At 47.2% G+C, this 72,089-nt stretch overlaps 1 protein-coding gene across 1 annotated transcript; it reads left to right on the forward strand.

Moving 5' to 3' along the window:
- Positions 1 to 16,145: 16,145 nt before the first annotated feature.
- UBE2QL1 (ubiquitin conjugating enzyme E2 Q family like 1) lies at positions 16,146 to 53,764 on the forward strand. Its single transcript, XM_033178763.1, has 2 exons — positions 16,146 to 17,118; positions 52,388 to 53,764. Exons 1-2 carry the CDS (start codon positions 16,330 to 16,332, stop codon positions 52,517 to 52,519), a joined length of 921 nt encoding a protein of 306 aa, XP_033034654.1. The 5' UTR covers positions 16,146 to 16,329; the 3' UTR covers positions 52,520 to 53,764.
- Positions 53,765 to 72,089: the final 18,325 nt, after the last annotated feature.

Consider the following 72,089-nt stretch of genomic DNA (forward strand, 5'->3'; position numbering starts at 1 on the left):
GTGACATCCCAGGGAGGACTGGGAAGCTCTATGGGATGGCAGGACCGTGATCAGATGGTAAAACCGCAGTATCTCTGCTTGGGTGCCCAGACAGCAACAAACAGACCAATCTAGTTGCTTGTTGTATCATGAGCTGATCTCAATAAAGATGCAACCGGAGACAAAGAGGAAAGGAACGTCACAGTATCGATGTGCACTGAAGCACCACCTTTTCCAATGTGAAAATTGGACATTTTAGACATTTTCAAATACAGTTGATTTACTTCTAGTAAAGTACTATAGATTTTTCTTGTGATCGTGTCTCTGTGTGTGAAAGCCCACCCACATATCTCATGCCTCCAAAACACATCACTTTTTGCAGAAATAGTTATAATCAAAATGTACATTTTAAACAAAAGACAAAGTGAAACACAAATATGGGTATAGAGACAACACAGACCAAAATATCACCGACCCTAAAATAAATATCTGGAGTCCCTAATTAGCGGTGTCTCCCATCCCCTATACCTAGCTTTCTTTCAGCTAAATTAATACTCTTGCACTTCAGAATGGTATCAGATCCTAAAGCCATGATGGCATGGGAGAGCACACACCTTAGTTATTACTCGGCATTCCATTGAAATTACTATCATGTTTGACACATTAAGTTTTTCCTATCTTTTTTTTTCCCAGTAAACAACCTAAATTAAGCTAAAATATCATTTATTCTTTTCTAACCCCAGCCTGTTCCTTGCATTTGAAAGAAGTCTGTGCCGGGGCTCTCCTGTGGATGAATGTATCTCACACGCTAATGATAAAACCCTTCCCTGAGCCCCATGTCAGGGATTCTGAGCTCAGGGCAGATGCGTCATCGTCATGATCTTTGCTGCAGTCACGACTCATTCCACCGTGGGGACCAATCAGTAGTGGTTTCTCTTCCACGTATTGCCTGACTGTCTGTGCAGTCATATCTCTCAAAGCAATGTGGGACTTTGCCAGAGCCAGCTGCCTGAAATGTTCTTCCTCCCCATCTGTAGCACCTGGATCCGCACGAGAAAAGCTTCACAAATATGTTTCTGGAAAGGCGGTATCACCAGTGGGGATTGCTTTGATTAGGGCGCAAGATTTTCCATCTAAATATCCATTCCTGGACTAATTTATTTACGCACATATTCTATCACTCAGTAAGAATGAATTCAGAAATCTATGCACTGAGAGAGACTACATTTATCTCACATCTCTCTTGAAGATAGTCATTGTATGATAGTCTCTCTCTCTCTCTGTCTCTCTCTCTCATTCTTTTAACTTTGTTTCCTCGGGTGTTAATTCTTTGCTTAAGGTTGCTTTTCATCAGATGTTTGATTGAGAATGAGGTGCACACTTCCAGAAGGAAGGAACTGGTACTTGTCATCAAGGAGACCAGCTCCCAGCTTATCCTGTGGGGTCCCTTGGATGCATGCAGCTTTTGCTCTGAGCCCGGATGCTACTCCCAGTGCCGCCTCCTGCTGGCACAGCCAGGTTCACTATGATGAGGATCTGTGGTCCGTGCCCTGCTCTTCATTCCTGCTTCCTCTGGAATAGCTCCAAGTTCTGTGGCAGGACACACCTGCTGTGGATATTCCGGGCTACCCTGTCTGCCCATCTGCTTCTATCTACCGTTGTCTTTCAGGGATTTCTCCCAATTCCAGGTCCACTGGTGGTTCTTTTTCTCATTTTCTAAGTTTTACAGGTGGGAATGTAAAATGGTGCAGCCAGCTTAGGAAAGAGTTGGGGAGTTTCTTATAGATTTAAACATATACCTAGCCTTTGATGCAGTAAGTCCACTCTTTGGCATTTACCCAAGACAGATGAAAATAAGTGTCTACAAAGACTTGCACACAATTGTTCATTGTTCATCTATTTACACAATGGTCAGAAGCAAAGCAACCCAAATGCTTTCCAAAAGGAGGATGGATAAACAGATGGTGGAATATCTATACAATAAATACTACTGGCCAATAAAAACAAATTACTGACCTATGCAACAGCATGGGCCAATCTCCCCATGAGATTATATATGGATTAATAGAAGCCAGATATAAGAGTATGTACTGTATCATTCCATTTATGCAAAGTTCAGAAATAAGCAAAATTAGTTTTTGATGAGAGAAATCAAAACAGAGGGTGCCTCTGATGGAGGGGTGGGGTGAGCATGACCAGAAAGGAACATGGGGGAACTTTCTAGAGTGATGGAAATATCCCATGCCTTAATTGGGGTAAATTACACAGGTGAGAACCATTTTTCAAAACCCACTGAGTTGTACAACTAAGATGTGTATACTTCACTGTATGTAAATTAACTCTCTATTTAAAATAGTTTTTAAAATCAGATACTATCTTTTTTTCTTTTTGAGATGGAGTCTCACTCTGTTGCCCATGATGGAGTGCAGTGATGCAATCTCAATTCACTGCAACCGCCACCTACCATGTTCAAGCAATTCTCTTGCCTCAGCCTCCCAAGTAACTGAGACTATGGGTGTATGCCACCACGCCTGGTTAATTTTTTGTATTTTTAGTAGAGATGGGGTTTCATCATGTTGGCCAGGCTGGTCTTGAACTGGCCTCAAGTGATCTGCCTGTCTTGGCCTCCCAAAGTGCTGGGATTGCAGGCGTGAGCCACTGCACCCAGCCTAATTGTATTTTTCTAGGTTGACATGGGTGCAAGAAGGCTTTTACTGTCATAAACTGCTGGCAAAAAGATTCAAAAGATTTCATTACATTCTAATGCTTTAAAAATGCTTACTATAAATATAATACATGTTCTCAATTTCGACTAATTATACTATTTCACTCACCACCCCACAGCCATGTCAGGAAGCAGAATTGACTTTTTCTTTCTCAGAATACTATATTTGGACCTATATTTAGACCTAATATTTAAGGTAGCATTGAATAGAGACACTACCTTGACATGCAATATCAGCTGTCATTTTATACTTCCACACAACCAGAAAGTAACTGCCTTTGCCTCAAGCAAAGATGAAAGGGACAGGAAAAATTAGATTATTATCTCTGGAAATCTCTTTAGGACCAAGCAGTTTCTTCTTCAGAAAGGAATGCATGACTCATTTCACCACTCAAGAATTCCTTCAACTGCCAGAGAAAATCTATACTCCATAATTACAAAAGCCATCTCAGGTTCCTTCTCTGCTGCAAAAGCTAAGTACAGTATAGGCCAAGAGGAATTGTTCAGAGAGTTTCACGAAGACGGTTCCAGGCAGTCTACAAACCCAGTGTGTTGGATTTGAACAATGGACATTTGGAGGTCATAAATTCACAAACGAGTTGTGATGTTACGCCAGCTCCTAGCAGCTGCTGCCATGACCGTGGAGATGAAGCCACTGTGGATTTGAGCAGTTCATGTTGACAACATCTCTGCAGCCATGCTAGTACCAAAGCAGCAGAACTCCAGGAGTAAGCTCATGCTCCAAAGCCTTAGGCTAATGCCTCATTTCTCCTTCTGTTCCTTGAACATTTCCACATCTTTATAACCAATTATCTGAATTGAATGTTTTCTATTAGCTGAGCATGGTGGCTTGAGGCTGTAGTTCCAGCTATTCAGGAGGCTGAGGCAGGAGGATTGTTTGAGCCCAGGCGGTAATGAGCTATGATGGCACTACTGCACTCCAGTCTGGAAAAGAAAGCAAGACCTTCTCTCTCTTTTTAAAAAAAAAAAATTTTTTTTGAAATTAAAAAGAGTGAGAACAGGTGAAACTCACTCTGTCGCCCAGGCTGGAGTGCAATGGTGCGATCTCGGCTCACTGCAACCTCTGCCTCCCTGGTTCAAGCAATTCTGCTGCCTCAGCCTCCCTAGTAGCTGAGATTACAGGCATGTGCCACCACGCCCGGCTAATTTTTTTACTTTTTCTTTTAGTAGAAATGGGGTTTCACCATGTTGGCCATGCTGGTCTCAAACTCCTGACCTCAAATGATCCACCCGCCTTGGCCTCCCAAAGTGATGGGATTACGGGCATGAGTCACTGTGCCCAGCCAACCCTGTCTCTTAAAAACAACAACAACAACAACCCTTCCATTGAAACACTTAGCATATTGACTTAGGGCTCTGTGCCAGAAGTGGGTTTAAAGATTGAGGTTATTAATCGACTTTGACCCTGAACTCAGTAATGGGGTTGGAGTCAGTGGAAAATGGGAAAAACAGTAGTTAGTGTAAAGTCATAGCATGACAATTCCACAATTATCTCCGGCTGTGGTTGCCTGAGGCAAAGGACACAGGGAAAGGAAAGCTCTGGGGGAGTAAGTCGCTGCTGAACTTGACCATTATGGTAGCAAGGATGGGTGGGGATTGGGCTGCTTCTGACTGCCATGGAAAGGACAAGCTCCAAGGTTGAAAACCTCAACAAGAGTCAGAGAAATTATTTTTGTCAATTTTAAAAAAATTATTTATTTTTTAAAAGGTACACGGGAAGAACAGCTGTAATTGTTGATGTATGGAAGTCATCTTGCAACCACACGAGAGCCAATAAATAATTAAAAAGAGTCAGAAGAGGTGAAACACTCCATGAAAGCCCTAAAAGATTACCAAAGCTCTTCTAGCTGAAGAACTGATACTGCTGAAAATCAGTCCAAATATTTGGCTGTTGAGGTTGCAGAATTACAAGATGCGTTGAATTCGCAGTTGTGCCAAACCTCCCATGTGAGAGTCAGAGCATGGACTGGAAATAAATCTGACCCTGAAAACTGAAATGAGTCCATTTGAGTTGACTCAGAAACCTGTGAGAACCTACACCCCTCACACGCTTTGCCTCCCTCACCCATAGAAGTCATTTCTCTTGACCTGGCTGGGAGACTGGCCTCCCTTTGCCTGAAGCCTTCATGCTACTCTTACCTGGAAGCTGCCTTGCAAGGGAACACTGTTTCTCCTCAACACTCACCTAGTACCTCTCATGCCCACCAAACCAGAGCCCAGCACACCCTAAGGGGACAAATGCCATGTGTAACCCAAGAGAAAATAGCTTATACCCCCAAAGAATTGCAAGATGGTGTTAATTTATATGGGCGGGAACCTGTGTCCCAATCAGAAAGGCAGAGTAGATGATTACCCAGGTTCAGGCTAGAGGAAAAGCCTAATAAAGATCACATGCATCCATGCAGTATCTGAAATCCTTGACTTTATAGTTTCACTCTCCAGAATTGAGCTGTTATGATCCACTTAGGAAAGTGCATGTAGTAAAGACTCCTAACCGGTCCCCAGTGTCCATGTGTCCCTGTTTATTTCTAATGGATCTAATCTGGACACACACTATCTAGCTGAAGACTACATTTCCCGGGCCCCTTGGAAGTACTGTGGAATAGGATATGAGTAAAGGTTGTGTGTGTAACTTCCAGGTCACTCAGTTACAGTCACTTCCAGAATATGGAAAAGGCAGCAGCTGGAGCCACCATGGAAGCCATGAGTTAACTGAGTGTCATATTCCATAGAAGAGAAACTTCTGACTTGATCCTCCGGATGGCTTTCTGTTAAAGAACCAGTGCTCTAACTCATACAAAGTGTATTGTTTTAAAATATAAATGCTCCTAGGGAACTACATGTTATTTAAATTTTTTTTTTTTTTTTTTTTTTTTTTTTGAGACGGAGTCTCGCTCTGTCGCCCAGGCTGGAGTGCAGTGGCCGGATTTCAGCTCACTGCAAGCTCCGCCTCCTGGGTTTACACCATTCTCCTGCCTCAGCCTCCTGAGTAGCTGGGACTACAGGCGCCCGCCACCTCGCCCAGCTAGTTTTTTTTTTTTTTTTTTTGTATTTTTTAGTAGAGACGGGGTTTCACCGTGTTAGCCAGGATGGTCTTGATCTCCTGACCTTCGTGATCCGCCCGTCTCGGCCTCCCAAAGTGCTGGAATTACAGGCTTGAGCCACCGCGCCCGGCCTTAAATTTTTATGTGAATTAGTTTCACTAAATTATTTTGTCCCAGACTCCTTGAAGTTAAGTCAAAGACAGCAAGGTATTCCAAACGCCAAATCCCGCCCCCTGCACTTAGAGCAGACATTCTTCATCGATGACCACACTCTCCTCTAAGCCAACACCAATTCTTAACACAGCGTTTCTCTACTAGCAGCTTCCACTAATTGACCCAATTTGGTGAAGAGATAAAATCTACTTGCCATCCTGAGTTAGGTCTGTATGGAAAACAGCAAACTGGGATGGTCACTGAAGTGAAGACTTTGAGACAGTAAGAGGAGCAGGAAGGTCCATGAGTTAGGGCACACTGAACAGTAAATAGCAACAACAACAAAAAAACGTCTGGAGTGTGAACTCTTTGTCAGGCACTATTTCCAGCAAGGGCAGTCTAAACTGGCTTGCAGGTGTGTAAGTCAGAGTCCTTGCTTACAAACAACAGAGTTCAACCCAGTGCGACCAAAAGGAATGTAGAGATGTCACTTGAAGAACCTCTAGGAGGGTCAAGAATTTAGCTAGGAAGCTACACAGCCTAGAATGACACTCCTAAAATCTGAGTGGTATAATTAAGATTATAACACTGAACCACCCCAGGGAAGACACCAGCTTTAGCCAGGTACAAGCACTCTAGACAGAACCAGTGACGCTGGGCTCGAAAGTCCCATGGGAACCTTAGCTGGCTTGGCTCCCCACCTACTCACAAGAAGGATCTCTCCTTAGGCTTCCCTTTTTCAGCCTACAGTTCTGTTCAGGGGTGTCTGATGGACTGAAACCACGTCACACGCCTGTGCCTGGCTGCAAGTGAGTCTGAGAAAGCAAGTTTCTGGCTTCAAGGAAGCAAGGATTATGATAAGCTGTGTTGGTTACCTATTGCTGTATTGCAGATTACCCCAAAATATAATGGCCTAAATCAGCAGTATATTTTTTAAATGTTTATAACTTTTATTTCTGGTTCAGGGGAACATGTTCAGCTTTGTTATATAGGTAAACTTGTGTCACACGGATTTGTTGTGCAGATTATTTCATCATCCAGGTACTAAGCTGTATTAGTCCATTTACACGCTGCTGATAAAGACATACCCGAGATAGGGGAGAAAAACAGGTTTAATTGGACTTATAGTTCCACATGGCTGGGGAGGTCTCAGAATCACTGTGGGAGGTGAAAGGCACTTCTTACATGGCGCCAGCAAGAGAAAAATTAGGAAGAAGCAAAAGCAGAAAGCCCTGATAAACCCATCAGATCTCGTGAGACTTAATCACTATCACAAGAATAGCACAGAAAAGACCGACCCCCATGATTCAATTATCTCCCCCGGGTTCCTCCACAACACGTGGGAATTCTGAGAGGTACAATTTAAGTTGAGATTTGGGCGGGGAAACAGCCAAACCGTAACATAAGCCTAGTACCCCATAGTTATTTTTTCTGATCCTCTCCCTCCTCCCACCCTCCACCCTCCAATAGGCCCCAATGACTGCTGTTCCCTTCTTTGTGTCCATCTGTTCTCACCCTTTAGCTCCCACTTAAAAGTGAGAACATGCGGTATTTGGTTTTCTGTTCCTGTGTTAGTTTACTCAGGATAACGGCCTCCAGCTCCATCCATGTTCCTGCAAAAGACGTGATTTCATTCTTTGTTATGGCTGCATAGTATTCCTTGGTGTATATGTATATTTTCTTCATCCAATCTGTCATAGATGGGCATCTTAGGTTGATTCTATGTCTTTGCTATATTGTGAATAGTGCTGCAATGAACATTTGCATGCATGTCTTTATGGTAGAATTATTTATATTCCTCTGGATATATCTCCAGTAATGGGATTGCTGGGTCGAATGGTAGTTCTGTTTTTAGCTCTTTGAGGAATCACCATACTGCTTTCCACAATGGTTGAACTAATTTACACTCCCACCAGTAGTGTATAAGTGTTCCTTTTTCTCCACAACCTAGCCAACATCTGTTATTTTTTGACTTTTTACTAATAGCCATTCTGACTGGTGTGAGATGGTATCTGATTGTGGTTTTGATTTGCAGTTCGGTAATGATCAGCAATGTTGAGCTTCTCATATGCCTGTTGGCTGCGTCTATGTTTTCTTTTGAAAAGTGTTTGTTCATGTCTTTTGCCCACTTTTTAAAGAGGTTGTTTATCTCTTGTGGATTTGTTTAAGTTCCTTATTGATGCTGAATATTAGACCTTTGTCAGAGAAACAGTTTGCATGTATTTTCTCCCATTCTGTAGGTTGTCTATTTACTCTATTGATAGTTTCTTTTGTTCTGCAGAAGTTCTTAATTTTCCTATGTCCAGAATGGCATTGCCTAGGTTAAGTTCCAAGGTTTTTATAGTTTTGGTTTTACATTTAAGTCTTTAAGCCATCTTGAGTTAACTTTTGTACATGCTGTAAGAAAAGGGTACAGTTTCAATCTTCTGCATGTGGCTAGCCTGTTATCCCAGCACCATTTATTAAATAGGGAGCCATTTCCCCCTGACTTGTTTTTGTCAGCTTTGTTGAAGATCCTATGGCCATAGGTGTACAGCCTTATGTCTGGACTCTCAGTTCTGTTCTATTGATCTATGTGTCCGTTTTTTGTACCAGTACCACATTGTAGCCCTGTAGTATAGTTTGAAGTCATATTGTAGCCCTGTAGTATAGTTTGAAGTCATATTGTAGCCCTGTAGTATAGTTTGAAGTCATATTGTAGCCCTGTAGTATAGTTTGAAGTCATATTGTAGCCCTGTAGTATAGTTTGAAGTCAGGTAATGTGATACTTCCACCTCTGTTCGTTTTGCTTAGGATTGCCTTGGCTATTCAGGCTCTTTTTTGGTTCCATATGAATATCAAAATAGTTTTTTCTTGTTCTGTAAAGAATGTCATTGGTAGTTTGATACAAATAGCATTGAATCTGTACATTGCTTTGAGCAGTATGACCATTTTAATGATATTGGTTCTTCCTATCCATGAATATGGGATTTTTTTCATTTGTTTGTGTTATTTCTGATTTCTTTGAGCAGCGTTTTGTCATTCTCATTGTAGAGATCTTTCACTTCTTGGTTAGCTATATTCCTAGGCATTTCATTCTTTTTGTGGTAATTGTGAACGGGATTGCATTCCTGATTTGGCACTTGGCTTGATGGTGGTTGGTGTATAGGAATGCTAGTGATTTTTGTACATTGATTTTGTATCCTAAAACTTTACTGAAGTTGTTTAATCAGCTGAAGGAGATTTTCGGCCAAGATTATGGGGTTTTCTAGATATAGAATCATGTCATCTGCAAACAGGGATAGTTTGACTGCCTCTCTTCCTATTTGTGTGCTCTTTATTTCTTTCTCTTGCCTGATCTAAATCTGCAATATTCTTTTTGATCTCTCTCAGTATCTGTAGGTGAGGAATTCAGTCAGGGCATAGTGAGAACGAATTGTTTCTGCTCTATAATGACTGGGACCTCAGATGTGAGACTCAAAGACTGGGGTCCAGAATCATCAGAAGACCCACTCACTCACATGTCTGGTGGGTGCTGCTGGCTGTCTGCAAAGACTTCAACTGGGCTGATAACTGGAAAACTCACACATACAGCCACTCCATGTGGTTTGAGCTTCCTCTCAACATGGTGTCTGGGTCTCCCTGGAAACACCCTGAGAGAAAGCTGAGGAAAGCAGTATCCTATGATGACCTAGTCTTGGAAGTCACATGGCTTCTGTGTGTCCCCACACTGGTCAGAGCAGTCTGAGCCACTACTCAGATTCAATGCCACAGAACACAGAGCCCAGCCTTCCACGAGAGGAGTGCAATCAAAGTCAGCGTGGCCATCTTTGGAAAATACAATCTGTCTCAGGAGAGAAATTCTGCAAGCACAGGAAGGGTGTGCCAATGGTGCCAGAGGATGACAAGCATGACAGAAGTCCTCACCACCCATGTCAGGTTGCAGCACTTGCCTGACCTCCTGCCCTGCCACCTTTTCCCCTTTTCAGGCCCGCTTCACCTTCCTCTCTTCCTTCCCTTCTGCCCTTCCCCCCATAGAGGCCCAGCAGCCTGTGCACTGTGGCCATGAGAATAACCTTGGAGAAGGTATCAGGACCAGGGACCCAGCTTCCTCTCTCACAACCTTCTGTGTGACTCTGGGCAAGACTCACTGCTGGGACATCAGATGTCTGTGTTGTGAAATAAAGATTGTGTTGGGTTTTCAATTCAACAACAAAAATTGTGTGCCCATCATGTGTCTTCAGCAAATGCAGAGGTAAGCCTGAGGCATTCCTTGACATCTCCAAGCTCTTTCCTTCAGCATCTGGAGCCATTTGCTGCAGAGTGATTAGAGGATGAGAAAGGCATCCTCCCTAGCACCCCAGCTGCAGGAGGCTAGGATCTCTTCATTGCTGTCTCTACAGCGACTGCATGCAGTGAGTGCTCTTGGAGCAGTGGCTACAAGCTCTGTCTGGAGCCAAAGCTGGGTCTGAATCCGGGCTCCACTGACTGTTCACTGCATTATTTTGAGCCAGTTGCTTAATTTCTCCCTGCTTCAGTTTACTCATCTATAAAGTAAGGATAAGCACAGTACCTACTTAATAGGGTTGTCACAAAGATTTAACGGGTCCACATATGTAAAGTGCTCGGGATGGTGCTCAAGATATGTAAGTGCCAGGCTTGGTGATGGGAAGAGAAGGGCATAAAAGGACATGTGAGCTGTAATATCACAGACCTACACTATGCTCCCTTGCAGTGAATTATTTTAGCAGAAAGTGTGTGTGTGTTTTTTTTAATTTTGGCAGTGATCTTAACACCTTAGTTCAGGAGAGTAAATAACCTGTACACATTTAGGGCAAGTATTTTCAGGCAATGTCTTGGTGACTTTAGGAGATTGGGGCTCATGAGGAAATAGGACCAACTGAAAAACTGGGAGGCAGTTTTTGAGACAGGCAATAAATGGGCAAACCGCAGCTCTTCATATCTTCAGAAAAGGTGCAACTGGAGACAGCGGCACCTGGGACCACTGGGTGAATGCTCATGGAGGAGTCATTGGCAGATAGGACTCATTCCCCGATGATGGGCCTCTTGTGATGACCAGCATCCCTCTCTCCCTTTCTTTCTTCCCTTCATGCTAGACTGGTGTAGGCTGTCTGCAGATTCCCTAACCACTCCCCTTCCCCACCCCTCAATACTCGAGAACATAGCAGGAGCTAGATACCCACAGTTGTTCTTAGAAATTATTTTATGTAACTATGATAAATGCACTTAATTCAACTGTCTCAATATTATAAGTCTAATCTTCAATAAAATGACAACATTCGGTAACAATTTTTTTTTTCATTTTTACTGGTATACATTCCATTTTAGAATATTTGAAAATCAAACTGGAATAACTAAAACACAATGTAAGCTCTATACACTGCTGGGCTATGTAAATATCCGTTCATGCCAGGGGTAAAGAACTTTCTAGAATCTTCTTGGATGGGAGAAGGAGGGGGGTTTACAAACCACACACACCCTTCTGCCCACCCCTGACCTGACCATCCTGCCACTGAAGGAAATGTTTGGATCCATGGGCTGGAGAACTGAGGAAGGACTAAACTGAGATGTTCTACCTGTACTAATGAGATAATAGTGATAACACCATTCAAAATTTCTCCTTCTAGTCTTTTTCCTGTGCATAGTTCTATGTAGTTGCAGCTGCCGTGTGGATATAATTTTACACTCTACTTTCTCACTTCAAATTATTATGTAGATTATGAATATTTCCATTTTGCGATATAATCTTGATAACTATAACGTTCTTGCTGCAAAATATATTCTAAATTGATTCAGTGTGATTTACTTAACACTTCCCCTCTTTTGTAAATTTAGGTTGTTTCCAATCTTTAACATTTGGCTTCAGCCTTTTTAAGAGTTGATCCAAGGTGCTCTAAGTGTGAGGGACAGGAGCAAGGGAGGTGATGATCATCTCCATGCCACTCTGTTCTGGCTTGGCCTCTTGTCTCAGCAAAAGTTTTTTTCTTTTTTTCTTTTTTCTTTTTTCTTTTTTTTTTTTTTGAGACAGGATCTTGCTCTGTCACCCAGGCTGGAGTGCAGTGGCCCAATCTCAGCTCACTGCAGCCTCCACCTCCTGGGTTCAAGTGATTCTCCTGCCTCAGCCCCCCAAGTAGATGGGATTACAGGTGTGTACCGCCACACTTGGGTAATTTTTGTAATTTTTGGTAGAGATGGGGTTTCACCATGTTGGCCAGGCTGGTCTCAAACTCCTGACTTCAAGTCATCTGTCCACCTTGGCCTCCCAAAGTGCTAGGATTACAGGCACGATCCCAGACCCAGCATCAGTATTAATTGTGATCCTTCCACTTTCAAAAAAAAATCTACAACCAGACAATAAGGTATTTGATCTCCCTAACAATAACTCCATCTAGAAACAGAGGCCTCACATAGAGCCACCTGCAATTTCAGCTAACCCATTCCCAAACCACATCTGATGACGTCTCTGCTTCAAGTGGGATCTGTTGCTGTCACTGCTACAAAGAGTTGCTGAAGTCTCAGCCCAGGTCAGCCGGTTCTGACAACCGTACAATAACGCCCAGGAGACGCTTTCTCACCTCCTGGGGCAGGACGGAGACCGCACCTGTATCTGAGACCCAGCAATGCAGCCGGCGTGGGGCATCAGGTAGAGAAGCACGGAGCTGGCACAGGGGGTCCCCGCTGGGTGTTGACCCCAGCTGGGCTTCCCAGCACGTAGCTGAGCTGGGGAAGTGGCTGGGCCTCCCTGAGACTCCGTTTCTACACCAATGAAAGGGGTCAGATGAAACCTGAGAGGGCCTCTGTGGAAGTTAAATAAAACATGTAGCGCCTGCCGTCCTGCCCCGTCCCTCATGTTAGATGAGCTCACAAGACTTTACAGAGAGACACTGTCATCCTCCTTCTCGCCTTATCTCAAAAATAAATAAATAAAACAAACAAACACACACACACACACACAAAACAGGGCTGGATAGAGCAGGGTCTCAAAACAAACCAAAAATACCAACCATAAAACCAGGGCAAATAGGCCCTCCCCGTCGCAGCTGAGATTCCCACGGCCATGGCACCCACCTGAGAGCACAGGCACCCAGGCCTCCGCAGACGCACCCGTCTGCCGGTCGCCTCTCGAGGACCCAGGCGTGCAGGCACCCCTGCTCTGTTAGCTCACGCTGTCAACTGCAGACAACCCTAAATCACCCCACCCCAGACCCTTCAGGCCTGAAACTGTCTCCACAGTGGCCAGAAGAATTATTTTTCAGTCAAAATTTCTAATAATGTAGAAAAGGTAAAAATGGTGAAAGAAGTTAAAAACAAGAAGTCACCATAACGGCGCCCAGAATGGAAGGCTTTCCTGGAGAACTCGGACGCTCCTCAAGTTCAAAGCCAAACCAGCAGCAGCAGCAGCAGCAGCAGCCAGGTTTACAATCATAAACCCTGTAAGCTTCCGGGGTCATCTCTTCTGTACTTCACCATCACTGTAGCCTCACCACTGGACAGCTCGGCCACACGCACACACCACACACACACACACACACCACACACTCACACACACTCACACACACTAAACACACCACACACACAACACACACACATCCCACACACACACCAGTCACACACACCACACACTCACACACACTACACACACCACACACTCACACAACACACACACATCCCACACACACACCAGTCACACACACCACACACTCACACACACTACACACACCACACACTCACACAACACACACACATCCCACACACACCTCACACACACCACACACACACCACACACACACCACACACACTACACATCCCACACACACCACACACACATCCCACAGACACCACACACACACCACACGCATCACACACACGCATCACACACACACCACACACTCACACACACCACACACACACCACACACATATCACACACACACCACACACACACTACACACCACACACACACCACACACACTACACACACCACACACTCACACTACACACACCACACACATATCACACACACACACCACACACATATTACACACACACACCACTCACACATGCCACACACATCACACAGTCACATGCATCACACACACATCACACACAATCACACTCAAACACCACACACACACCACACACATCACACACACACAACACACACTACACACCACACACACACCACACACATCACACACACACAACACACACTACACACACCACACACTCACACTACACACACCACACACACATCACACACCACACACCACACACATATTACACACTCACACACACCACACTCACACCACACACATCACACAGTCACATGCATCACACACACATATCACAATCACAAACACCACACACACACCACACACATCACACACACACTACACACACACCACACACTCACACTACACACACCACGCACTCACACACACCACACTCACACCACACACATCACACAGTCACATGCACCACACACACATCACACACTCACACACACCACACACACATCACACACTCACACACCACACTCACACCACACACCACACAGTCACATGCATCACACACACACATCACACAGACACCACACACAAGCACACACATGCACACACACACACCACACACACCCCACACACACATCAAATATTCACACACACGACACACTCATACACCATGCTCACACACACCATGCAAACACCACACACACCACACACCACACACCATTCACACATACCACACACCATGCTCACACAACCACACACCACACACACTATACACCACAATTATACACAATACACTCACACATACACCACAAACTACTGTCACACACCACCCTCACACACACCACACACACCCACACACACCACTCACACACATCACACCACACTCATACATACCACACACACACCACACTTACACACACCCCACACCACAAGCACACACACCACACTCGCACACACACACCACACAGTGCAGAGCAGGATGCTTCCTGCAAACGTGGAAGCTTCGGGGTTCCCAGTCCTCCAGTTTCTGGGGATCTAAACTTGGTTTTTGCTTGAAATTTCGCCAGAGGGAGAGTGAGTTTAATGGGTTCAAGAAAGGAAGGGAGGCGGGGATGCGAGCATCCCAGTGGAAGGCGGACTGATCCTGTGCCGCTGGCACTGCCCCTGAGCCCCGACTGCCCGCTCTGGGCGCGCTTCTCCGCAGCCTTCAGAAACGAGTCACTAAGCAGCGCTCCGCGGGCCCTTCCTCCTGGGACCCCTCTTGGGAATGCGGGGGCCTTCGGCGCGGCGGGCGGAAGGGGAGCGGGGTCGGCGAGGAGGGGTGAATCGGGGAAACAAAGTCGTGACTCAGGGGGCTTCTCTTCGGGGATCGCGGCGGGCACGCTCCGGACATCATACTCCCCGGCCCTCACACTCCCCGGCCCTGATTCTTGGATCGGTCCTTAAGAAAGCGGCCCCCGACGGCCCCGAGCTGTGCCGAAACCCCAGGCTCCTTCCGATCCGAAGGCATCTATAGGCTGCCTCCCACCCTTCCCCAGATCGCGCTAACGGGGTTAAATGGGGTCTGAAGCTCGGGCTGGGGGCCGCGGCGACCCGAGATCCGGGCAGGAGGGTCCCGTGCCTGAGACCCCCGCGAGAGCGCCAGGCTCACACTCCGTGCCCAGCCCCCGCCCGGCTCCCCCGGCTCGGCCTGCGACCCGCGCAGCCCCTAGCCCGGGCGGCCCGGCGCGCACCGCGGTCTCCCCCCAGCGGCCGCGCGCGTGTCGCCGCGGGAGCAGGCGGCGGGGGCGGCTCGGCACAGGCAAGCCGGCGGCTCCGCCCCGCTCCCCCCCTCCCGGCCAGCAGGGCCGCCCCCTCCGCGCCGCGCTCTGCTCAGACGGAGCAGCAGCCTCTGCAATGTCAGCAGCCGCAGCGGCGGCGGCGACGCGAGCGGCAGCAGCCCGGGCCCCGCGGTAGCCGCCAGCGCGGCACGGCCCGCAGGAGCGCCAGGCGCGAGCCCACGGCCACTCGCTGCCTCACGGCACTGCCGGCGGCTTTGCGCGCCCCGGCGCGGCGTTCGGACTCGGGGCCAGCGCGGCCACCGCCGCGCACAAAGGACAGCAGACGCCGGGACTCTGGGGGCTGTGCCCAGGGACCGGCCCGGGGACCCCCGCCCGCGCCGCGTCCCCTCCACGCCTCCCCTCCCCGGGCGGCCGGAGCAGGCCCCGTCATATGACAGCGGCGACGCCGCAACCGGCGAGCGCGCGTGCTGCCTGCTCCGCTGCGCCACGGCCGCCGGCGCCTGGGGTGGCCCTTGCCTCGCCCCGCTGAGCGGTTGCCCGCCGCCGCCGCCCCGCGCCCGGGCTCGCCGGCTCCGGGGGAGGAGCCGACGAGAGCCCGCAGCCGGCGCCGAGCCTAAAATGGCCACGCTGCTGCGGAAGATCGGGCTTATCCGCCTGCATAACCGGGACACCGAGGACCCCAAGCACCACCACAACCACCGCGGCGGCGGCCAGCAGAGCGCGTCTCTGCGCGGCAAGGGCGGCGCCAAGAGCGGCGGGCACAAGCAACAGCAGCAGCAGCAGCCCCAGCAGCAGCAGCAGCACCCCGGGGGCGCGGGCGACGCCAGCCCGGGGCCCGGCAAGGGCAAGGGCAAGCGCGCAGCGGAGCTGGCCCCGCGCGACAAGGCGCCGGCGGCTGCGGCAGCAGCGTCGGCGGCGGGGGCCGGGGGCCCCCGCGAGAGGGCGGCGGGCGCCAGGGCGGGGCCGGGCCCGGCGGTGGCGGCGGCGGCGGGCGGCAGCCTGGTCCCTGCGGCGCGCCAGCAGCACTGCACGCAGGTGCGCAGCCGGCGGCTCATGAAGGAGCTGCAGGACATCGCGCGCCTTAGCGACCGCTTCATCTCCGTGGAGCTGGTGGACGAGAGCCTGTTCGACTGGAACGTGAAGCTGCACCAGGTGGACAAGGACTCGGTGCTGTGGCAGGACATGAAGGAAACCAACACCGAGTTCATTCTGCTCAATCTCACCTTCCCCGACAACTTCCCCTTCTCGCCGCCCTTCATGCGGGTGCTCAGCCCGCGCCTGGAGAACGGCTACGTGTTGGACGGCGGCGCCATCTGCATGGAGCTGCTCACGCCGCGCGGCTGGTCCAGCGCCTACACCGTGGAGGCCGTCATGCGCCAGTTCGCAGCCAGCCTGGTCAAGGGCCAGGTAAGGCGCGCGCGCTAGAGCGGCGGGGCTGGGGGCGCGGGGCGGCAATCGGGTCTGCAGCGCCGCCGGGCGCCCGGGCCCCGCGATGAGGGCCTGCGTCGGCCCCTCCGGCCATCTAGCTCCCGGCTCTGTCTACACCAGCGCCCCACGGGGATGCTCCGAGCGCCTCCTGAGCGTTTTCTTCCTGCCCCTGCTTTCTGTCCCGTCTCTCCCGTCCCGGTCTGGTCTCGGTCTCTGCCGATCTCTCTGGTCTCTCTAGCTTGCTCGTTCTCTCCTCATACCTCCATAATTCTCTCCCACTCCTCTTCCTTAGCCTCCCTCTCCCATACCGTCCTCTCCCTTTCCTCCTGGACTCTTTCTCCCCTCAACCCTTTCTCTGTCCCCGCATCTATTCCCACCCCCATTCCTTTTCCATTTTTTCCTTCTCCATCTTCCCTGGCTCCCCTACTCTTCTTTCCCCTCCATCTCCCTTTTCTTGCCCCTCCCTTGTCTGCTCCTCTATCTCCTGTCCCTATAATCTCTATGAAGGTGAGAACTTTTCCTGGACCTCAGGATTTAAGTGTCCAACCCAGCTGATCTCCCACCCACCCCCAACACCCCCTACACACACACACACACACACACACACACACACACACACACGCGGTTCCGCAGAAGGCTCGGGTGGGAGGTCTGCAGGTGGGTGCCCTGGGGAGGAACAGCTGCCTGCTTGTAAATCCCCACCCCTGCCTTCTTCTGGGCTGCCTCTCTCCTGGAAAGGTGAAAATTTTGCTCTTGGGAGCTCACTCTAGAGAGGCAGAGGTGTGGTTTGGGCATTCCCTTAAGGGACAAGACCAGACCCCGTCACAGCAATGCCTGTTCTTCCCTCAGAGCACCCCCTTCCTTCCCCGAACCCGTTAGGAGCAAGCTAGAGAGACCAGAGAGATCGGCAGAGACCGAGACCAGACCGGGACGGGAGAGACCTGCTTCTTTTTCCTCATCCCCTCACCCCACTGCCCCAAGCAGTTAAAACCCTTTATCAGAGCTAAAGATTTTAACGAAATGCCAATATGAGGGCCAAACAGTTCTGAGCCTTCTCACCTATTGCATCAGATGGCAGCTTTACGCCAACAAACCCCAAAGTACTTGAGAGCAGGGTGAGTGCGTGATGGTGTTATCTGCTCGAATTATATGCTGTCGCCTGCGGTTGAGTTCTCTGGTGTTTTCCTGAATCAATATTAAGCATTACTTAAGAACATTACACTGCTATGTGGACATCTTTTAGATTTATGAAAAATCATTGTTTTCTTTAAAAGACCCCGAATGACCTCGGCTTGATCTTCCTACAGGCGGCCTATCAGAAGCCATGGCTTCTTCCCTGCCTGGCCTGTGTGTCTATCCCTTTCACTGCAGGCTGTTTCATACTAATCAGATAATGCTTGTTCTGCCAATTTCACTAAAGCTGGAACCCCTGGGATTCCAAACAAATAGCATCCTAACTCCAGCAGAGAAGGTCAGGTAATTCCTGACCCATCCTGCCAGGCTCTCTTTTCTAAGGTTTAGGTTCCACATATTTCCTGAGTTAGAAATAGTGTGGATGTAACAACTCTAGAAAAACATCTTCAGCTGAGGGAGGCTTAGTGCTTTAATATCAGAGGTTTATTTTCCATCCTGCAGTTAAATATTGAGTCTGATGAGAGGTTCACGTGATAGAATGCAAGCATGGGGGGTAGGCGATCTCAGTTTTATTTTTCAAGTAGGATTTATACAAATGATGTGGAAGAATTCTTTGCAGAAATGCCTTGGTTATTTGCTTCTTGAATCATTGCTAATCAGAATTCTTTGGAACAGTCTGTTACTGTTTTTCATTCTTCACAGTGAAGATGACATTGGGATCAGGGGAAGAGGAATGTATTCCCTTCTGGGATCACAGAGTCCTAACGTTTAAGACTTGGAAGAGATCTTAGAGAGGAACTGGACCACTGCCTATAGTTTGAAAGATGAAAGAAAATAAAGGTTTGAAATGAGAAATGGGGAATTTTTTTTAAGAGAGAGAGGAACCTTAGGAAATTAAATGCTTCCCATTTTTACATGAATGCTCTGAGTTGTGGTAGTTCCTTTGGTGCCCATATGCCAATTGGCAGTATATCAATACACGGGTCCTTCCTTGTAAGTATATTTCCTTTTCTCTGTATTTAAAATTGAGATTCTCACGTACAATTTACAAGTGAGAGATTTCATTATTGAAAGTAATTATCAACTTTTTCATTTCTTAGTTTAATAAAATCCTAATTGAACCCATTGCCCTCCACCTAGCATATGGTATTATATTGTCTATTCCACATCTAAAATAGAGGCAAAAACTCAACACTTTTTAAAGTGCCGGTTCAATTTCTCTGCATTTTTTCATGCTGCTTCCAACATACAGCTGTCTAAGAGAGAGTAATGTGTGGCATGCATAAAATATTCAAAATGCAATGAAAGAAAGGAAGAAATGAATAGTCATTAATGTTTTAGGATTCCGTCCACAAACGGATTCTGACGGTGTTTCAGGTCACCTGAGGTTGATTATCTCTTTCCGTGCTTTTGCAAATTCACTACCTACTGGTTGTTCAGAGCACATCTGGTAGTTACCAAATTATTTCCTCAGTTAGAGGTAATATGCTTTGGGAAAGCAATCAAAATACCTGATTAGGTATTCAAGGAGAACTGGGACAGCTACCAAACCGATAATTACTTTAAAAGGGAGAGTCGTTATATTCCAGTTATGTTCTGATACTTGTCGGGATTTCTTTTTTAGGATTCATTTTCGTAAGCTACAGAGTTAGAAAAGGCTGGTTTGCTTCTTTCATAGAGGAAAACATTCACTGCTCAGCTGAACTTTCTGAATTGAGGATATGCTGTTTCTGTACTTCTAGAGAAATCGTAAAACAATTTTAAGAGTTTTGTGTGTAACATAAAAATATCTGCTTAACAATTTTGTGTACAATTAAAAGCTTAGGTTTATCACATCATGTGATAAATTCAGTCATTTTGTGAGGCTTTTAACTGGCTCTCTGGCCTGTGTTACCAAAATCTCTTGCGTGTTGCTATATGAATTGTGTTTGTCTTAAATTAATATATAAATTTCCCATATGATATATTCTATGTAGAAATAATGATATACATGTCTTCCCCCTTTGTATTATTACTAAACCCTCTTTTAACTAGAGGCATTTTTAGGTAACTCTTCATTTTTTATAATTGGATTTTAAAGCTCTGCACTTTTAGAATGAACTGGTGAAAATGTTAAAAGTATACTTTTAGATAATTATTTGCATCCTTTATTAGTTACTGAACCAAAAGAATACAACCCACAGCTCCATTGTAAGATTTTTGACATTCAAAAACTGGAAGATGTTGGTTTTGAAATGAAAGTAGCCTGTAATCCCAGCACAGTGCTTGCATCTAGGACATAGCTTAACCTACAAAAACTGCATTTTCGGACTCTGTAAACCTAGACAAAGTAGCATCAGCATCGGGGGATGCTGGCCGTGAAGAGTGCCAGAGTTTACTGGCTTCCATTCCAGGCTTGGAGCGTGGGACGATGCCGTGACTGGACAGGGACCTTGTTCTTGCAGTTGTGTGAGCAGCAGGGTCCCCAAAAGCTGGTTGACGGTGCACTGACTCAGAGCCCTGCTTTCACTGCAGCTCACCTCCTGAGTGTCCCCTTTTTAGTTAATTAGGCATCGCCAGGGGCAGGGAACCAAATGGCAATTGAGTGACAATTCCTCACTCCTCTCCTGGCCCTCGGGGCCAACCATACAATTCGGCATGCACACGGTGTTGATAATGATAACTGCAGCAGCAGCAGCAGGAAGCATTTCCTGCTTGCTTGTGCCATACTCTGGGCCAGCAGAGAATGGAGGATGTTTGAGGATGTTTGAACCTCCCTGGTTCTGCTCTTTTGGTGGTGGTTGTACAGGTGAGGAAACCGCACTCCACAGAGTCAGGTGGCGTTTATACAGTTGCATGCTCTCACAACAGCTCATGAGTGGCAAGGCTCTGAAATCTCATCAGGATGAGTAAAAGCTGTTGGAAATGGCAGTCAGGCCAGGCGCCATCCAAGCACCTTGCTGTTTCCAGACAGGCGTTTATTAACCGTGACCATTGTGATAATCCTTTCTGTCCACAGAGCAGAGCTGCTCAGCCAGCCATCCGCAGAAGATCCACAGAACATCAGGACTAAAACATCCTCCAGTCTTACTGTTTGAATTTAAAATTGGCAAGCAATTTCAGGGCAAGTTCTGTTTGCCTGATGGTTTCTGCATGTTTTTTAATAAAGGAAACTTGTCCCAGTGTAATGAAAGAGTAAAGGGCTCTGCAGCTCAGCTTTGTGAAATGATATGCAGTGATGTCACTAAAATCCACCTTAGGTCTGAAAGGGGGCTACACTATGGTGTGACTGGGAAGCACAAGTGCACATAGACGTGCACACACACACAGAGACATACATAAAGCCCATCTTCCAAAATACTAGGCCTAGAAATAGCACTTTACTTATGACTGTAAAACTAGCAGTCTCATCAGAAAGAGTGACAAAGATGAACAGCCCTTTGGGCTCCTGAAACCTGTGGGCTTCTAACCTGCTATAACAGAGATTTTTTTTTTTTGAGACAGGGTCCCCTCTATCCCCCAGGCTGGAGTGCAGTGGCATGATCATAGCTCACTGTAAGCTTTAATTCCTGGGTTCAAGCAGTCCTCCCATCTCAGCCTCCCAAGTAGCTGGGACTGCAGGTGCACGCCACGCCACCATGCCCAGTTAATTCTGTTTATTTTTTGTAGAGATGGGGATCTCACTATGTTGCCCAGGCTGGTCTCAAATTCCTGGGCTCAAGCAGTCCTCCCACCTCGGCCTCCCAGAGCATTGGGATTAGAGGCGTGAGCTACCTCGGCCAGCCATACAACACACAAAATGTTTAAAGGCTCTGTATTAGGTTGCCGGGGCTGCCATAACAGAGGACCTGGAAGTCCAAGATCAATGTGTCAGCAGGGCTCGTTTCTCCTGGGTCCTGCCTGCTTGGCTTGTAGATGCTGTGTCCTCCCTGTGTCCTCACACAACCTTCCTTCTGTGTGTGTCTGTGTCCTAATCTCCTCTTTGTGTAAGAACACAGTCAGATTGGATTAGGGCCCATCCTCCTGACCTGACTTTAACTTAATTACCTCTTAAAAATCCTGTTTCCAAATAAGGTCACACTCTGAGGTACTGTGGGTTAGGGGTTCACCGTGTACGTTGGAGATTGGAGGAGAAACAGTTCAGCGCATAACGAAACCAAACAGGAATTTCTTAACCAGTTGCTCATCTTGTTTCTGCAGCTGCTGTGCTAGTTTGAGAGCAATAGATGCAGCCACACGGAGGGAGGCACTGGATGGAGAATGTTGCCCGCAGCTTTGAGCAGAGAAATGGCTGCACACCCAGAGGGAAGCTAGAACAACCTAGAGCAAAAATAGTGACTGACAGGGGTGGGTAGTGCCATCTGATTTGTCCAGGGAGACGTGGATTTTTGGAAGCGTGCTTATGAGTCACTGTGTTGTGCCCTGCGCTGTGTACAGGGGACGGAGATTATTGCCACCACCGATGACTCTGCAGCTTGAGGTATCGATATGCTGGACTGTTCAGAGGAAAAAATAGCTACTTGTTCTTCTATCAAGTAGGGCAGGCAGGAGGACACAGGCAGGACTGCATCCTAAAAATAGCCCCACACCCACTTGGAGAGCTCCGGCAGCTCAGCCCAGGGCGCGCGGGGCAGCTCCTGGTAGAAGCCACTTTTGCTTCACCAATGAGACTTTGAGAATCTGAACTTGCAGGAAGAGGGTGTAGTGTATTTTCGTGTACTTTTCTGATTTCCCTTAAGCGATGGGGGAGATTTGGTTTTCTCTGTAAGGACATTGTAGGTTCATGGCTGTTTCTTAGTGGAATGTGCCCATGTGGACACTGAGCTGAAGCCCGAATGAAAGCCTGACGCCCACAACCTGGCCAGTGTCTCCCTTCTCATCGCCGGGAAGAGACTGTTCCACACCCAGGCTTAGAAGGAAGGCAGCCTCACTAGTACCATGTCAGAGGCAGATAAGGCACCAGCAGAAATGACTTTTATAGTTAAGGAAACAAAACAGACACTTGTGGCGGGATTTTTGAGCCACATTTCGGAGCTCCTGGAATCAGAGGTGGTTGCTGCCCCAGATGTGTTGATGTTGTAGTCAGGAGGGGAGAGGATGGCTGGCCACAGGTGTTCGTCCTTTCTTCTTTCTTCTCTGCCAGTGGTTCCCAACCCTGGCAGCACATGAGATGCCCTGAGGAGTGTGCACATTATTTCAGTACTGGGGCTGTCCCCTCAAAGGCTCAGTCTTTGTGGTCTAGGATCAGGCCTTGGCAGAGGCTGGTCTGAAGAGCTCCTCATGACTCTCATGGGCAGCCCGGATTGGAAAAGCTGCCTGATGCTGGCCATGGTCCACCTCCTCCCTCTCCACCCATCTGGCAGACACAGCCTCACCCACCAGTAACCACAGCCCAGAGCTTCAGAAGTGGTGATAATTAATCCCCCCAACCACCCCACCCCACCTGGATCAGACTCCCTGTCCTAGGTCAACGCTGACTCAGCGCCTTCAAAGCCTGACTTCTGTACCGAGGCCATGCTAAAGCCAGCCTTCCTTCCTGGACTGCTTGTGTAGACTATGAGGGAGTGTAAACCCTGAAAAAGAAAATGTAGGGATGATTCACTCCACCCTCGATGAGACGCAGCTGCGGAGGGTGGTGTGCGCGGACCCTCCAGAGCCGTGGCTGACTAATGAATACAGCGCGGGAATCGAGTGCCTCCCGTCATGCAGGAACTTCCTAGGCGTCGTTGGTGGATCAGATACATATCAAGTGCCTACCTCAGGGAATATACCCTCTAATGGGGAGAAGACAAAACCCTTCACATTTGCTTTTGACACGCCAAGTGGCTTCACGCATATCTTTTTGTTAATAGTTAGGAAATGTTCATGGATCTGACAATAGACAGTGGCCTGGGTGTGTAGTGGGGACATGGGCACAGTGGGTTCCTGGGTCAACAGGGTCTTCAGAAATTCTGACTGATGTTCTTAGAGAGAACACTCTACTTAAGAGTGATCGACATTAACATGGGGCATTAGTCACTCAATGTTTTTTGGAATATGGTTTCATTGCTGATAAACGGAAAGGCCAGGCATACCCCCACACTGACCAAGAAGTTGTAGTAATGGCAGAAACGTTTCCAGTAATGTCTACACTTTCCTACTCGGTAAGTCGGCAAGCTAAGCTAAGGTTTAATTGTTCAGTTATTTTTTCATGGTTACACACATCATTCATTCATTCATGAGCACTGTAGTGACATTGCCGTTGGCATTCCTGTGATGACCCTTCCCCATTCTGTGTAACGTCTGCGATACTCCCCTGGTCCTTTCCCAGGCCTGCTAATCCCACACGGCTAGGCTAGGAGGAAACCAGCTCAGTGGGAGGACCAAGGACACAAGACTGGGAGAGCAGATTTGGGACCAATCAGGTGGCAAAGGATTGGGAGATGAGGGTAGGTCTGCAGAAGCCGGAAGAAGCTACCTGACCTTGCCCTTACCTGGCCAGCAGGTCTGGGCATAGTCAGGGAGCCGCACTCACCAAGCCTCTTCTGTTCTTGTTCTCCAGTGCTAGGCTCTCCTCGCCAGCTCTCTTCCTCTCCAGCCCTGTGCTCCTGCCTCATGGGTGCCTGTCACCTGCTTGGATTCCTGTAGTGCCCACATCCAGTCTCTCTGTCCCTGTCCATCCTCCCTGATGCCACCTGCATGGCTCCTCTAAAATGCAGACCTAGCTTTATTGCATCTTGTTATGAACCTTACGAAATAGAGCTCAAGTTTCCTAGCACTGTACAGCCATGATGGCATTCCTCCATCCACCACAGCCCCCACTGAGGCTCCTCTTCCACCAGCCTCTCCTGCCTGGAAGCCCTCTTGCCTATGTTCACCAGGGGAGTCCCTGGCCATCCTTAAAAACCCTGCCCAGATGCCCCTAACTTCTCTGCAAACAGCTCCTCAACCACTCCTTCAATAAAAGCGATGACTTCCTCCTCTGAACTGCGAAGGAGGAAGCTCTGCATTGTCTAGAAAAAGTTCATTTCTGTGCTTATCCTGCCAGTTTACATAATTACAGCTGTATTGCCCCTTCTCTTTGCTAAATGTCCAACACCTTGTATGTGCCAAATAAATGTTTGCCACAGGATCTGTTTCCCTGAGCAGACTCCCCATCCTCTTCGTTTTGCCCCTTCTTGCGATGCAACGTAAGAGCTTGCAGTGAGTCAGCTGCTGTGCAGAATACTTTATGTGAATGACTTGATTAAATCCTTGTAGCAGCCTATGAGGTGGGTGCTGTTGTTATTCCCATTTTACAGAGGAAGAAACTGAGGCTTGCTGAGGTTGAATCATGCACAGAGCTGAGCTGCCACCAGGCAACCAGTCCAGTGCCAGAGCCACCTGGTTCTGAGGAGGTGTCTAGTTGGCAAGTAGAAGCCACCCCAACCAAGTACCACGTGTAGTATTTTTTTTTTTTTTTTTTTTGAGACGGAGTCTCGCTCTGCCGCCCAGGCTGGAGTGCAGTGGCCGGATCTCAGCTCACTGCAAGCTCCGCCTCCCGGGTTCACGCCATTCTCCTGCCTCAGCCTCCCGAGTAGCTGGGACTACAGGCGCCCGCCACGTCGCCCGGCTAGTTTTTTTGTATTTTTAGTAGAGACGGGGTTTCACCATGTTAGCCAGGATGGTCTCGATCTTCTGACCTCGTGATCCGCCCGTCTCGGCCTCCCAAAGTGCTGGGATTACAGGCTTGAGCCACCGCGCCCGGCCCCACGTGTAGTATTATTGTTCCTCATTGTACATATGGTTGTTAGGAGAGCCTATGCAGTTCCACGGTGTGTGGTTTTCCTACAATACTCAGAATCAGTCCACGAGAGGACGGGTGGTGCATCCATGAAGTCTGACACGTGGTGCGGAATTATCAGCAACGTTGGACAAATGTATCGGCCCAGATTCATCATAAGCTCCTTGTATTGATTGCGCAAAATGGATGAATGTGTTGATTGCTTCCAACCATAGGAGAAAGATAATTATTACAGCTTTATTTATTCTGTATACGACAGGGAAAGGCATTTTAGAGATTCTGAAAATAGCTCAAGAAAGAAACGCTTTCTGAACGTAATTGTTACATCGGTAAAATCACTCAGATTGAAGAAATGGTTACCTTAAAATAATTTCTCAAAATAAATACTGATGCTTCATCACAGTATTTGGCAGGCATTCTCAAGGTGTTTCACTGAGTTCTTTGATGTAGGAGCTGAGGAAATACTGCCTGGTAAAGGATCAGTTACACGTAAAGTTGAATTGTCCTCAGCTCACTTGGGAATTGAAGGGAAAATTTCCAGAAAAATATTTTAAGGGTACTTTTCAGTTTTTGATCTTGAAGATCAGACATTTCCAAATATCAGAATATGGAGTTACCAAACTTACTATGTTTTGGTTCTAATAAAAAGCTGTGATTAGTATTTTATGAATTTGGACATTTTGTGCACAAAATTATTAAGCCAATTACTTTTGCCTTACAGATAGATACGTATGTATTAGCGTGATTGCCTCGTGTCAGATTGGATGCCCATGTTGCTTCCCATAAGATGTCTGTCAGGAATATTAAGATCTAGAGGCAGCTCTAACAACTCTCCTAATCTGACAGTAATGAACGTCAATGACATTTCAAAATAACTACAACAGTATCACAACTGTAATGCAATTTTTAAACATTCGTCTATTGGTGACAAAGCCAAGGCATTGCTAATACTGCTGTGGTTTCTTAACTTTCAATCCTAATTATAGGAAGTGCTGAATTGCAGTTGAAAGTTAGTGAAAATGGAGACACTTTTCCCATCCAAATGTATGTGCCAAGTAAAGATCAATTGCTGCAAGGATTAATTTGTGCTGGAGTCCTACATGATTAGTGACATACACTACTCTGCTTCTCAGCCAAGGAAAAATAAAAATATTATAGTGGAAACTTCACCAGAATTGAGTGAGTTAGAAGCTTAAATTAACTGTACCTAGTTGAGTATTAGAAGCATTTAAAAGGTGATTTTTTAAGAGTCATCAAAATGCTAAATGAATCATAATGTATTTAACCTGCTTTGTGCAAGGAGGCTGTTCTTTATCCGAGCCCTCTCCTGCAGCGCACAGCTGCCTGTGTCTGGCAGCGCCCCTGGGAGGGGAGCCTTCCTCCTCCAGGTTGGATGGGAAAGAAGAGCACAGCAAAGCCAGGAGCCTTGTCCACAGTAGCGGGTTAGGGTCCTCCAGGGGAAGTGCCTTCATCCAATGTGAACAATGCCTAAAATTAATGCAGGAGAGATGCAGAGACTGGGGGCTGCGACCCCACCCCTCCAGAGCCCTGCTGACTTCCTTTGATCTCTTTTATAATCTACACTATGAAATATCATTGTCTTAGAGAACTCATACAAGCCTTGCTACTGTAACTATAAAGAGAAACGTTTCACAGCGCTTAAAGGACATTATCATAATTCACAAATAAAACTGATCTAATAAAAAGTGAGTTTGAGTTGAATTGAATTAAAGTGCTTATTTTATTAGTAATTTCATTTCAAAGGATATCCTGGCATCTGCCTTTTCGTAAGAGAGATGGAGGGAATTGTTTATTCTTGATGATCGGTCAAGGAGAAACAGGCGGCCAACCACAGGAGTCCCTTCCTGCTGCCCCAGACCCCTCGAAGCCACCTGGAGGACTGCATGGCCTCGAGGTGTCTGGGGACACCTGCGGACTCCTCCCCAGAATTATGTCTTTAGTTGTACAAAACACAATGCATAGGATTTCAAAGGAAACCAATTATACTTAAATACAGCTATCAGAACATGTTTTTAAAACATAACATGAATTGAAAAGCACTTTATTACCACATTAAATATTAAGATCTAGAGGCAGGTCTAACAACTCTGCAAATCTGACAATAATGAACACCAATGACGTTTCAAAATATCTACAGCAATATCACAACTGTCTTGCGGTTTCAAAACATTTGTCTATTGGTGACAAAGCCAAGGCATTGCTAATACTGCTGTGATTTCTTAACTTTCAATCCTAATTATAGGAAGTGCTGAATTGAAGTTCAAAGTTAGTGAAAATGGAGACACTTTTCCCGTCCAAATGTATATACCCCGAGGGGTGCATGGGCCCCGGGTTAAGAACTCCAGGTAGTGTGTGGCTCTAGGTGGTGATGGCTGTCTTGGGAAAGATCTTAAACCTTATTCTGCAGCTCAGGGCCAGAACAATTGGGATCAAGATTTAGTAGCCCAACAGGTGTCTCAGTTCTCCCATGTTATTGTTGGGTGGTGCTGAGATAAAGCCGGGGATCTGCAGGCAGAGGCAAGGCTCCAGCCCCTTCTCCTTCCTGAGCATGGCTCACTCTGGGGCAGGCACCCACCTCCCTGAGCATCAGGGGCCTCCCCTAAAGGCAAGGAGCATAAACCCAACTGCCCACATGAATCATGAGGTTCGAAGGAAATGATGACACGTGTTCCTTGCATAGAGAAGGTGATCAATAGATGTTCCTGCTTCTAAAGAAGAAGGAGATTTATTGAATTAAATGCACAGAAATGTATGACCAAGACACAGCAGCATCCAATGCACACAGACATCTGCTTTCATAATGATGAGTGTTTCACGGCGATATTCACCTCCAGGTGCCTCAGGTGTTTCCATACATGACTGTATTGTTACAGATATTCACAGGAAACTCAGAAGAGCCTCCTTTTTGCCCTCTTAAATCTACTGCTGTGGACACTTGTTGCCTTTTCTGACTTTTCATCATCAAATCACTTTGTACCATCAGGGGCTGATTTATGGGATTATGTTATTGTTCTAGTGCGGATTGATAGCTGGGTTTTTTCACCTCTTCAACCTTGGTATCATAAGAATTCCATTACATTGCTAACACCTTTAAACTAGCTTGATTTCTTTTGCTGGTGTTAAGTTAGAAAATTACATAGAAGAATATTCTTATTTAAAACATTGACCTCTGTACTCTCTAAATGCATACCAAATGTCCTTGTTAGCCATTAAGTGTTGTTGATATTCATTCTTTGTTACAGAATGCAATGCCCACTTGAAAACTTCTTGGCTACCATTTTGCTTCAAGGTGAAAAGCCGGTTCATAAATCAAATGTTAAAATTTGTAAAAAGTTGTGGACTCTAGCAATTATCACATGTCACACAGAATGAACATCAACTGTTTCAGTACAACTGAAAGAGAATTTCACTGTAGTCAATTACATGGATCCTTTCTAATATTCATACTTTTAGGAAAGACCCTTTCTTTAGTAGAATTTAAGAGAAACCTAGCTGAAATATTCAGCCTGCAGGAATTGCCAAGTTTCTCAGAAACACCTGTGATGTGATATATGATCTTATGGCAATTGGAGGCTAATCAACAGTGGAATATCAATGCCTGCTTCACATTCTCGTAACTGGTCAGTCAACTGAGGCTTTGAGCATTGGCCCAAAATCTAGGGTGAGGCTTTCTACATTGGGAAGAGACTGACTAGCTATCTCGAGGGTTCTCCCCCAATCTGAAGACTTAAGTGGGTAGAATCTGCATTCTCACAGGACAGGGTGTGGGATACAGTTAATTGATCCTCCAGGATTTCGATGCTGTTTTTTTCGTATTCCCAATGATTTTCCCATAGTTTAGAAATATTGAAATGTCCTCATCCGAGATCATTATAGGCAGAAAGCATCCTCCTGTCCCCAGTGTATTCCAGCCCCCAACCCGCCCCACCTGCATATCATTCTAGGAAGGAATATTATCCTTTACGTGGAAATGGAGCCTGCAACGATGTCTAAATCAGTTCCTGGGCCTGGGTGGTGTTGCCATAACTACTGATCTAGGTTTGTAGTATCAGCAAATAGAAACAGACCCGCCCTACAGTGCTCTGACCTTTTGTCCATATTTATTTATGTCTCCTTTTTGCTTCTGTTAAATACATTATTTAGCTGTCACATAATCTTTCAGTGAGATGATTCAAATCACCCTATCCCCAGAAAAATCTTAAAGGTCTTTCATCCCCACCGTGGCTCAAGTCACACACCATTTAGCAGTCTCAGGGTCCCATTGGTTTCCCGGCTCCACCCAATGTCCCATTTGGATAAGCCGCAGGCTCTCCCAGCCCTCAGTGTCCCCAGCTTTGTTGGAAAGGTGAACACAGCAGGCTCTGCAGTAGCTTTTGGTCAGCACTTGACCTTATTGGCCCTGATGAAGGCCAGTAGGCCGGACAAGCCCAAGCGAGGGTGATGGTCATGTAACCTCTATAGGCCTTTCAGACCACCCCATGCTGTCTCTGTGACCAGAAGATGCTCCAAGACTTCAGAACTGGGTCTTGGTCAGGACTCGACCAGGAAAGACAATCTCAACCTAGGACTCAAGACCCAGATGTGGGAGGAGGCGTATGAAGAAAGCAGCCAACGGGCTACCCTGAGAGTCAGGGACCTGGCGTCAAGAGAGGAGGGGGATCTGCCGGCAGCTGTAGGGCCACCATTGAGGTTAAGGGCAAGGGCAAAGCAGGGCCCCCTCCCCATGATTTGCATTCAGCTCTCCTGTGGACGGGGCATGTGAACTTTCCCAGAAGCTCAGGCAAGGGAGGGATCCTGGACTGAGGAGCGAGGCCAGTTCCTGTGTTCTCAAGCTCCCGAGGGTGGCGTGGCTGAAGCAGACCAACGCTCCTCAAGGAGCTGCCAGGGCCCAGCTCCTCCTGCTCCTGCTTAATGAGAATTGCCCGGGGGCATCTTCCCTGTGCTGCCTCATGGGGAAGCATCATCAAGGAGGAGTTGTCAAGTGCCAGGTATGAGAGGCCACTAACCGCAGGGCTGGACAGAATGACCTACTGAAGGGCTCGAGGAAGAAAAAGGCACCCTCACTCAGCATGCACTTAGGGCAGAATAAGCCTCACCTAAAATCCCTGTGGGACTTTCCCCATAGAATTCTATGGAAACTTCCATACATCACCATTAAATTAAGTTGAGGGAAATGTAATATTTCTGCTGCAGGAAAAGGAATCTGACATTTCCGGCTTCTGAACCTAGCATGAAAGGCTGATGTGTAATTTGTTTGGTGTTCACAAAAAGAATGTGCAATTAACCAGTCCTAGGCGTAAAGCACAGTTTGAGTGAATGATAAATGGAAGGCAGCATTTTCCATAAGTAAAAGTTTTCAGAAGTGTGCATCTCTAAATCATCCATTTCTTTGCTACTGACTCTTTTCCTTTCTTTTGATGTTATTTTCTTGACATAATTACAGTAAAGATTGGTCCGTTGCACCCAATCTTAATTGTATCTCCCTTCAGTCTCATTTATTTCATTATTACTGCTTTAAATCAGTAAGTCATAGTATTTACAGATTGATGGGTATTCTTAAAAATATTTCAAATTGTTTTAGAAGGTTTCACCCTGAAATGGGGTGAGTAAATTCTTTTATTTATCCCAGAGCTTGCAAACATGTTTTAAGTGTATAATACAGTGACTCTAAAGAAAGGCTGGGGAAAGAATTCGAATTTGGAGGATAGCAGTGAAAAGAAGGCCACGTGAACAGGTGAAGAGGAGCCTGGCATGTCCTTGGTGCAGGGCCTTGGGTGAGGAAGGCGCTGAGGAACAGGGGTGCCCTCACGTTCCTGCGTGGTGCAGACTGCAAACGCCCTTGATTTTGTGACCACCACCCGCTCCCCACACTCTGCGAGCAGCAGGACCGGGAGCCAGACCTTGGTCCGAAGGTCTTCCAAAACCCAGGTAGGCTTTGTATTCGTGCTGTTATTTTGCACCAAATTTTTTGTTCCAGATTATTCTAAGGGGTTTTTTTTTTCCTTTGAGACAGAGTTTCACTCTTTTTGCCTAGGCTGGAGAGCAATGGCGCGATCTCAGCTCAGTGCAATCTCCGCCTCCGGGGTTCAAGTGATTCTCCTGCCTTCTAAGGGCTTTTTTAAAAACACAAACACAAATGTTGAGAATTACGTAACTAGGTAGAATTGGGAAATAGGCCTAGCAAACAAGGTCAGTTGTAAACCAAGACCTCAGTGATGCTTTTGAGCTGTTGAGTGATGTTTTATGCTGTAGGAGGCACCTGCTAACCACTCAGAGAAAATTATCTTCCCAATACATGACTGTTGTAGGTCCTGCAGTAGGAACAACGAAACTGCAAAAGATTTACAATCCCATATCAAAAAACAATTCCAAATTCAAGATGAGAAGATGTCTCGCAAGTCAAAAAGGAACGGGAAATAGCTCCCAGTGCGTTCCCATAGAATCAGAGCACATACATTGTGGTTTTGTTTGTTCCTGTGTCTGATTCGGTTCTGAAGGGCTTTATCAGAAGTAGCTGATTTCACTGTCTTGTAGTTGAGGGTTCTTGGCCACTGCTGGCTGCGCTTCTTAATTAGAGGAACTTGAACAGTTTGTGGAGGTTGGAAAGAAAAAACAAGGAGATGACTTACGGAGCTCAGAGCCAGTAACATGCTGGCAACCAGCAGGCCCGAAAGGGTCCACAGGGAGGACTGTGTCTGCCTTCTCTGGGCTTCAATGATGGGTGACACCAAGTGCCTCAGGTCACCCTCGGTAGAATTTGAAATGCTTTAATGATGTTTCAAACATAGAGATTCATTTGGACTTAGAGTGCAGCTAATTTCTGCTCTGGGTATTTTAACCTCTTGTAGTCAGTAGCATTGATAGCTCTGCAGGGCCATCTGTGCTGGTCCCTTGGTAAGAAGCTACAATTCAATGGATGACCAATAGCACCCTCATGTATGACTACAGAGGCACTGTCACCAGGCTCAGGCACTTTTTAACTATAATAGCATTTTAGTTTTCTTTTTCTTTTTCTTTTTTTTTTTTTTTGAGACAGAGTCTCACTCTGCCAACCAGACTGGAGTGCAGTGGCACGATCTCAGCTCACTGCAACCTCCGCCTCCTGGGTTCAAGCGATTTTCAAGCCTCAGCCTCCCGAGTATCTGGGACCACAGGTGTGTGCCACCATGCCTATCTAATTTTTGTATTTTTAGTAGAGATGGGGTTTCACTACATTGGCCAGGTTGGTCTCAAATTTTTGACCTCAGGTGATCTACCGTTCTTGGCCTCCCAAAGTGCTGAGGTAACGAGCATGAGCCACCACACACCGTCAGCAATTTAGTTTTCTTAGACCTTTAAAAAAAACAACAAATATTTAGAATTATATAATTAGGCAGAGTTGGGAAATAGACCTGGAAAACATTGAGTTTTCTTAAACTTTTTCTTAATGGATTGCAGAGCCAAGTGAAGTGGCAGACAGTAATGAGGCTGAGTCTAAATAGGAGTGAATATTTTCATTTCATAACAGAAAACTGAGATGAGCAAAAAGTAATTTTCTCCACGACCCAATCTCAGGATCCAGTGGTTGTCAACCTCAGTTTCCACTCCCCAGTGCCTGGGGGTGGAGGGTGCTTTGTACCTCGTTTCAACAGGAACCCTGTGGGGGGCTCTGGCATGCTTCAGGGTGCCCCTCTCCGCCCCCAGCAATTCAGACACAGCTGCTCCGTGTCCTGGAGAGGAAAAAGCCCCCCGGGATGACCCCTCGCTCACTTCCTGCGTGGGAATCGCTGTTGGAAATGGACCCTGACAGTCTGGGCTTCCCGAGGCCAGCTCCAGGGCGCAGGGGAAGAGCTCTTGCCTCACCTTAAACCTGCCTCCATGAGGATGGAACCTGGACTCCTCGCCATTTCCGCATTTCCACGTTTGCTTTTTCCCCCGTGCAAAGCGTTTCCACTTGCTCCTCTCAGTGCATTTGCTCGTTTCATTCCCCCTCACTACCAGCCTGTCTCCCTCTGCTGTCCGGGGCCCCAGGTGGCCTCCCTCCCCTCACACTCCCCTTGCACCCTCTATACTCCCTTCCTGCCCCTCCCTCTTCCTTCCCTCTGCCCCCGCCACCCTCCCAGGGCCCTGAGCAGTGGGAGGCGTGGAGGTGCTGAGACCTCCCCACTGACTCGGCAGCCAGGGCGGTGCAGCACCCAGCGTCTTCACAGTGGAACTAGCCACTTCTTCCTCTCCCTGTTTCCTCTTCCAAAAACTGGAACCAGGGTCACCTCCCAGTCCTTGTCAGCACCAGGCAGTGCCCTGTGGGCCTCCTAGGGGGCTGTGTCCTGTCTTCCAATCTGGGGCTGGACGCTCCCCCAGGTGGGGCTGGGCAGTATGGCCCCTGGCGGGCAGCAACATGGGGCCTGCCGGACCAGCCCAGCCCTGCGCCTAGTAAGCGCCCAGCACCTATTGTAGAATGAGGTTGAGTGGATGTCCTTCAGGCACGGCAAGATCATGAACCATCAGAGAAAGATGAAGGGTGTGGAGTGCACCGTAATTGCAGTGTCAGGAAAGTGGACATTTTTAGCCACAAAGCCAGGGCCATCAAAGGGCTTTCTGGTGATGCTGACTGCCAAAGGCATATCACTCTGGCCCTACGTCGTATGTGGCCTACCTCATGTGAATTATCTTTCTCTAAACACTGAATTGATTGGTCAGTGTTTTAGTACGTGAGAATAAGCTTTATGGGGTTTTGTTTTTAATCGCGTGCCCTTGAAATGTCATCATACCGTTTGCCGGAAAATACACCAGGCAGGACGTTTGAGAGAGGTTTGTATTTTGAGTCAAGAGGCAGTAAGTGGAGGAGTCTGCTCACTGTTCTGGGACTGGGACTGTCACCTGGCACATGAGGCTTTGCTGCTTATTTTAAGTAACTTAATGTTAAGAGTGTGTCATTTGAATAGCTTCTCTGTCAATATCTTTTATTTCATTGTAGTCCTTCCCTGATTAGAGATTTCTATGCTACTGTGTAAATTCACTCTCTTCCCACAATCTCTCTCATTCTCTCTTCCCCACCCCCCCGCCCCGCCGCCTGCTCTCTCTCCCTGTCTCCCTCCCTCTCCTCCCCTTTCCTCCTTCCATTCAGTTGTGACTTTTATTCTTGGAGCCTGCATTAGCCTCTATTATTATTTGAGAGCTGCTAAAACAAAGTCCGCACAGGCTAGGGGTTTAAACGACAGAAATGCATTCTCTCAGTCTGGAGATGGCGAGTCTGAGATCAAGGTGTGGCAGGGCTGGATCCCGAGGCCTCTGCTTGGCTTGTCGATGTCATCTTCTCCCCGTGTCCTCACAGGATCTGTCTACTCTACCTGTGTCTGAATTTCCTCTTCCTAGAGGGATGACAGTCCTGTTGGATTAGGCCCCACCCTGATGACCTCATTATCTCTATAAAGACTCCATTTCCAAATACAGTCTGGTTCTGAGGTGCTGAGGGTTGGGACTTCAGCAGAGGAACTTGAGAGGACACAGCTCAGCCCACAGGAGAGCCTTGCTTCCCAAGCACGTATAAGTTTGTGTCATGTGTCTTCTTTCCTGCAGCTTTTGCCTCTCAGATGTCCTCCTGTTTGTCTTTGCCTGGGTTCTCTGCCCTGCGGGCCCCACCGCCCCAACCTCTCCACCTGCGCTGCCTGCAGGCCCCCGCGTCCCCCAGACTGTGTTCCTTCCCAGCCCCCTTTAGTTCCTGCAGCATCAGCACATCCCTCCTCACAAACTTTAGGTTTTGCAGGTTTATCTGTTTTTCTTAGCTGTCCCAGAATTTTTTCTTTCTTCCTTTTTCAGATCACTGTATCGCCTTTATCTCTTATGCCTGACTTTTCCCTCCACCTTCAGGATTCTTCCTGCCTTGTCTGCTGGGCCTCTCTCCTTGCTCTCATCCAGATCAATGGACAGGGACTCGATCCATCTTCTTTGGCACTTTTCCCATTTCCCTGTGATCCCTGGATAACACTGTTTTTTGTCTCACTTTACCTTGTCACTGTCTCTATGAATCTCCCCCGTCCCTGTTCTCGTGCTGCTCCTCTGCATGTGTCCAAGGTTAGCAGTGTTCCTTTCTCTCCTTCCTTTCCAGCCACTGCCGTCTTGAAAATGCCCTGTCCTGGCTGAGCGAGCCCCCTGCCCTGTTCCCTCATTCTGGTTCAGAACATCACCTCACCACTGCTAACTGCTCAGGGAAGCTGGTCATCCTCCCTGGAGCTGGAGCAGGGGTGCGGGGTGGGTGAAGGGGTACTCCTGCTGTGTGCACTGGCCTGAGGGAGGAGGAAGAGAGTGCCTGGCAAAGTGAGAGTGTGGAGGGGAGGAGTCAGGCAGGCAGTGTAGACACTCAGGCGGGACAACGGACTGGGGCTGACTGGTGGATCCTTGTTTCAAACAACTGCCTGGAGTATCAGTGAGACTTGAAGGTGGCTCTCCAGTGAGGCGCTGAGGCTGAAATGATCTTGGGGAATCTTTTCATTCCATTGGTTTTGATGCTTATGTACCAAGTTGATGCTTTTTCTTCATCACCATTTTCATCATTTTAAACGTTTTACCAAATTTAGATGGAAGATGCTTTCTGAAAGCCTTCAATTCTACTTCTTAGAAGAATTTTACTCGTTTGACTTATAGTTACTTATGGAAATGATCATTAGTTGTTAATTTTAGTGATCAAACTGTGTGAAACAAGCACCTACCAAGAGTTTGAGGGATACACCGGACCAGTCACAAGGCACATCAGAGAGAACAGTTATGTTCCATCATTCGCACTTTACATGCATTCTTATTTGACTCAGAAATAGACAAATTCATTAAAATATCCTCAGTTATCACCACCAGTCTGCCACAAGACTTGAGAAGATGGTAGGATGGCTTTCGTCGTGATTCCTACAGAGGCTGACAGACTTGTGCGTGCAGCCAGCCCACCGCCTCTGCATCTCTTCACGTTCTTCTTGTTTGCCCAGCCTCCTGTCTTTTGCCTTCTTGGAATCTTAACGTCTGCAAGAGCAGGGCCGACTTGGTTTCCTCCACCAGCATTGATGGAGGGCAGCGAATCTGCCTGAGCTCTGGCTGCGTCTTCTCCATACCATCGTTATCTTCATGTGTTCAGATGGACAGCTGGGCAGGTAACACTAAGCATCGTTTCCATGCTCAGGGACCCAGGCCAATCCGTTCCAGATGTTTCACGAGTTGAGGGATTTTCCATAAACTTCAGAGATGTCAGAATCCATCAAAATATTATACGGCTGGGTTCTTTATATATATGTATATAAACATAATCTATATTTTATACATTTATATCTAAATATTTTAATCCATATTTTATATGTATATATTTATATAATCTAAGGCTTATATATGTAAGCTATGGTATGAAGCTATAGTGTTCATATAATTATGTATGTATATATCCTAGATTATATATATATATGTATATACACACTAAGGCTCTTTGTAAAATGAAAATGTATGTTTAAACTAGTTATATAAATTTTTTTATTCAAACAGTATACACTTATATGTTTACATTTCAATTTCAGGATGACACCCCTGACTTTCACAATGTCATAATTTAAATGATCTGTAGGGATTTTTTTCTTCCTCTAAGTGCACTTAACCCAAAAAAGCCAATTAAATGGAGAACAATATAAATAGCTTTTCTCTGTTGCTGCCAACTTTGATCTGCCCTCATGATGATAACAATTTATTAGAGAAGGAGATCGCTCTAATTTGGTTCAGTTTAACAAATGTTACTCCATTGGAATCAGGTGCCCCTCCGCGATGAGAGTGAATGCAGAGGACATTCTGTGATAGTGCCGGGCAGGACCCTGCAGTGGTCTATGGCGACTGTAGACCGAGACGACAGTGATGCTGGAGCCGCGGTGTTCACAGCCCAGCGGCTGCTCTGTTGTGTGGACCAGCACTGAACACAGAGCTCCTCTGAGGTATCATGTTTATTTAGAGAGCAGAACATGGTGTGATGACTTTGACCTCTAAATGAAGGATGGTCCCCTGGAAGCCTGGGGCTCCCCAGAGGGCTTGTGCCTTTGTGCACCTCCAGCTGATCCACGTGTGTCCAGGCCTGCAACTCGCCAATTATATAATGCTATGATTGCTCTTACTGTTACTATTATCATCTTACAGTGCTTTGGTATTTCACGAAGAGGCCGGGAGAAGCACGGATTGTGTGGTAGTGCACAAAATTGTAATGGCATATGTTATGTTGTCGAACCTCTAAAACTCTTAAGAATTTTTTTCTGATTATAGAAAATAGTACATGTTAAGGTAGAAAATGAAAAGTTTCATGATTCCACCTGTTAGAAATCCTGGCTGTTTTTCTGCACCCCTGAACACACACACATGCACACACACATGTGCACACGCACACACTTCCACAGGCATACATGATTTTTTCAGCAGTGGGCCCATGCTCTTCAGGATAGTCTGAAGTGTGCACATCTTTTCTCATAAGGTCCCTGGACATCTTCCTGGTCAACTAAATCTTCAAAAGGCTGCTGAGCCCCCCCAGGGTGCAGGGTGCTGTGGACGACTGAGCCAGCCCTATCGGGTGACAGTTAGGAGGCCTCTAGTTCTTCCCTCCCTAAACAACCCATGGGGACTGTCCTGTATGTCATGTTTGCTTCCTGTACCCTAATTACCATAGAGAAACTCCCAGAAGTGGGGTACTGGATCAAAGGGCGGGAACACCCTCCGTATTGATTGGAAACAGTGCTGCCAAATTGCCCTTCAGAAAGGTTACCCCAGGTTACAGTCCTGTCAGCAGCAGGAGGCTGGAAATCTCCCAGGCCTCTCCAACCCTGATGATTTCACTACTTCCTAATGTCACTGGCAAAGCATATTTCATCTTTTTTTGCTTACATATTTTGTATCTTATTCAGGTGTAGCATCTTTCATACAGTTGGGTTTTTGTATTTTTTGTGGGGGGATTTAGGGGATGGGTTTTGGCCACTTGACTTTCTCATTTTGCCCTTGGTCCATTTTTCATTTGATTGTTATTTATCTTATTATCTTTAGGAATTTTTTTGTCTAGTTGGTTCCCAGGCCTCAGCATTTGTTATCTCTTGCAGCATAGCCCATTATCCTAAAACTCAGTGTCTTGAAGAAACCAACATCTCTTCTCTCCTAGTTTCTGGAGTTGAGGAATCTGAGTGCTGCCTGCCTGGGTGCCTCTGGCTCTGGGTCTGTCATAGAGCTGCAGGGGAACTGAAGGCCAGGGCTGCTGTCTCATCTGGAGATCTGACTGGGGAGGATTGGCTCCCATGAGCACTTATGTGCTGCAGCAGGATGCACTTCCTGGGTGGTGTTGGCTGAAGGCCTCAGTTCCTTGCCTGCGGGCCTCTCCATGGGGCCGCTCACAGTATGGCAGCTGGCCTCCCTCATAGGGAGCTAGGGAGAGAGAGAGGGGGCACCCAGGACCAAAGCTGCAGTCTTTTGTGGCTTACTCTCAGAAGTGACTTTCCATCACTCCGCCATCCTCTGTGCAATAGAAGGAAGCTCAGGTCCCTCACACTCAGCAGGAGGCGGTCAAACAGGGAGTAAACACCAGGAATCAGAGATCCTTTTGGGACAGCTTAGGGGCTGCCCGATACAGGAGCATAGTATTTGCTGATTCCGTCAGTAAGATCTTGTTTTCATTGTATGTTCAAATCAGTTATTGATGTGTATAGAAGCTATCGCATTTTTACACATACATAATAAATTCTGGCATACACGTTCATGTAAACCACATTTTTATTGTGACTTTCATTTTGTGTGTCAGGTGTAGGGAGCGGTTAATGATAGCCCACCAGTCCATCCATGTAAGACCCATGGGAGCCCATTCTGTTTCTAGCAGATATTATTAAATACACTTCATCCTGTCAGGTGTGTCATGTCATTCCATGCATATGTGTGTTTCACTGGCCCAGCCAGTGCTGTCCTCTGTGCCTTGCTCCAAATCTTAGTTATTCCACCCAGAACTTGGGCTGGTGGGCCGGCTGTGTCACTGTTTGTATGTCTGGCTCATTGCTTTTCACACCTGCATATTTTTCCAAGATGTGAATTGATCACATTTTGCTCATCCACTCCCCTGGGGATGCCAGCAATCTCCCACCTCCCTGTGGTCACAGGAACACGGCTGCTCACCTGCAAGCAGATCTTCTAGGCTTGATGCCCAGCTGTGAGCTCACAAGTGCATGAGCCTCGGTATGTGGATTGTCTCGAGGTATTGCCGGAAACTTCCAGAATGCCTTTGACATTCTAGAAGTGGACGATCGACACACTTCCCTGCGGACACCTGGCATCGTCCTCCTCTCTCAGTTTTGCCCCTTGACAGGACCCTAGAGGCATCTGACTGCTGCTTTCCTTGCGCTTCCCTGATGACTGGGATCTGAACATCACACTGCACACTGGTCAGCCATCCAGGTCTCTTCTTTAGACATCTGTTGATCTTCTTTCCCTTCCCTACATTGTGTCCTGGCTATCTAGTTTTTTTCTTCTCAATTTTCAGGAAATTTTTCTTTTTTCCAGGTATTAATTTTTTGTGCAAGTGTTAGACATCACAAATATTGTCTTCCCAAATTTTCTGTATCTTCTTCTCTTTCTCGTCTTTTATTGGGGGAAAAAAAACTCCTCCCTAATTTTGAAGAAGTTACATTATAATCAAGGCTGTTTGGGAAGACCATTTCCTCACCGTCCCATCACGAGGCATCCTCCTGAGCCTCCTCCCACTGGCTTTAGAGCTTTTCCTTTCGCATTTTGGATTTCATCCATCTAGAGCCCTTCTCCATGTGAGCTGCCAGGCAGACACCCAGCTTCCTTTCTCTGCAGTAAACACTTTCCTTGACCCCATTGTCTGAGCCACCTGGTCTTTTCACGTGGCTTTCTGCTGCCATTGTTATCCCGTGACAGTCCCATGTAAATACGATTCTCTCTTCTGCTTGTTTCCCCAATTTTCCTACTCCTGTACAAATACTACACTGCCTTTAGGAATGCAGCCTCCTAGTCCAACAGCCAACAGAGTACGACCCCCTCTGCTCTTCTTTTTCAAAATCATCTTAGCTTTTTATGGACCTTGTAATTTTTCAATTATTTGTCAAGAATTTTACTCTGAGCAGTGAACTCTGATTTCCACACAAGAGCATAGCCTGAAATCTCAGCAGTTTAACACAGGAAAACTATGTTCTGGCACAGAGTCTAATACGGGCCAGTGTCTGCTCTCTACCTGGAGCACACGGCCTCCAAATTCACAGCAGCAGTGGGTGAGAGCAGGGTGAGGGCATCAGCGCCCGACTGTCTCCACCTGAAACACGCCTCCTTTTGTGCACCACCCACTGGCCAGAACTGGCCACATGGCCCCCATCTGACTGCAAGGGAGGCAGAAATGTAAGGACCCGCATGGCTATTTGTAGAGCATTAACGCTGTCTACCAAATCCAGTTCCTCAAAAATAGCTGAGCCTTTAGGATTTTCTATGTAGGCAATTCTAGCATCTACAAATAATGAGGTCAACAGAAAGTCACATCCCAGTGATGCAGAAAACCTCAGTACCATGAGAGCCAGGCAAACAAAGCCAGCATGAAAGTTATTTTTGCTGCTTCAAATATGGAGATTGAAGAAGCTTGATTTTTTGTTACCTTTGAATCTTACCACAAGCCAATGTAAATATCACAATAACAAAGCCAGGAAAATTAATCTGTAAAATTGTTCTTATGCCATTTAAAATATCACAAAATATACCTGGGATTAACTTTTCCATTACTAGGAAAAGGGCAGTTCTGATGACTTACTTCTTAGCTCCCTTTGACTTCTGATTTAGTGCCTTCCACAATAGGCCTTCAAAAAATTATCGGCGGCAGACATAACATATTCCATATGGTCTTTTCAGTAAAATTGAAAGACTTTACTTTGAAAGTCCAGTTTTCTGAAAAAGTTTACCTTCTAAAAAATACTTACTGGGAAGCTGAGATCAGAATTTGAATGCTGGCAGAAGCTTTAAGCCTATAGGGCTAAAATGATGTTGCCTGTGCACGTGGCGTGTAGTGGTACAGCCTGAGGGCTGGCACACCACAGTCTGTGCCTGCATGTGAATCTTCCCTCCAGCATGGAGCACCCGCGCTTAGGAGGTTAACAACAAGGAGTACAGCCACACACCCATCCTCCCAGGACCCCACAGCCTGCTCCTAAGACAGCGTCTCTCTGCAGGTCTGGCCCTGGGTCACTTGGCATAGTGGCTCACCACCTCCATCCCATCTTGCCTTGCATGCCAAGTGCTCATTATCCTCATGCAGGAGGTGTGGGCAGGTAGTGACACAGGTGCCGTGACTAGGTGCAGGGAGGGTGACCTGCTCATGGGCCTATAACTAGAGAGCAGAGAGGAGGCACGCTCCCCTCCCCACACACCTCTCCCTGTGGAACCTCATCATTTAGGTTCCCTGGTGTGAGCTCCCACCATTATACCCAGCAGCCTCCTGCCTGGATTTCTGTGCACACCTCAAAGCCAGCCAACCCGAACAGAGCTCAGTATCTTGTCCTGGAAACCTGTTCCTCCTGGGTCAGAAGCCTGGAGTGGCTCAGGCCTCCCACTGATCCTTCCCCCAGCCCTGCCCATGTGGCCTTAGTCGGACTCACTGAGTGGCCTCTGCCAGGCCCTTGCCATCTTCTCTGGACCGTGACAATAACCTAACTGGACAACACCCCAAAACTGACTGCCTCACCACCTCCCAAATGACTCACCCACAAGGAAAACCTGGCCCAATGTGCTCCCACCTGCAGAATGGGCCCAAGTGCTGAGGCGCAGGTGAAAGGCTGCTCTGTCAGCTTTATGCCTGCCATGGGCAGAGTTGTGTCCTCCCCAAAATAGTTGAAGTCCTACCCCCTGTGGCTGTAAGTGTGACCTTATTTGAAAATAGGGCCTTTGCAGAAGTGATCAAGTTGAGACAAGGTCTTGTTGGGTTAAGGTGGTCCCTAATCCAATGACTAGTGTCCTTGTAGGAAGAGGGAGATTTGGATACAGAGACAGATTCACAAAGGACGCCGTATGGCAACGGAGACAGAGATTAGAGTGCTGTGCCCGCAAGCTGAGGCACACAAGGGTGCTGGCAGCCCCCGAGTGCTGGAACAGAGTCCTGGAGCAGACCCTTCCCCAGGCCCACATCTCCATGTCAGACTTCTGGCCACCTGAACTGTGAAAGCACATTTCTGTTGTTTCAAGCCCCCAGTGGGGGTGCTCTGTTCCAGCAGGCCCAGGAAACTAGGGCACCTGCCATTCCCTGCCTTCCCCACCTCCACCTCCACCCCACAGCAAGCCCCGACTCCCGGAAGCCTCAGCATGCTCACTGACCACCCTCACACGGCGTCTGCTCCTGCTGCCCCCTCTCCTGCTTTCTGGTTGGATCACTGCCACTTGTCTTTTGCATTCAGCTCCTGAACCACCTTCCCCTGGAAGTCTCCTCCACCCGTCCGGGCCTCCAGCCCCATTCAGTGCCCCCTCCTGCACCCCCACAGTCCACTCTAGAGCACGGCTTCTCCACAGGGCTATTCAGCCCCCTAGGGAGGGCTTGGCAATAGGCAGATACGTTTTTGGTTGCCACCACTCGGAAAAGGGGTACTAATGGCATCCAGAGAATGGAGGCCAGCCTGAACAGCCTCAGTGCACATGGCTGGGAACAACCCAGGGAGGCTGCTGAACACCCTCGATGCACATGGCCAGGAATGACCTAGGGAGGCTGCTGAACACCCTTAGTCCACAGGAGCCCCCAAGCTGGGAATGATCCAGCTCCAGCGTCAGCAAGGCCCAAGCAGAGGCACTCTCATCTAGAGGACACCTGCTCCTGCAGAGATTCCAGATGTTTTCATCTTGTCTCCCAGCTCTGAGTGGGAAAAGTGCACATCCATGGTTGCGCACCACCCAGCACGCCAGCAGGGCCTCCCTGCTGCGAGTCCACACCCTCTGATCAGACCAGTGCTCTTGTCAGCACCCAAAGAAGAAAAGACATGCTTAGCTTACCGTGTTCTGTACACTCTCTTCCACATCTTGATGAGCTCAAACTCGCCTTTAAAAATGAGAGCCCTGGCCGGGCGCGGTGGCTCATGCCTGTAATCCCAGCACTTTGGGAGGCCACAGTGGGTGGATCACTCAAGGTCAGGAGTTCAAGACCCATCTGGCCAACATGGTGAAACCCCGTCTCTACTAAAACTACAAAAACAATTAGCTGGACATGGTAGTGCAGGCCTGTAATCCCAGCTACTTGGGAGGCTGAGGCAGGAGAATCACTTGAACCTGGGAGGCAGAGGTTGCAGTGAGCCGAGATCATGCCACTGCACTCCAGCCTGGGTGACAGAGTGAGACTCTGTCTAAAAAAAAAAAAAAAAAAAAAGAATGAGAAGCCCACTGATGTGATGCTTGGAAGGTGCGTTTGGAGGAAGGATTGTGTCCCTGCGTGTCAGCAGGGTGCAGCCAGCCTTCTTCCTGAGAACACCGCATCACCCGCTGGGACTCTGCTCGCCTCTCCTGGACATGCACAGCCCTTCCATCCCCAGTCCCAGGCCTGGAAACATTCTCGCTAGAGAGAGAAATTTTACTATAATGGGAGTGGGTTTCACAGTGCATTTTTTTCTGCAGAAACTACTTATCTCTATGAAGGTGGGAGCAAGGCCATGGAGGAGAGTGGTCTTTTCCACCTAGAGCCACACCAAGGACTGGTCCCCTTGTGGCTGGTCCCTGTGTGGCTGGTCCATGTAGCCATGTGGCCCCTTGTGCCCCACCACCCAATGCACTGTCCTCTATGGCCTCAGATCTGGCGGGATGTTCTAGTCATCTACTTTGTGAAGCCACTTCTCTGGTCGCCTGTATGTGTTTGGCTTGGGCATGAGTCAACAGGTCTCTGAGGCAAACAGTGCGTTCTCAAAGTGTAACCAAAAAATCACGTTTGTGGCTTCTGAGGTGACTATTTTGAATTGACACTTTCCAGAAACCACCCAACACATTTTTTAGCTACCAGATCTAGGAACTAAATCACAACTAGTCATGGGGGTGTGTATGAATGAGTCTGCTGCTGGTGTCTGAACGATGAGAGGAACCCCAAGCCATATTGGGCACAAACTTTGAGTGAAACCCAATGGGGATCGCAGAAGCCTGAGCGCGCCCCATGTTGGCGTCAGAGGGGTGGTGAGCAGGGAGGGCTGGTCTGCATACTCCAAGTCCTGGTTTCCTGGAGGGAGTCGCTAGCCCATGTGGCTGCCTCTAGTCCTTTCCCTGATGATTCTGGGGCCCTCCACAGGCCCTGGCCCTGAGGCTACCTGTCTTTGGTCTCGCCCGTTGTGGCCCCTCAGGCCACATGCATACTCTTCTGTGGTGCCTCTGCCTTCAGTCTCAGGAGTCCTTGATTTGAACCCAGCTCTTCTTGGCAAGTTGGTTAATGGAAGCCCAGTTTCCTAGTCATTGCAAAGGTTGCCCGGGTCAACATTTAATGAGATGGGATGTGAAAACAGTTACGCAGCAGCCCCACATCAGAGTCGGGCTGAGCATGGAGCAGTCGCCGCGGCATTTGTGGGTGGTGTGGGGACTCAGTAGTCTCTGGGGTTGCACTTCAGACAGAACCTCGACATGACCTTATTGGCGCCTCATCGTTTCCAACAGCGTGTTCCCACCCTGTCATTTTCCCCTCCCCTGTCTCTGCTCTCCCAGCCCTCTCTGCTTGTCCCCTCTGGTTGGTGCTGGGTGGGGTTCTGGCAGATTCGGAGCCCACCAGGCTGAAGCTTTCCCTGTGCAAAGGGACTGTCCATCAAACCGGCTCATGTGGCCTGGGGCTCCCTCCACTCAGCTGAGAACCTTCCCTCAGGTTACTGTGGACTCTAGTCAGCAGCCGTTCCACAGCAGGGAGGCTCACATCGGTCCCTGCAGGGAGGCTCACATATGGTCCCCACCATAGACACCTGCATGTGCACACATGAACACACATGCTCACATGTGACATAATACATGTGTATAAGTACCCACAAACACACAAATGAGCACACGTGCACACATATGCAAATGCACATGTATGTACATGCATTACTCATGTGCACATGCTCACATACGCACACGTGCATACATACACGCACACACACCCAGACTCACAATAAGGGCTATAGTCACCTTCTCCAGATCCTTCTGTTTCCTGTCTCATCGGACCAGATCCAACTGAAGTCCCCTGCTTGTCAGTGGCTGAGGTGTCATTGATCTGATTTGGGAATGTGTTTCTTAGAAGAGTCTAATCTGTTGTAGAGTCTCATTTGTCCTTTAGAAACTTACAAGTTGAATTTTTTCTAGGATTTGCTTTGAACGTTAAACCTTAAAAGAAAGGTGAAATCCCCAGTGTCTTTCCAAAGCAGACCTCCTTTGAAAGATGCTTATAAGCATTGGTTTTCCTCAAGCCCAGAGTCTAGTGAGCTTTAATTTTTGCCCCCAGATAGAAGTTTTAGGGGAAGCCTAAAATGAGTCCTGCACATGTTTACAACCCATGTCAGGGAGTTCAAGATTATGAGTGCTTTTAGACTGACAATTACTCCTTCAAAGACTTTAAAAACAAGTAGCAGCTCTGTAATTTTGGCTCAGGAAATGAGTTCAGGAAACTCAAAACTTGACGTAAGGAGTCTGAAAATTTTAACTATTTTTAGAGGGCAAAAGTCTGTAATTCATAGGCACGCAAAACACAAAAATACCAAGAAAGTAAGTTTGCAATGAAAAGGAATGAGAAGAACTCTAATCGTAAGAAGTATAGAATTAATGTATTAATGTCAACTTGTTAAGACAGACATAATTCAAAAGTCTAAGAAATTAGCCATGTAAATGCAATATACTTTATTTGCCTGTGGACATTTTTGTGACTAAATAAGTCACAAAATCTACATGAAAAGACAGAAATGTTGTGTGTTCTTTCAAGAGGACAGAATGAAACCATCTTTACCAAAGGAGAAGACCTTCTGAGATAGTTGAAAAAATAAGAAGCTCCATTTATTGTGTTCACCCTGTGCTTGGCATTGAGCAAAGCATCTTTTATGTTTTAACATATTAAATTCTTACAGAATCCAGTGTCACATAATACTATTATAACGCTTATTTTACATATGAGAAGATCGAAATTCAGAGAGTTTAAGTGATTCACCCAAGGTCACACAGCCAGGAAGTATTGGAGCAGGGATTTGAAGCCAGGTCTATTGAATTATGCAACTCCTTCCCCACCAAATACACACACAAGCACACACACACACAGACACACACACACTCTTAAATTCCATGCCCAAGCCTCCCCCTTCCCCAAGCATCTGTCCATCGTTCCATGAGTATAGTGAGCCATTTCACACCTTCAATTTGGGACCCCTTGTCTTCTCCCACCATAGCCTGGTAAACACCTGCCCAGCTATGTCTCAAGGCTCAGCTTACGTTATTGTCAATAGAAATATTTCTGAACACACAAATCACTACCACCAGCCCTCTTCTCTCTCCTTTCTTTCTCTCTTCCCCAACGTAGAATCCATCATACCCTCTGGGCTATAAGTTCCATAAAGACCAGAATTATTCTTTTTAGAAAGCTCTGCAGTCCCGGTCACCAGCACAGTTCCTGACTGAGGGGAGACCTGCAGCAATCGACTGCTGAATGAATAAAGAATAAATTGACTCTTCCTGCCTCTGGCTCTTTTAGTTCTACACACCAGTGGTTCTCAATCAGGAGTGATTTTGCTCCTGTGGGGACATTTACCAATGTCTGGAAACAATTTCTTGTCATTACTCATGGGGTGCTACTAGCATCTAGTTGGTAGAGGTCAGGGGTGCTGCTGACTTCCTTCCATGCAGGTATAGCCCCTACAGCAAAGAACGACCTGGCCCAAGATGCCAACAACACCAAGAGTGAGACACCCTGCCTGTTCCACACCCTCTGTCCCAGCAGCTGCAATATGCCTGGTTATCTGCCCGTAACAGACTCTAAGCCCTAAAGGCAGGGACCTGGCATCACTTCGTCTTGTTAGACCCAGCACCCAACACATTGAATGAATGCATAAATGAATGAATGAGAAACATTAGACAATTGAGGGAGATGCAGATGTGCCAGGCTGAAATTCAAGTACATGGGGACTGAACTGGGGACTTAAGTTTGGGGGCACTTGTCATCTTATTAGCTGTGTTGAAATGTTTTCATGCTGAGTCATTGCTACTGGCCCTCAAAAGGCCATAAGGGAAAAAAAGAATCAAATCAAAGTACCACCTACTGGTTTTGTTTGACAGATGCAGCCCTGGAGAATTGTATTCTCATTAACACTGTTCAGCTTCGATATGACAGTGAGACTTTTAAGGTGGTGATGGCAAAATCCTGTGGTTGTTCATAAATATACACTTACCATGTGTGGCTCAGGAAAGAGAGAAATTGTTACTTATCAAAAGTGTTGCTGTAAACACTGAGTGATAACACAAAGCTGTTGTAGTGGATGAGTGAAAAGTCACATCGACGCCTTTTAACATTAAGCACAAGGAGAGATATTTTAGAAGAAATGAGAGTTATTCAAAGGAAATATCTCAGACTAGATTCTTTGATTATTAAATAGAACCGGACAAGGGAGAAAGGTAAGTGTTATGAGAATAAGAAAAACGCTATTAAGTGTTCTTTTTTTTTTTTTTTTTTTTTTTTGAGACGGAGTCTCGCTCTGTCGCCCAGGCTGGAGTGCAGTGGCCGGATCTCAGCTCACTGCAAGCTCCGTCTCCCGGGTTTACGCCATTCTCCTGCCTCAGCCTCCCGAGTAGCTGGGACTACAGGCGCCCGCCACGTCGCCCGGCTAGTTTTTTGTATTTTTTAGTAGAGACGGGGTAAAACGCTATTAATTGTATGAAGTTCAAAGTCCTCAGTGTTTTCAAATGCATTATCTTATTGGGTGTTCGTCATAATGTGTGACATTGTCTGCACTTGATTCCCAAAAGTTCACTTTTCAAGAGACTGTATCCTGGAAGGATGAATGGGAGTGCCCAAACATCTGCAGCAAGCAGGGAACATGGGATGGAGGGGTCTCCCTCTTCTTGGTGCAGTGAGCACAGCAAGGGCATGTCAGGAAAACAGCTCTGTGACACTGGGAGAGCCAGGAAATAAAGGAGGAATGCAGGGAGTGGCTTCCAAGTCCAGCATTTCACTGTGTCAAATTTAAACAGCCAATCAGAATCAGATGAACCTATGAAAAAAAAAATTGTTAATTGTAAACGTGTGTGTAAGGAGATGAGATGAGAGCTCCTTATCAACAGTGTAGTGCAATAAATGCACTGAGCCTCTGACTGACTCATAACGGGCTGTGTCTCCCGGTTGTGGAATTGACTGAGCACTGGGACTTTCTGTTCATAATTCTAACAGGGAAGAAAAGGCAACAAAGAGTGGTCTGTTCCTTTGGGGTTTTGTTTGTTGTTTCTTGTAACAATTGAGACTTTCACAAAGAGTAGGCACAGTGTGGATTCATGCCAAAAGCCACAGAATATTCCAATATGATTGTGAGCCTCTATTTGTCTAGCTACCTTTAGCTCAGGATTTTCATATAATACCATAGATTTTCAGTATTATAGAGAAAAAGGATAGAGATGGTTAAAAAAGTCATTTTAGCCAAAAAAATCAACCCTTGATATTTGCTGTCACTTAATGTAGAAATTGATGCTGGCCGGACACACTGGCTAATGCCTATAATCCTAACACTTTAAGAGATGAAGGTGGGAGGATTGCTTGAGCCCAGGAGTTCGAGACCAGCCTGGGCAACAAAGCGAGACCCTGTCTCTATAAAAAAAAAATTTAACTGGCTGTAAGTGGTGGTGCATGCCTATAGTACCAAGTACTTGGGAGGCTGATGCAGGAGGATCTCTTGAGCCCAGGAGATCAAGGTTGCACTGAGCTATGATTGTACCACTGCACTCCAGCCTGGATGGATGACAGAGCGAGACTGTGTCTCAAGAGAAAAACAAGAAGGAAGAAATTGATGCTAACATCCTCTCAAAGATGTGAAAGATGTGTTTTCATATGTTTAATGAGATAACTTTGGACTTTGATCTCAGCCCACAATGACGATGATTATGAATATATTAGCTCTGAGTGGTCTCAAGTATAATTACATCACATAAGCAAATATGCTTGAAGTTATAAAACTCAAAATAGGAGTCAATCCTAGTGAGGCATGGGGATGTTGCTAGCAGTAAATAAATGGCCATTTCCTGTCGTCTTCTCCTCCGATCTTCCTTCATCCTTTTAGCAACTCTTCTGATGTGAGCTATACAGCATTTTTGAAAAGGTGTGCATGGTGGCACATGCCTGTAATCCCAGCACTTTGGGAGGCTGAGGTGGGAAGATCACTTGAGGCCAGGAGTCCAAGACCAGCCTGGGCAATATAATGAGACCTCATCTCTATAAAAAATAAAAAATTAGACAAGTGCGGTGGCTCACACCTGTAGTCCTAGGTACTCAGGAGGCTGAGGCAGGAGGATTGTTTGAGCCCAGGAGTTTGAGGTTGCCGTGAGCTACAATCGTGCCACTGCACTCCAGCCTGGATGACAGAGCAAGATCCTGTCTCAAAAAAAAAAGAAAGAAAGAAAAATTTTTTAAAAAAGGAAAAGTCCTGCTGCCCCCAGTGACAGATGCACAAGTGAAACCAGAGGGATATCCAGAGCAGGCAGAGTTTGGTAACCCTGGACTCCTGACTTCTCAACTAGGGATTGGCCTGTGTGTCCACTGTTGAAAAGACAATTGTTGAAAAGGAAGCCTAGGTAGGCTCCGAATACAGGCATGTGAAATGGCCTCTTCCCCTCCACGTTTCAGGTGACTGGGCACCGTCTGCCCAGTAGATTTGGAGGTCATTGCAGCTGCCTTCCCACTGGAGTTGTCAGTGGGTTATTAGAGAGCCAGGATCAGGTGGATCGTGCTTGCTGGTGGCCACACAGACCCATGTGGCTTCTGCCCTCTATGGCTGTCCAAGGTGCCTGGCTGCTGTGTGTTGGAGCTGCTGGTGGGGAGGCCTGGTCCCTTTTCACATCCCAGTATGTGCCCACAGTTGTGCTGTAGCACCAGTACCCCGTATTGGGAGTGCAGAGGGTCTGTTCAGAGAGAAATTCTGTTTGCCAAGGTTCCTGAACAGCAGGCGATGGTTGGTAATCGTGTGCCTGCCAGTAGACGAAGCTCAGCCAGGTCTTTCCAGGCATTTCTGCCCCATCTGCAAAACATGTACATGGGATGCCCAAGGAGAGGAGCAGATCTTCCAGGAGAGCCTGGGGGAGGCTCAGTGGAAGTAAATGTGCCTCAGAGGCTAAGGGAACGTCTCAGTTGATCCACCATTAAGAGGCTTAATGAAGAGTAATTGAGACCGGAAGAGTGAGAGCTGCCACAGGTCCAACTGAGGCCAGCGTCACCCCAACTCCTGGTTGTCTTCCGTCTGCTCCTCCCCTCTGGTGCCAGACATGCCACATTTTCCAGGGCGTCCCGAGACACTGTCACATGGGCAGTGTTGCCTGATTTCTTCTTTCTCATAGTCCAGAGCCCTCTTGTGCCATCTGAATATGGGTCAGTCCCTTTTGACCACTGCAGAGACAAGTGCTGTGTCCTTGGGAGCAGAACATGCCTGGTCACTGTGAGGGGACGTGGCTCTCTCCACCAGCCCCACCCCCTCCTGGGATTGTGTGACAAAGCACCTGCCCTGATCTCTACCCCCTCTTGGACCTCAAGGACAGGTCTGTTCCATGAAAATGTCCACCGTCACCTCACAAAATGGTGCTGAAGTGACACAAATTCCAATAAATTCACTAATGGCTCCAGAACTTGAATTTTAAAAAATAGAGTTTTTAAATATTTGTAGAAATATACAAATATACACATCTCTCTATAAATACATTTATCTTCACTGTTATCACAGATGGAATCTGAAGTGGTAATTAAAGGCATTCTTTGGAGGGAGGGAAAGGAAGTTCGAACAGTCTATTGCCTCAGGGAGAACGTGCTTGGCTGTGAAGTGATGCCCTTTCGACAGGGCCGGCCCCTCCTGCGTATCTCAGGAACTGGGCCAGAGATTGCTCTCCAGCACCGTGGAGTGAGCAAGTTCGGATTCAGCCAATGCTGTGTGTGGGTTTGTAAAGACAGCACCCCCCTCCCCTAGAAGGCTGCCAGCCCCAGGCTGCCCCATCTATTTGGTGCCAGAGCTGAATTTTTCTGCATCTGGGCAGTGAGGCTTGCCCCCACCCTGCTGGTGGCCAGTGCATTGCATTGATTCAGACATCAGAAATCCCCACGACTCCATGTGTTCTTAGTAAAGATGGTAGGAAACAGAATTCCCAGTGACCTTCTAACCTGGTTTTTCTTTTCATCTCACGCAGGGACGGATCTGTAGGAAAGCTGGCAAATCCAAAAAGTCCTTCAGTCGCAAGGAAGCTGAAGCTACCTTTAAGAGTTTGGTGAAGACACATGAAAAATATGGTTGGGTCACCCCGCCCGTGTCCGATGGCTGATGTCTGCCTCGTGCAGTAGACGCTCAAGCGCCTGTCCACACACACACCAGTACCCTGAAATCTCCTCAACACTGTGCATCCTCCCCCCTTTTTTACTCCAGCCAGAACTGCATCCTGAATGCCAAGGAGACGCTTAAGTTATTTATGAACAGATGTGTTTACAGAGGGGAAGAGGGAGCAAACGCCGTTCGGATTATATTTCGATTATAAATGAATGATCACCTCGAAGTCACTTTAGAACACATGTTGAGATGGTGACATTTCCCAGCCTGCCTGCCCCTCTGCCCACCCCGGTCACATTGCCCTGAGCTTCTTTCCATGACAGCAGCTCCGACGAGCCTGCAGGAAACTCAATGCCCCTGCTGGCTCCATTTCCATGTAAATGGCGCTGTTCATATTTCATAGAGACACCGTGCATCGCCGCCGTGCGTCCCCGGCACGTGTTTGCTGTGCTCTGTATCTCTGTTTTTCTTCCTGGAAGGTCAACATAACTTGAAGATGTGTCTTTCTGTGGCCCATGGTCCGCTGTGATGACATTTAGACCTCATTTGTGCTATGACCTTTGGCTCATGAAAACACAAATTTAACATTGCCAGGTTCTAGTGATTTAAAACCACAACTGCCCACTTGGTGGAAATGTGCCCTCGATGCTGATTTGTGGTGTGCTGCTGTCCACAGATAAACCAGTGCCATTAGATGGAAGGCAGAGGATGCTGCGGCCACCCCCGGCAGACGGTGGCGTGGACACCAGATGCCCCCTCTGGGGCTCAGAGCAACGGGTGGTCAGCTGCGAACAGTCTCGTCCGATGTTAGGAAATGGTCCTAAGGCCACGCCTTTGTGTTCCTGTCTTCTCTCCACCACCAAAAGCAAAAGACGATTTCCCATTCACTGCAGTCATCTGACTCATTTTATTATCTGTGCTAGTGACAAGGAATGTCAGAACTGCCAAAGGATACCAAGTGATCATATGATGATTTGCATGACCAGGTCTCTTTCACCCAATAGTCACTTGTGTGTCCCCCAAAACTGGGATGGGTGAGCACCCTTGCTGTGGTGTAAACTTCCTGTTATTTAATCTCCCCACAATTTCATTTTTCTCTTCTGTTAAGTTACTTAGAACTTTCTAAGAAACTCCATGAAATGAGGAAATACTGTTTCTAATAATATGAGGAAAGAGGTAAAAATGTTCATTCCAAGTGGAAAGTCTTATTGGACACATTTTAAATAAAATCATGCATACGTGATACACTGCCTCAAGGATCTAGTCATTGTGGGCTATCCTTCTATTTAAAATATGTCAGATATTCTTAAATTTTTAAAATATTGCAAATACTACAACATATAATTCCAGAGCAGCATTCTAAGTCAGGTACCGGAAATGAGTCTTAGGAACCCGTAGTCTTTGCAAAAATTCGGTAGATTGAAATGGTCCCCAGAAACAGCCAAGGAGCTGAAGGGATGATTGGATCAAGTTCAGATGTTGCCAATTGTATCTTACCACTGTGAGGGAGGAGAAGTCTTCTGGAATAATATATTCAATTCTTCAGGCAGTTTTGCCTACTTGGGAACCTGCCCATTGGTTCAAGGTTTTCAGAGATCCAAGAGGCCTCGCCTTAAAGAACAAGGATTGATGCCTTTCAGCAGGGCTGGGCATTCACCAAATTTATTGTTACTTTTGTTTTTCTTTACCACTTTCTTATTTGCCCCCAAGTGCACACAGGCAGCTCTGCTAGACCAAAATGACAGTGTATTAAGAATGCAGGGCCCGCTCAGGTTTCCTGTGGTCATAATAGTCATGAAACTTGATGACAGTGAACTTACAATGTTCATTCATGCAACCCTCTATGGTGGCATTCTCCATCCTGGAAACCTGACATTTGGCTGACGGTCTTTGGACCCTGGAGCTATTGACCATCCTAGAATTACACTGTGGAGATTGAAGACCTAGGACAGAAACATCTTGCTAGGAAAAGCACCTGAGTTTATTCCTTTCTAAATAATTTTCTCTTCCAATGAAAACTAAAAGCAGTTTTACTTTAGGGGGAAAAAATATATCCAAAGGCAGGTCATTTCAGTAGTGTTTATTACCTGATTGAAAAACAGGTTCACGTTGGGCTCTGAGAACTGCACCAAGGGGTGCAGCCAGGAGACTGGTCTGACCCCGGGTTGGGCTGGGTGACAGCCAGTGACAGAGCAGAGAGACACTCAGCTCAGTGTCGCACCTTCCATATACTCAGAGTTTGATTTTTTTGCATGGCATTTCCATTAGGTTTATTAGGAACTTATAGAAGAAATCAATTCTTTAGTGAACGAAATACCGTTTTTCACTTCAATTGGTAAGAATTTCTCACTTTAAAAGCAGTAGGAAGTAATGTAAAACTCAACCATTGCTTGGACTGTTAGGAGTGCAGACTCCCTTTTTGGTGGACTCCCTTCATAGGCAAGCATGGCTGTGCCCAGCCATGGAGGCACCCTTAGGACCGTGAGTACAGGCCTGGCTGCTCATGCCTTGGCCATAGCCTCCTTCCACCCTGCTGAAGTGGACACCTGCCTCTGGAGCCCAGGGTGAGAAGGAGAGCCCTGGAGCCTGGGGCCACAGTCCCACATAAGCCAAGGAACCTATTCCTCTTTGGACAGACAGCGAGGGAGTAATCAGACAGTGGCTGCAAATGTTCATGTCCCGATAGCTCCACACACCCATGCATCTGTGGGAACTCAAACCAAGCCAGAGCTCACAGAGCCAAACAAACAGAAAATCACAACCTCATCTGTCCTCTTCTCAATGCAAAACTCCTTCCCATCCAATAGTTTTCCTGAACCAATCAGCCTTATTATTGGGTATCTTCTCCACTGCTGGGTAAGACCTGCGCATGGTCTGGGTCTGTAACTGTCTAGAAGACTGAGAACTGCTTATGCCTTAGGGAGTTCTATGTAAGCAGCAAGGTTATTCCCCCAAGTTACACACACACACACACGCCAATACTCCTGCAAAGACTTGCTGTCTCTAAAATCCACTACGCAGAAAAACCAGGATGTAGGCTTAAAGTTTTGAGCTCCATCTGTCAAAATTTGACCTTTTTTTAAGAGAAAAATATGTAGACAAGTGAAAAAGACCTGAGATTGAAAGACAAAAAGCCATGTATCCGTGTAACCCTGGCCAGTCACTCCACCTGCCTGAGCCTCGGTTTCCTCAGCTGTGTACTCCTAGCAGGTCAGTGTGAGAATTGGCCAAAATGATGCAGCAGAAGTGCTTTGGAGACTAAAGATTGTCAACAAAATATAAGTGTCATTTTCACAGTATCAGGAAATTTACATTACAGCAGGCTTTAATTAGAACCCACGTAGATATCAACTCAGAATGATCAATTACAGTGGTTAAAATACACGTACCTGGTAATCATATACTTGCTTTCCGTCCCCAGTTCTTACATTAAGTCAACCAACTGACCCAAAAATCAACCAATAACTAACTGACCATCTCTCCACTCACTCAGCATTCTCCTCTTACATGCAGGGCGTGCAGAAGATTAAGGTACAGCCCCTTCCCTGGATAGCAACTCAAAAGATAGGAATAGCACACAGGCACCAGCACCAAGCAAGGCAAGTGCTAAATTGCACTGCAGAAACTAAAGACATTGTGCAAGTCCAGAGATTTTCTGACTGAAAACCAGAAAGATTTCATGGAGTCAATCAGGTTTGAGCCATGGCTGGGCAAAGGGAAGAAGAAGAGCAGGTGTAGAAACAGGAGGGGCTGAGGGCACCTTGAAAGGGAGTGTGAACTCTGTCCTCATTGGCCTTGAATGGGAGAACTGGAGTCTCTTTGCCACCTGTCACCTGCAGAGACCCTATTCATGGAGCTGATTTCAGGAAGCAGGACACAGTCCCACCTGACAACCGAGCCTGGTGTGTGGAGCTTGCCCTGTGCGTAGGAATTCTATTTCTGTGTCCCCATCCAATAGCAGGCGAAATTTTAATGGAATTTGCTTTCTAAAGGGGCAGAGCTTACTTCCTGACTGTAGTGAGGGTAGAGCCACTGAATCTGGAAGACCGCTTAGTCTAATTTTACACCCTCTGCAGTGAAGGAGGCGAGCCCAGAGACTTTGAGGGGCTTGTCCACAGTAGGACAGGAGCAACGAGGCCACTGCCTTACTGTGGCTTTCTGATCCTTCATGTTGCTTCATGAGACCATTAGGCAATTCATGTTGCCCTCATCAAACACACACTCTTCACCCAACCATTGAATCAGTACAGTCACGAGTCTTCCAAGCCAGCTGGGAAACACCCACACAGTCCATTCTGTGCCCAAAGCAAATTGGAGCAGAGGGCAGAAATTCCCTCCAACTGCTTTGGGAAGCTTCTGTAAGGGGCTTGGAGCTCAGCCCATGGGACTGTAGTCAGAACTTTGTAAGACACTGAAATCATGTACAGCTCTGTTCTTAGTTTCCTGCTAGGTTCTACTTCTCTTTCTAATTTTTGCAACCTCTAATTCACATAGTATTGAGTATCATTTTTAAGCCCAGGGCCTGTCTGATCCACAGAATGTGGTCAATAAACTGGAAAGGCAAACAAACTCTGTTGACATTCGGGAAAGCAATAAGTGATGTTAGTTTGGTTCCAGAAGAAACACGGGAGCAAAGTGTGCTGGCCGAACAGAAACAATCAAAACAGAGGGAAGTAAGATTTTCTTTCAAGGTCATGATAAGGCCAGACAAATAGAGTGCAATGAGGGGGTCAGGTGCGGGGCCATCCTCCCAGGTCAATAAGGCCGCATGGAAGGAAAAAAACATCCCTGCACTGCCCCCCACTGCCAATTCACCCTGTGTCTCTTGCACAGTTAAAACCAGGAGGTGGCTTTCTCTTTTCTTCTACTGGTGGTAAATTAAGTGACTGTCCTACTTTGTAGACATGCAACCATTTTGTGTCTCTAGATCTTGGGCAATCACTGGTGATGACACTAATTGAGCTAACACAGAAACTGCTGTCACCTGATGTGCTCGGTTTCATTCCTGCCTGCCTTCTCTACAATGTGACTTCATTTCATGAATGTGGTTGCCATCATGACAATGCTAGGATGCTGATCTGTATACCGTGAGTGACTGTAAACTTTCAGACTCTCACTGCAATTCATGGGGAGACTTTGGTGTATCCTATTTCCAGAGTTATCCTCTTCTGTGATCCTCAGAAGGAGAGAAAAAAATGCATGTGGCATAAATCAATAGGAAAGAAATGTTTACCACTGGAAGATGGTGAGTGCGTGAGTCAAATAATCTAGGGGCACTGCCCTAATGAGAAAAAAACAATGATTCTGGAAAACAAATCTTTAAAACCAATAAACGTCTTTACACAGAATGCTTGCTGTGTCCTTGCATGGTCTGTGTTCAGTCACTCTCAGGATTTATCTGGGTCTCCACGTGTGTTCTCCCCGCGAGCCATGGTGAGTGAGACCCACTTGGCACCCTCTGATCTTTTGTCCTTTGAGTCCTTCGTGGTTTGCCAAATGAAAACTTTGAAGTATATTGTGGGTATTCTCCATAAAAATCAATGAAATGTAGCTGAACCAAATCTGATTAATGTAATCAATGTGACTTAGATTTCTCCTTCAGCTGCCATTTGCATTATAAAGATTCGTAAACGTTATTGACAAAGATTTCCATTGAAGTTTCTCAGTGTAAGTAAAATAGTGTGCTTAGCACAAAACTGTAACCTAAACTACTACTGAACTATAGAGATATTTCTCTGGAGAACGTGTAGAGTAACAATTCTGGAAAATGACGATTTTCAAGTGCCCTAAGCACAATTTATTGAAGAGGCACTTCAGCTCACTTTTCACACTAACATGTATGTTGGTATTCAGTTTTTGTTTTAAGCCGTTTACCTGAGGAATTTCTCAGCCCTAGTCAATATTCAAGATCATTTTCTAATCAAGAGCGTATTTTTTAAAATCTCAAAATGTGGCTATTTTAGTACTGAACAGGCCTGGGCTGTTGATCAGAAAACCATGCCTCTTATCACATGTAGATAAGGCACTCAGCCTTACACCCAGACACTTGGCTTCCACTTTCCAAACTGAAATTGTGAAGTGCGTATCTACTGCTGAGGGCTGTGGTGACAAGACAGGCAACATGTGGGAAGCAGGCCCAGGGCCTGATGTGTAACTGGAACTCAGTACATTATTTTACAAATAACAGTGAGATTGGTTTGGCACAGTCAAGCTGACCACTTGAGTTGGCTGTTAGGATCCACTTCCAGGCTGTTCATTTCATCCAGGTGAATTTGCATCCTTTCCTTTGGGTGAAAGCATGACAGATACACCATCAATAGGGCATTGACTCTGAACTTGTGGGGTGATGGAGATGGAAGCGTGCCAAATCACAGACTCTCCCCAGAGTGCATCCAACCTCAGCTGTGTCAGAGAGTAACAGGCAGTGGTCTGGGTGATCTGTGTCCAGGGATGTATTTTTGTTAAGGCAAAAGTAAAAGAACCAGCAGGATTGAACAGAGCCCTGGCCTTTCACATTGACAATTCAAGGTGTGTCCTGTGTCAGTAGGATAGGTGCAGGGCAGAGCTATGTAAAATTCACGCTCTCCAGCTCTTCTTTGCCACTTAGGTGTTTGTCTTAAGAGAGGTCTTGATATGGTTTGGCTCTGTGTCCCCACCCAAATCTCACCTTGAATTATAATAATCTCCACGTGTCAAGGGCAGGACCTGGTGGAGCTAATTGAATCGTGGGGGCAATTTCCCCCACGCTGTTCTCGTGATAATGAGTGATTCTCATGAGTTCTGGTGGTTTGTAAAGGGGCTTGTCCCTTCATTTGGCACTCATTCTCTCTCCTGCCACCCTATGAAGAGATACCTTCCACCTTGATTGTAAGTTTCCTGCGGCCTCCCCAGACATGTGGAACTGTGAGTCAATTAATCCTCTTTTCTTTATAAATTACCCAACCTTGGGTATTTCTTCATAGCAGCGTGAGAATGGACTACTGCAGGTCTATTTCCATGCCAGAATAAATGTTATTGGAAACAAGTTATTTTTACTTAAACAAGGGGAAATGATAGAGATATTGAAGTAGACATACACACAAACTGCTTGACAAAATGGAGTTGAAATAGATCATGCTTCATTTGTTCAGCCTTCGAGTGTCAGGATTATGTATAACTGTACAGCAGTGAGCTAGGATACCAGCAACAAGGTCAGGATACGGTGAGTTTTGAAAGTATAATGTTTTTTTAAACCCATCACAGAGTATTTTTTGAGTCATTAAACGTTTCCGAATAAATAATTTTGAAGGTAACATCCAATGGAATCATTGTAAGCAGCATGAATCAACTTTCACATAGGAAAACATCCTTTTTTTTCTTTTCCTACATTTGCAAAGTTTTTAATTTCTCAACTAACTTTTAGAACTGTCTTCTCATTTCATCTCTAGGCAACATGAGATGCAGATTTAGCAGGCCATAGTGTGCAGCTTATAGATCAGAAGCGGGCATTAAGTATAATTGATTTTTCTAATCTGATTTTACTTAAACAGGGTCAGTTAATTTCCTGTGTCACTACAACATTACATTAAGTCAATACTAAACTTTTAAGTCTCTAACTTCAAGGATGTTTCTAGCTACAACTTTGCAGTTTACCTCTTTTAAATGATTCCCATAATTTTGCATTAGATAATGTTCCTCGCCTTTACCAAATGCTGTGTATACTCCCACACATACATACTTGATTTATGTAATCTTATTCTCATTGTTTCAAAGGTTTTCTTCTCACTTTACTCTAGTTTCTACATGTTATGGTGTTGCTTTTCCATTAAACATGCCAATTTCCAAAACAGCATACAGTTCCTTGTAACACTGCTTCCTTTGTTCTCCTCCTTTTCTGTGCTCCTGATTCTTGTGGTGGGGGGGCCTCCTTTCTCGCCTGCCGGGGATCTTGTGTCCCTGTCTGATATCCTCAGAGCCATGGACTTCATGGCATCCAAGCTTCAGGCCTTCTCATATTCAAATGGGAATAGAAGCTGCTTTTGGTAAATGATATTTTGGAACTTGTTAAAATTTACTCTAGAAAGTAGCATCAAAAATTAAAGCAAAGCCTATGATTTCTAATTTTTGTGCCAATTATTTACTTAATAAATAAATGGAAAGGACCTCAGAGATTCTTAGAATCAGCTCCCTGATTTAATTGGGTTCTGTCTGCCCCAGGCTCAGTCCTCAGCTCAGAGCCTGTTCAAACACACTTCCATGCCTTCACGTAGAGGGTTTAAAACTAGCCTAGTCCAATGACTTCTAAGAGTGAAAGGATTCTTTATGACAAGGGAAGTATAACCCAGAGACCCCATTTTCTGGAAGACTGTTTGAAAGCACAGGAAGTTAAATTCAGAGTCTAGGGGGCCTCATCTAATGTATTACGATGCTGGGACCAGACATGGGGCCCTTGTGACTTCAGTAGTGCTGCCTTAGAAATATAAAGTGTATCTGCCCGCACATGCATAGGATGAATCCAGGAGTACGGCACTGCCTTGGAAACTGAAGAAAGAAAATAGAAGAAACCAACCCTGGAAGTGCCTTGATTTGGACTTCTGACCTCAAGAACCGTGAGAATAAATTTATGGGTTTGTTTTTTGTTTGTTTGTTTTTAATTTGAGATGGAGTCTCGCTCTGTGATGAGGCTGGAGTGCAGTGGCATGATCTCAGCTCACTGCAGACTCCACCTCCTGGGTTCAAGTGATTCTTCTGTCTCAGCCTCCCAAGTAGCTGGTACTACAGGCACATGCTACCACACCCTGCTAACTTTTATGTATTTTTAGAAAAGACGGGGTTTCACCATGTGGGCCAGGATGGTCTCAGGATGGTCTCGATCTCCTAACCTCGTGATCCGCCTGCCTCAGCTTCCCAAAGTGCTGGGATTACAGGCGAGAGCCAACACACCAGGCCAGGAGCTGGGAATTTAATAGGCATGTTTGTGCAACGGGACAAGGAGTCTCTGAATGAAGGATGTGGGTCCCAGGCCATGGCAGGGCTGTGGGATGAGTGATTGGAGGGATGGGTTGGGTGAACTGATGAATGAATGGATAGATGGGTGGATGGACTGGATGACTGGATGGATGGAGGGACAGATGATCAGATAAATGGATGGATAAATGGATGGATAAATGGATGGATGGATGGATGGATGGATAGATGTTGCATGGATGGATAGATAAATGAATAAATAGATTAGATAGTGGATGGTGAATGATTCAGGCCTACCCTGTGGGCCTTACATGAAAATATCATTTTTCCCTTGACATTTTTTCTAGGCAAGGTTGTTTCTCCCATAGGGCTTCAGGTTAGGCTATGGGGACCCAGGAAAGGAGCCTAAAGAAGCCATTCATTCTGCTTCTTAGTACCAAAGGCCAGAGGCACACAAAGAGTTCTCCTCTTTGTGGAGACACAGCCCCTCCTCCCACCCCCACCAGTGCTCAGGGTTCCTCTGAGCCTTGTGGGGCAAAGCCCAAGCCAGGAACGCAGCTTGTACCTGCCAGAGTGCCCTCCAGGCAGACATCGCCTTCAGGTGTCCAGGTAGTCTAGGCCAGAATTTAGGCTCGAGTCCCACCCACCACATCTTAATCACCCAGGACCTCACAGATAAGAGTGCTGTAAGTAAGAAATCCTCAGGCATATGAAAAGTTTGCTCCTGGTTTCCTGCCATGTCAAGTAAGAAATGCAAAGCAGAAATTGCTAGATAATATATTTCTATGTCCATGTAGTTCACTACATGTTTTAGTTATATTTATTCTTGTTCTTTTGATAAGACCTTCAATGCATCCTTAGTGTCTATTATAACAGAGTTTGGAAGTTTTATTTTTTATACTGCTCCTACTGCCTTTCAGACATACTTCACGAGCACAGAGAATAATATCCTGTACTACGTCCTGGGGAATTGCTCCCGAAGTCCCTAAGATCCTGGAAAGGCAGCAAGTTGAAACTTGATGTTTTTCCTGGCTTTTTCCAAACTGTCTGCCTTCAGAGAAGCCTTTCGGAGGCCTTTGGCACTTGGCAGTCTGAAGTGGTCCTGTCCCTGCAGGACGCTCTGGACCGTATGTGCAAGTGCGTGGGAGGTTGTGGGCCAGGTTCATTACCTTTCTCCCCAAACCTCATCAGGCCAGGGCTAAATGAAACACAGAGTCATGCATGTTTCATGGGAAACAGGCAGCGTCTGGTCTCTGCTGCCGTCTGCATCAAAGCATCCTGCAGGGACAGGACCACTTCAGACAGGGCTGCAGGTCATGGAGCAGCCGGGCATTGGGAGCCCCTGCCAGACACTAGACTCACAGCTGCAAACTCATGGTCCATTTACGTTCATCTGATGTCATGTTAGTGTCAGCATTTGAGGGAACGTTAGTGTTCACAGTTCAGGAAAAAGAGACACCAAAGAGCTGAAGTGACCCACCCACAGCCACACTCTGACGAGCAGAATCAAGCATACAATACATTCCACAGGATTCCTCCTTCGCGGGTGGTAGATTGTTGGATTCACTGAAAGCCATACCTTTGAGTTTCGGTCTTTCTGAAAATTCAAGCACCAAGGCCTTAGTGCCATCAATGTTTTGTCCCACTGGGAGGAGAGAGCAAAGATCTCAGCAGTGCATGGGTGCTGGGCTTCAGGTGAGGAAGGAAAGGAGCTAGGAAGAAATCAGAAGCTTGCAAAGAAGAGCAAGGAAAGAAGTCCCTGCAGGTGAGTCAGCCACACTTGGAGGTGACCTCCCCAATGAGTCACACCCACAGCATCCCCTGCCCTGAAGTGGGGAAGCCAACAGAATACAGCAAAGGGAATGGGATATCACCCCATGGGTATGTTACGTTGTATGGCAAAGATGAAGAGGTTTTTGAAGATGTAATTAAGGACCCTAATCAGTTGAGTTCCAGTTCATCGAAAGGGAAATTAACTTGGGTGGATCTGACCTAATCAGCTGAGCCCTTAAAGGCAAGCCTAGGCTATCTCTAAAAAGAGAGATCCTCCTGAAGGTCCTGAAATAAGATGCCAAATTGTGAGGAGGCTACAGGGAAGGGCACTGTAGGTGCCTCTTGGAGCTAAAAGTGGCCCCTGCTGACAGCCCACAGTAGACAGGGACCTCGGTCCTTCAGCTGCAAGGGTCTAAATTCTGCTAACAACCTCCTGAGCTTGGAAGAAGACCCCCAATGCCCACAAAGAGACATAGCCCAGCCAACTCCTCAATTGCAAATTTGTGAGGTCTTGCATAAGGGACCCAGCTAGACCATGTGCCTAGACTCTCAGCCCATGCAAATTGGGAGATAATAAATAGATGTTTAAAAAAAAAATTGAAGGATTCTTTGAATATTATTACTATTATTTCAATAGTTTTTGGGGAGCAGGTGGTGCTTGGGTTACAAGGATAAGTTCTTTTGTGGTGATTTCTGAGATTTTGGTACACCCATCCCCCGAGCAGTGTACACTGTACCCAGTGTGTAGTCTTTTATCCCTCACTCCCTCCCCTGCACTTTCCCCCATGTCCCCAGAGTCCATTATGTCATTCTTATGCCTTTGGGTCCTTACAGCTTAGCTCCCACTTATAAGTGAGAACATAGAATGTTTGGTTTTCCATTCCTGAGTTACTTCACTTAGAATAATGGTCTCCAGCTCCACCCAGGTTGATAATAAATAGATGTTTTCTTCAATTGCTAAATTCATAGTAATTTATTACACAGCCACTAATGTACCTGGCAAAGCTCACATTTTTGCCCTGGTCTGCCCCTACCCTGAGACATCAAGCTCAGCAATGAAAAGGTGGTTCTGGCAGAGTTCAGAGGGCTTGTCCTTGTCCAGCTATTTAGACGTGGTTACCAGTGTGCCCTTGGGCATTTTCTTTATGTCCTGGGCTACCATAACAGATGGCCACAAACTGGGTCAATTAAAACAACAGAAATTTGTTCTTTCACAGTTCTAGAGGCCAGAAGACCAAGATCACAGTGTTGGCTGAGCCATGCTCCCTCCAAAAGCTCTAGGTGAGGACCCTCCCTTGCCTCCTCCAGCTTCTGGTGGCCCCGGGTGCTGCCTGGCTTGTGGGTGCCTCACTCTAGTCTCTGCCTCCATCTTCACGTGACCTTCTCCTCTTCTAGCCTCTTCTGTCTGTGTCAAATCTCCCTCTGCCCTCCTCTTACAAGGGCACTTGCAGTGGGATTCAACAGCAGCTGAACTGAATTCGGAGCCCATCCAGATAGACCAGGATGATCTCATCTCAAGCTCTCTTATTTAACTACATCTACAAAACCCCATTTCCCAAAGAAGAGAAAGGGTTTCAGGGTTTAGGACGCGGACATATCTTTGTGAGGGTTTAGGACGTGGACATATCTTTGTGAGGGCCACTTCTCAACGCACTCCAGCATCATTGTCAACATGGAGATCGGCACGAACACCTGCACCTCCCATCCACCTGCGGCTGGCTTCAGGGGAAGCCCTTCCCTCCTCTAGGAGCTGCAGACCCCCGCCACCCGCACTGCTCCATGATCATGGCACTGCCACACCAGAGCCCGCTCAGCTCCATCTTTCCTGTGCTGGGTCGGGGCAGGGCCTGGCCCCACTGAGCAGGTCAGTGCTCCCGAAGCCAAGGCCAGTGACAGGAGGGACACGCGGTCTTGGTCCTTCTGCTTCTCCAGTGGAGACTTTGTTCAGGGAGAAAAGAGGAAGCAAGGAACTTGTGGTTCTCTTTGGTCTTAGGGTCCACAAAGGACATCGTCAGAACAGCTCATTTCATTAGGCAACCCCACGTCGGCTCCTTCAGGACAGTGAATCACCAGCTGCCAAAGTGTACCTTGTTGCTTTAATTGGATTTTCCTCTATTGACTCCGCTTTAAGTAATGAAAACCTGCAGTTAAATGTTTGCTGAGTCACCAGCTGACCACCCAGTCCTGCCATTTGGTTCTGCAGATGTTCCCTGCGGTCCTGACTCATCGGCCCTCATTGCCTGTTCCCCTCCTTGCTGGGAACAGATGTCTTTAGGGGCAATTCGAGCATGAGGAGAAAGAACAGAAAAAAATGATTTGGGTACAAAAAGATCAATCTTTCCAGGAAAGGAAGGGGCTAGTCATTATAATTTCATCACCAATAACCACAAGAAAACATTGCTGCTTTCTGAAAAACAAAATTCCCTCATTGCCCCCTTCAACACACATATGGGGCCTGCATCAATGCTAAATAGCACCTGCTTGTTCCCAGCCGCCTGCCAGAATTCAGTCCCATGCATAGCCCTGGTAGAGCTGTCTTGTGCAAAGTGGATTCTGTAAGACTTGGTGCAGGGTTAAACAGAAACAGAGAACATTTTAACAAAAGAGAAATTAGAAATAGGGACCAAGAGAAGAGGGCAACGGAGGCCAGATGCCGCCCCTTTCCCGTGTCCAGCAGCCTCTGGACCGCATGTGCAAATGCGTGGGAGGTTCTGGGTCAGGTTCATCACTTTTCTCTCCAAAGCTCATCAGGCCAGGACTAAATGAAACACAGAGTCATGTGTGAAATAATCAGACTGCTGCATTAGATCAGATTATCTCTCCAGGATAGCCGGATGCCAGCAATTTCTGTTGGAATGGATGGTCCTAGAGACAGCCCTGCACAGGAATCCAGGGCGGGGGCGAAAGCTTCTGGTGCTGCCCCAGGGTGCAGAGGGTTCGTGCCCAGGCAGACCCGCTGGCAAGACCTGCCTGCGGGAAGACATGTACCTTCCCATCCCAAGCCACCAACAGAAGACTGGCATTTCCCAACCACAAACAGAACACGAGCCCACCACATGAGCAAGACCTGAGCAAAAATATCAGTCCAGAGTGTGCCCTATAATTTACTTTCCCTCTCATTTTCTTCTTTCTTTCTAAAGCTCCCTTTTCCTACCCCATCATTCTGAACATGGGGTGGAAGTGCGGGACGCATCCATAAAAGGTTCCCATCCTGCCTGGGGTCGCCTGGTCTGGGGCTGCACTGATTCCACTGAGGCCTGCCAGGGAGGTGCCCTTGAAACAAAGATTCCTTGGGAGGAAGCAGGGCTGCGTGGGCCGGCAAGTGACAGAATTCACACAGAATGGCCCAAATGGCCCACTTGAGCTTCCTCAAATTCTATTTCTGTGGATTCTTTTTTTTCCCCATTTTAGTAGGGAAAAACACTTTATATTTCCTGTACATTTTTACTTAAAAGGAATCAAAGGTAAAGGGAGCAGTGAGAAAGCAGAAATGAAAAGGAAATCTGTGGCCAGGAGGCTCCAAGAGACGGTGTGAGTTGAAGGGGGCCATCTAATATTTAAGGGGCTGCAGCAATGTCAGGCAGAACACAGAGCGGGAGGGATGGGGGATCACCTGACTCTACCCGGGACTGGCATGGGTGAGAGGAGGGGGTAAGAGAAGAACGGAGGTGGGTTGTTCTGAGCTCAACAACAGCCTCTGCAGTAGCCCCATGTGTGCGCCCTGCAGCACATGCGCCTCTAAGGACGTGCAAGTTAACCCAGTTAGGTCTCCTGAAAGACCCTCAGCAATGACTGGGGGCCAGCCTGGGGACCACAGGTCACGCACCCCTTTTATCAAACAGTAATTTTCAGGCCGGGTGCCCTTCTCCAGTGACCAAAGAGCAGAATTCTCAGTGGTGAGGACGCATCTGCACAGCCCAGCCCAGCCCAGCAGAACACAAAAGGCCCAAGACCTGCCATGGGTGAGACCAGCAGGGGTGACAAAAACATAGGCCTGGCCCGGTGCAACCGGCAGACTCATGGCCTCTGAGGACATCCTAATGGACGTCTTCCTCAGGACCTCTGCCTATGTCACCTCGAGGGGCAAAGCGGACTTTGCAAGGGTGATGAGTGAAGGCTTTGCGGGGGTGGCCCTGCATTGTCCGGGCGGGCCCAGTGTCAGCACAGGGGTCCCAGCAGAGCAGGGAAAGAGGGTCAGAGTCAGAGGAGACGTGACGACAGAAGGAAGAGTCGGAGTGATGTGAGGAAGAAGCCAGGAGTCACGGTACATGGCAGCCAGATTCTCCTCGGGGCCCCCACATGGAGCCAGCCCTGCTGACAGTTTGACTTTGGGATTCCTGACTTCTTGCATGGTAAGACAACAAGTGTGTGTGCTTTAAGCCACTATGTTTGTGGTGTTTTGTGATGGCAGTGACAGTAAACCATCATACCTGAGCCTGCAGGTGAGCTACCTGAGCTGCAGGTCTAATGTAGTTTGGATGCCCCCTCCAAATCTCATACTGAATTGTAACCTCCAGTGTTGGAGAAGGGGCCTGGTGGGAGGGGTTTGGGTCATGGGGGGCAGATCCCTCGTGGTTTGGTGCAGTCCTGATGAGAGTGAGTGAGTTCTCAAGAGAGCTGGTTGTTGTGAAATGTGGCACTGACTCTCTCTCCCTTGCTCCCACTCTGTCATGTGACGTGCAAGCTTCCCCTTCCACCATGATCGGGAGCTTCCAGAGGCCTCCCCAGAAGCAGATGCCAGCACTATGCTTCCTGTACAGCCTGCAGAATCGTGAGCCAATTAAACCTCTTTTCTTATAAATTATCCAGTCTCCAGTATTTTTTATAGTCATGCGAGAACGGCCTGACACAGGGTCCCTGCAGGTGACCTTGGGGCCTCAACACTCACAGGACATTGGAAGTCCCAGGGCCACGCTGTTCCCATGCTTATCACATCTGACTGTCATCCAGCCAGGGCCACAGGGAGCGGGGCTCTGAAGGTGAGAAGGATTCTGGGGATTTAACAAAGAAACTTTGAAATGGGCGGGTGGGGGCGTAGGATCCCCAAGGGACAGTACGGCACCTGGGTCTAGAAGCACCTGACCTGTGAGCATCCCAGGCCTAAAGAACAAGGGGAGAGCATGGTCCCCAGCCCTGGAAGGGTACAGAGAGCTACCTTGGGGGTCAGTGACCTCTGTTTGAGGTGCCCCAGCACCTGATGAACTTTGGGGACAGAACTTTTTGGGGACGAATTCCCCATGTGCCCTGGTAGAAGTTACCTCTCCTGGGAGAGAGAAGTCCCAGTGAAGGAAAGAGACGCACAGACAAGGGCAGATTCGCATGAGCGCTGTGAGCTGGGGGGGCCTCGGCTCCTATAGAAGCAAGTGCAGTTGGGGAGCAGCTTCTGACCTTTGGGTTGCTGTGGCCAGGTCAGGGAGTATCCCTGGTGGCAGAGCAGCTTCATCAAAGGCCACAGAGGCAAGAAATGGTGGGAATGGTTGGAGGAACAGAGGGGTGCACAGCCAGCAATGGGCACATTGAGCCAGACAAGCACAGGGAAGGCTGAACTGTGTTTCTAGAACAATGAGAGGTCATAGCACAAGAATGGCCGTCTTTGATTGTCCCCAATGCCCAAAGCAGAAAGGCCCGGGATAGGGAGGCCATTCATTACAGACATCCAGTAGAGAGAGGCCAACCATACATCTGGGCAGCAATGGCCATGGTGTGGGGAAGGGGAGATACAGAGGCTTGTGGCAGCACCTGGTGACAGCGTGCTCCCCGGGGGCGGTGAGTGGCCTGAGGAGTCCAGGCTGATTGCTGGGGCTTCACTCTGAGACATGTCCATGACGACACTCCCAAATCGTGTTCAGCCACGTCTCCCATCACAGCATCTGGTCTTTGTGTCCGCCCGCAGCACCTGAGGCTCAACTGTCCGCAAGGGACTCGCCAACCACCTGAATATGTGTGTACTTATTTTGCCTTCCTCTGTGAAGGTCACCACAACCCACCCTCCACCCATCCTGGAGTCCTTGTCACTCCCATTCACACAGCCAACACCCACCCAGTTTTGGTCTTTGATCCTGGACCAGGACCCACAGCTGGGCACTGCCTTCTCCATCACCTCCCTGGCTGGATTGCTGCCTGGGCCTGGCTGGCCTTTGTGGCCCTGCTCTGCCCCAGAATGCCTCTTCTCCCTGTGAAAACCAGAAAGGCCTGTGAAGAGCCACTTGGGTCTGGTCTAGAAATCACTGACCAATCCTAATGCCCCACAGAATACTCTCAGCTCTGGAGACAGAGGGCCCCATTCCAACCCAGGGGAGTCATGCCGCCAGGCCTCTCTAGAACACCCTTGAGTGGTCCCTTCACTAACTGCACTGCCTCCGGGTGACCCCCAAGGACAGGCCTCCCATTCTCCGTTTCTACTGGGACCCCTCTCCTGCTCTTCCCCTGGTCCTTGAAGTGTGCCAGTCATTGCTCTCTATCTCAGGGATTTTGCCTTCTCCCACCTGAGGTGCTCCTGCCCCAATACATACCAGCCGGCCTTTGCCCAAAAGCCTTGGACTGACATGCGCCTTCACAGTGAGGCCCATTCCTGGCCACTCTCTCCGTGATGGTGACCTTCTCCACCCCATCCCATCTCCCGGACCCCCTTGCCCTGCCCTGAATTTTGCTGCCCCTTACCTGCGATGTTTCAACATTTTAAAAAAATAAAGAGCTGAAATCTCTGGATTAAAGGTTTTATTTGGAATAATATGCAAGAAGTAGGATTGCACTCTGGGGCATACATGCAGAGCAGAATGGCCTCTGGCATGTTCAAAGAATACAGGGAAAGGTTAAGGCTTCCTGGAGAAAGAGGAGGTCATGCAAGTTATTTTAAAATAAAGTTCATTGGCACTGGCAGCATTTTACAACAGCTGGTGAGTGTTGACTGGCAAGTGTCAGTAGCTGCTAGATACAACTTCTAATCTTGGAATTAGAGTTAGACCCCTGTAGTTTAGCACTGGGTTTGTGAGACAGTGCACTGGGCAACTGTTTATGAATAAGCAGCTAGCTGTGCTGTGTGACTTACCCAGTAAGCTGTGGTCTGGAAAAAGTTCTTGTCACAGTTCCTATTATCAGGCAAATAATGCATGAAAGCCCCTCCTGTATTAGTCTGTTCTCACGCTGCTATAAAGAAACACCTGAGACTGGGTGAATTATAAAGAAAAGAGGTTTAATTAAACCTCTTTGGCTCACATTTCTGCAGGCCATGCAGGAAGCATAGTGGCTTCTGCTTCTGGGGAGGCCTCAGGAAGCTGACAATCATGGCAGACGAGAAAGAGGAAGCAGAAACATCTTACATGGGTGGAGCAGGATCAAGAGAGAGATGGGGGAGGTACTACACACTTTAAACAACCAGATCTCGCAAGAACTCACTAGCTCAATGACAGCATCTCAAGAAGGATGGTGGTAAACCATAAGAAACTGCCCCCATGATCCAATCAGCTCCCATCAGTCCCCACCTCCAAAACCAGGAATTACAATTCAACACGAGATTTGGTGGGGACACAAATCCAAACCATATCACCCCCATTCTTACCCTCCCTAGCTCCACTTGCCAGGGTTTGACACCAGTGATTCCACTGTGAGTCTTACAACTTTTACATTTCTCCCTTTTGATGAAGATCTTTCTCTGAAAGTATTGTGGATCAACTACTCTGTGGTGAGGTTTTGATTGTCCTGCTGTGCCAGGGCAGACCTGTCCTTGGTTGCTGGTCTGGCCCTATTTCAGTGGAGGTGATTGGTGAATAGGAGTTAGTGTCAAAATCCTCTTAGCCACATTTGAGCAACCAAGGCAGTCTGGAGAAAGTGGCTGTCAGGCTAAGTCTACCTGGAGTCCGCTGTTAAATTTCATGTTGTCAGTTCCATAAGCATTGGCTATCATTTTAAAGTGCTGGGCCAGCATTACTATTTTTGGAGTGTCACTCCTGCAGAGGTTGGACAGACAAGAGGTACAACGTTTAAAGGAAATAATTCAGAGTAAATTGAATTGTGTATAATTCAATTATGTTCCAGAACAATTATTATTTATTATGCAGGAGCATAAAACATTGAGTTTATGACTAGGTGCGGTGGCTCACACCTGTAATCCCAACACTTTGGGAGGCCAAGGTGGGTGGATCATCTGAGGTCAGGAGTTCAAGACCAGCCTGGCCAATATGGCAAAACCCCGTCTCTACTAAAAACACAAAAATTAGCAAGGCGTGGTGGTGGACACCTGTAATTCCAGCTACTTGGGAGGCTGAGGTGGGAAAATCGCTTGAACCTGGGAGGTAGAGGTTGTAGTGAGCTGAGATTGCACCACTGCACTCCAGCCTAGGCTACAAGAGTGGAAATCTGTCTCAAAAAAAAAAAAATCCAATATATTCAATGGCTTTGCACCAAGAGCCCAAGCCCAAGCCTATGGGCAACAACCAAACTAATCAAAAGGCCGGGGGGAGCTGGGCAAGGCCTGTTGTAGCCTTTGAGTAGCATTCCATGACTTGGCTGAATTAAAGCAGAGTACCAGCTCTACAAAAGGGACCACTGGTACAGTTTGAACAAAGAGCTGTGTTAAGGATGCTGTTAAAGTTGCCCACTCGATGGACTAAAGGAATTTTTAGGTCAAGTTCTGTCAAGTTACCCATAGCAGTTACTAACTGTGAAATTCTACCTTCAGCGTAATCCTGACAAGCAACAAAGGTAAGAGTGTAGGAGTCTCATTGTGATATGGAGGCTTGCTCTGATGTCGTGGGAAAAGCTGTCTCCAGCGTGAAGTTGGCAAATTGTTGTGCAAATGTCTCTGATTATGGCACTGGGCAGTTTGGTGAACTCTCTGTATGGTCCAAACA

This window comes from Trachypithecus francoisi, unplaced genomic scaffold, assembly GCF_009764315.1.
Source record: "Trachypithecus francoisi isolate TF-2019V2 unplaced genomic scaffold, Tfra_2.0 Lachesis_group2, whole genome shotgun sequence".
Lineage (NCBI taxonomy): Eukaryota > Metazoa > Chordata > Mammalia > Primates > Cercopithecidae > Trachypithecus > Trachypithecus francoisi.

Coding starts and splice junctions, on each gene's coding strand:
- UBE2QL1 (XM_033178763.1), top strand. CDS start 16,330: ATGGCCACGCTGCTGCGGAAGATCGGGCTTATCCGCCTGCATAACCGG. Junction 17,119..52,387: donor CCAGCCTGGTCAAGGGCCAG/GTAAGGCGCGCG, acceptor CATCTCACGCAG/GGACGGATCTGTAGGAAAGC.